The 72,089-nt window shown below is 45.2% G+C and overlaps 1 protein-coding gene across 2 annotated transcripts; it reads right to left on the minus strand.

Moving 5' to 3' along the window:
• Positions 1-8,143: 8,143 nt before the first annotated feature.
• On the minus strand, positions 8,144-52,189 carry LOC137518920 (transcription elongation factor A protein 1). Of its 2 annotated transcripts, none has more exons than XM_068237382.1 (10): positions 51,971-52,189; positions 48,490-48,552; positions 39,931-40,036; positions 33,910-33,997; positions 30,942-31,084; positions 27,305-27,361; positions 24,195-24,349; positions 13,427-13,573; positions 11,643-11,714; positions 8,144-8,741 (listed from the first exon to the last, which is right to left on the minus strand). In XM_068237382.1, the coding sequence occupies exons 1-10, from the start codon at positions 52,037-52,039 to the stop codon at positions 8,733-8,735; spliced, it is 909 nt and encodes a 302-aa protein (XP_068093483.1). In that variant the 5' UTR covers positions 52,040-52,189; the 3' UTR covers positions 8,144-8,732. The 2 variants fall into 2 exon arrangements, with proteins under 2 accessions (XP_068093483.1, XP_068093482.1); XM_068237381.1 differs by having other exon boundaries at positions 30,942-31,087; positions 51,971-52,188.
• Between the last annotated feature and the right edge of the window lie 19,900 nt (positions 52,190-72,089).

Here is a 72,089-nt window from a genome sequence, read left to right on the forward strand (position 1 = left end):
AACTCTCAGTAAATGAACATTCTGTACAGATCACCTGGCAGAACTAAAGATGTTGCCACTTGTGATAAATTTCATAATGTGAATCGGGTAGGAAAGATTTTTACAATGGGCCAAATAATTTATAAATTAATATTGTAAAAAAAACGAAAAACATTTTAATTACATTATTTTCACTAATTTCTCTTTAATATCCCAGAAAATTGCTTATTGCCTGGGTAGAATTTCCTTGATCAGCTGGTACTAAAGTACTCATTTGTAAAGTACCAGGTCAGGAGCCTTGATATTGGCCACCTCCACAGCTGCAGAATGGCATTGATGTTGGCTAAAATCTTCTCAGAGAGATTCTGTCTATTCGTTCCCTCTTGCAGTTTGAACAGCAGGGTGATGCAATCCAAGAAGTTGCTCCACCCACGCAACGTAAAAATGGCTACCTGTACTCACCTGCTTCTAGTCATGTGGTCAATATTTCAATACTTTAGCTGCAGAACAAAAAAAAAAAAAAAACATTTGTGCCCACTGATTACTGAGTTATCATATGGTAAGTTTACAGCTATTCATAGAGATGGGTTCTCATTGGGAGGTAAGATGAGAGGATAAAGCCCCCTAATATGTCTAGCTCCATAAACCCAGAAAAGGCAAGCTGTGTTGGTAATTGATTGTCAGCCGTTAGCTTTCATTTGCCGAGTAGCTGAGTTATAACAGGCAGTACACTATATTCTAAGTCACACATGGTAACATTATACCAGCTACAATAGGAAAATGCATATTTCCTAAATTATCCACAAGGGTTTAACATGGAAACTGCACCTTTTTCCCCACTGACGGTTAAAACGTTCAATATGGGAATTTAAACCAATGAAGCATAAAGCAATTAATAGCCACACCTGTGGCCAGAGAATGGATGTGTTAATTGGGCAGCACTGAAAACGTACACAAGCGCTGCAGAGAAATCTAACCGGCATTTATAGAGAGGGCATAAAAGTAATGAGAGAAGTACATTGTTGTTTTAGAGCACACTGTAATTAATAAACGTCTGCAAATTATAGATTTATGAATGGCTCTTAGCAAGCTTGCTTGTTAGACATGCCAACACTTGAATCTCTTGATTATACATGAAAACAGCGCGCGGTTACTGTCCACAGTCACTGTCAGCCTGGTGTCTTCTGCCATAATTCACTATGGCGTAATCTGCCATAGTAAAGAACGGTACACACTTTCAATTATGGATTGACCAATCACTGACCAATTTTATCACCTCCATGTAGTATGAGGGTCAACAAATACTGAATACTATGGATAGATTGTGTAGTTAAAGCAGACCTGAAATGAAAATTAAAAAGTCAAAATAAAAATAAACGTCATACCTACCTCCTATGTGTGGTCTACGCAACAATCTCTTTCTCCTCTCCTGCTTCCTGATTGTCCACTGTGATCAATGGAATTCTCCGTCCTCCATTTTGAAATATTACAGTTAGACTTACCGGTAACTGTATTTCTAGACGTCATACGGGACACTGGAGATGTGGCTCCGCCCATCCAATCAGTGGAAACCACCTGAAAGAGTAAAAAGAGTATTAATAGCCCCCACCCTCCCCTGGCTCCTCAGTGTAATGCAAGTAACTTCCAACTAAAACACAGAGAAGAGGAGAGGAAATAAGACACCTCAAAAGAAGTGTAACCCATAAACCCCCAATGCAATAGCCGTAAGAGAGTGCGACAGGAATAGAGGTGGGTTGGTGTCCCGTATGACGTCTAGAAATACAGTTACCGGTAAGTCTAACTGTAATATTCTCTAGCCGTCATACGGGACACTGGAGATGATAAACAAGTAGTCTGAAAAGACATAACTAGGGAGGGCCACAACCCTGGAGCACTACTCTGCCAAAACGACACCGTACTATGCATAGATCCACAGAACCGTATGGGCAGTAAATTCCCATGCAGAACAGTTCTGCCACACAACCGCACTGGCCCTCAGAGCAGGATTGTCAACTCTGCTCTCCCTCTCTACAAGATTTTCAATCTCCACAGCCAGCATAGATAAAGTGCCGGCCTGTATATCAGACCAATTCGAAACAGGTTTGCAGACCAATTCGAAAGAGGCTCAAAGTTAAAATCAAACCAGACGAAGTCAAAACCGATAGAAAGTCATCCTCGAAAGACAGAAAGTCAAAATCGAAAGACTGAAAGTCAAAATCGAAACAGACTGAAAGTCATAATCGAAAGACTGTAAGTCAAAATCGAAACAGACTCGAAGTCAAAATCGAAACAGACTCGAAGTCATAATCGAAAGACTCGAAGTCATAATCGAAAGACTCGAAGTCATAATCGAAAGACTCGAAGTCAAAATCGAAAGACTGAAAGTCATAATCGAAAGACTGAAAGTCAAAATCGAAAGACTGAAAGTCAAAATCGAAAGACTGAAAGTCATAATCGAAAGACTGAAAGTCATAATCGAAAGACTGAAAGTCATAATCGAAACAGACTAGAAGTCAAAATCGAAACAGACTGAAAGTCATAATCGAAAGACTGAAAGTCATAATCGAAAGACTCGAAGTCATAATCGAAAGACTCGAAGTCATAATCGAAAGACTGTAAGTCAAAATCGAAACTAGACTCGAAGTCATAATCGAAAGACTCGAAGTCATAATCGAAAGACTCGAAGTCATAATCGAAAGACTCGAAGTCATAATCGAAAGACTCGAAGTCATAATCGAAAGACTCGAAGTCATAATCGAAAGACTCGAAGTCATAATCGAAAGACTCGAAGTCATAATCGAAAGACTGTAAGTCAAAATCGAAAGACTGAAAGTCATAATCGAAAGACTGTAAGTCAAAATCGAAAGACTGAAAGTCATAATCGAAAGACTGAAAGTCAAAATCGAAACAGACTGAAAGTCATAATCGAAAGACTGTAAGTCAAAATCGAAACAGACTCGAAGTCATAATCGAAAGACTCGAAGTCATAATCGAAAGAGTCGAAGTCATAATCGAAAGAGTCGAAGTCATAATCGAAAGAGTCGAAGTCATAATCGAAAGAGTCGAAGTCATAATCGAAAGAGTCGAAGTCATAATCGAAAGACTCGAAGTAATAATCGAAAGAGTCGAAGTCATAATCGAAAGAGTCGAAGTCATAATCGAAAGAGTCGAAGTCATAATCGAAAGACTCGAAGTCATAATCGAAAGACTCGAAGTCATAATCGAAAGACTGAAAGTCAAAATCGAAACAGACTAGAAGTCAAAATCGAAACAGACTGAAAGTCATAATCGAAAGACTGAAAGTCAAAATCGAAACAGACTCGAAGTCATAATCGAAAGACTCGAAGTCATAATCGAAAGACTGTAAGTCAAAATCGAAACTGGACTCGAAGTCATAATCGAAAGACTGTAAGTCAAAATCGAAACTGGACTCGAAGTCATAATCGAAAGACTGTAAGTCAAAATCGAAACTGGACTCGAAGTCATATCATAATCGAAAGACTGGAAGTCATAATCGAAAGACTGTAAGTCAAAATCGAAACTGGACTCGAAGTCATAATCGAAAGACTGTAAGTCAAAATCGAAACTGGACTCGAAGTCATAATCGAAAGACTGTAAGTCAAAATCGAAACTGGACTCGAAGTCATAATCGAAAGACTCGAAGTCATAATCGAAAGACTGGAAGTCATAATCGAAAGACTGGAAGTCATAATCGAAAGACTGGAAGTCATAATCGAAAGACTCGAAGTCAAAATCGAAACAGACTCGAAGTCATAATCGAAAGACTGTAAGTCAAAATCGAAAGACTCGAAGTCATAATCGAAAGACTCGAAGTCATAATCGAAAGACTCGAAGTCATGATCGAAAGAGTCGAAGTCATAATCGAAAGAGTCGAAGTCATAATCGAAAGACTCGAAGTCATAATCGAAAGACTCAAAGTCATAATCGAAAGAGTCGAAGTCATAATCGAAAGACTGAAAGTCATAATCGAAAGACTGAAAGTCAAAATCGAAAGACTGAAAGTCATAATCGAAAGACTGAAAGTCAAAATCGAAAGACTGAAAGTCATAATCGAAAGACTCGAAGTCATAATCGAAAGAGTCGAAGTCATAATCGAAAGAGTCGAAGTCATAATCGAAAGAGTCGAAGTCATAATCGAAAGAGTCGAAGTCATAATCGAAAGAGTCGAAGTCATAATCGAAAGACTCGAAGTCATAATCGAAAGAGTCGAAGTCATAATCGAAAGAGTCGAAGTCATAATCGAAAGACTCGAAGTCATAATCGAAAGAGTCGAAGTCATAATCGAAAGACTCGAAGTCATAATCGAAAGAGACAAAGACATAATCGAAACATACTAAAAATCATAATCACAACATACTAAAAATCATAATCGCAACATACTGAAAGTCATAACGTACTGACAGTTATAATCGAAACCGACTGAAAGTCGTAATCGCAACAGATTCGAAGTCAAATTCGAAACAAGGGACTCCCTGAAAACTAACCAGAGATTCATTTCTTGAAAGTTTCCATTACTCCTTAATTGTCAATCACCATCGCTTCAGTGCAGGTTTGACAAATCATCATGTTCTAATATTGGGGAAGCCAATTGCTGCCCCACCTGCTGCTTAACATTCACAGCTAGATCACATGGACACAGAGGATAGGAGAAAAGAAAAAAATATATACAGGGAAAATCACTCTCTAATACTAAACATATGAGTGCACATCCCTGTAAAATGTTAGTTTCTGCATCTAGCATAGGAAACAAATGATTCCTTAAAACTGCTCAGGGCTTTCCTTACTCATCTCGTTATAATACTGGGGAAGCTTAATGTTGCAATAGCAAATTTTCGTTTTTGGCTTCTCCAAACATTATCCTATACCTCCCCCGCTTTTACTTTCAGCTTGCTATGATATAGATAGCGGGAAAGGATAAAACACAGGTGAAATCACACTCTAAACTGCATAATATGAGTGTATATCCCTGCAAAAAAACACTATCAGTGCACACACCTCATCTGCTGGAACAGACAAGGAAGCCTCATGCCTGTTATCCCATCTCTCCAGCATGGTCAATGCACTCACCTCTGCTGCTGGAACAGACTGGGAAGCCTCTTGCCTGTGATCCCATCTCTCCAGCATGGTTAATGCACTTACCTCGGCTGCTGGACAGACTGGGAAGCCTCTTGCCTGTGATCCCATCTCTCCAGTATGGTCAATGCAGTCACCTCTGCTGCTGGAACAGACTGGGAAGCCTCTTGCCTGTGATCCCATCTTTCCAGCATGGGGGAGAACAACAGGAGCAGTTCCATTTCTTATGCTGCCTAGTTCTCCTATATTAGACTCCCCCACCAGCGCCAGCTTCCCAACCATCGCTTGTGGCCCAGGGATTTCCTGCATGCGCAGTGCTGCCATGCCAAGCAGCTGGGGGAGAGTCCCACGATCCTTGCCCGCACAAATGCATACGGAGGGCAGAGGGATCGACATCCGAACACCGCGTTCGGCAGAAAACCGGGTGCATAAAGAGACGCCACTTAGCGTTCACAACGATCACCCAACACCCGGTCTTCTCTTGGCCTCACCACCTAGTGAAGCTAAAAAATAATAAAAACTAAGGGAGCTACTCCTCTTCGGTGTTTCCGGGACGGAAACCAAATTAAACTGAGGAGCCAGGGGAGGGTGGGGGCTATTAATACTCTTTTTACTCTTTCAGGTGGTTTCCACTGATTGGATGGGCGGAGCCACATCTCCAGTGTCCCGTATGACGGCTAGAGAAATGAACGTTACCCCATAACAGCTCCTTGGTCAGCACACTGTCAAAACTATAATATCGCCCACTTGAGCCATAGGGAAACATGGACATTACATTGCACATCATATGTCCTTTCAGTTATAACTGACAGTAACTGATATATTTCAGTTCTGACAAAATCTTGTCAGAATTGGAATGTGTTTTTATAAGAAAATGGTGAGTTTCTGAGAGGAACTGACGGTGAGGTTAGTATGTAATATACATTTGCAAGTACATCATGTGTTTATTTTAAATAATTTTACTCGGTTCAGGTTCCCTTTAAGCTCTCACACTACATGGAGGTGGTAAAATTGGCCAGTGATTGACTGACTATAATTCAAAGTGCGTATCGGGCTTACTGGTGTATTCCCACATCTAAGTTTGATTGGCCAATTTCACCACTTCCATGTAGTATAAGAACTTACCTACGCAATCTGTTCATAGCATTCAATATCGGGTGGCCTTCATACTACATGGATGTGGTAAAATTGGCCAGTGAATAGCCAATCAAAACTGGATGTGCGTACTGGACTATAGCCACAGAAAGGTCATCTGGTGCCTCATGCAAGAAGGGATTCTGCCACAGATGTGTTGGTATCTGAAGCATCTGAAGCACACAATGGTACCTCAGTTCTCAAGCCAGTTAATTGTACAGAGGTACAATGAGAATGGGGAGAGGAAGGGATATTGGTCCAGCATGAATATACCTCTGCGCTTAACTTAGCCATCTTCTTCTCGGGTCACTTGTGCTTTAAAGGGATACTGAGGTGAGCAGGATATGTAGGCTGACATGTTTATTTCCTTTTAAATAATACACATTGCCTGGCCCGTCCTGCTGATCCTTAAGCCATAGACCCTGAACAAGCATGCAGATCAGATGTCTATGACAAATCTGACTAGATGAGCTGCATGCTTATTTCTGGTGTGTGATTTAAAGCCTAATGGACCAGAAAGATCAGCAGGACTGCCAGGCAACTGGTATTGTTTAAAAGGAAATAAATATGGCAGCTTCCGTAGGTCTCACACATAGGTTGCTTTTAAAGAGACTCCGAAGCCTCTTAAAAATTACTCTTTTTATTTAACAATCCCCTTCTACACTATCACCCCATGTAAAACACCACCTTCCCGCAGGAGAAGGCTGTATTTAAACCCCCCCCCCCCCCCCCCCAAACACCGGGGGCAAAAATCCACAACTTTCCTGGTCATGGATTTTGCTGCCCGGGAGGCAGAGCTTTGATTTGTAGCTCTGCCTCCATTAGTATCAATCACCGCCCCTCTCAGTGAAAGAAGACAGAAGGGCAGGGAGAGGTGTCGATCAGCGGCAATTGATGCGAGTAGAGGTGGAGCTACACCGCTAAGCTCCGCCTCTACAAGGAAATGGAATTTTAAGAGGCTTCAGTCTCTTTAACACAACAGTGGTAACGGACTGTCTGGGTTGGATACACAAACAAACTCTTGGCCGTCAAGTGTTGGATAAGGAAAATGCATGCCTTCTTAAAAATGTCAATATCAGTGTGGGCCATTTCGGTGTGGGGCGAAACTGAAAAACATCGCACTATGCTCATACACCAACTCCGGGCCCGCGATTATTACTATCCCACCTCTAAATTCGAACAACTCGGGGGACAAAATTCGGGCACCGTCTATTGCCGTCGCCCAAATTACTTTTCCCCCCCCCTTGAACTAATTTGTGCGGCTCCCAAATCAGGCATACAGCGATGGCGCCTAAACAATCAGCGCATTACTGTGCCGCAATCAGCTGCTTTGCCAAAAACACCCACCGCTAGTCACCAGAGATGATCAATGAGGTGCAAATAATGTCTACTTGCATTCACATTTCATGTGCCGTAAATTGTATGCAGCTTGAACATGGACCAATCACAACTGATGGGAAGTTATAGTGATTGGTTCAATTTCAAGCTGCATTCAATTTACTTGAAGTTTGAATGCAAGTAGGAAATTATTTGCATGTCAATGACCAGCTCTACTGGTCTCTATTCCAGTGAAGACGGCCCATAAGGCTAGGAGACCACTAGAGCACTTTCAGTAGCATTTATGCTTTCTATGAATCTAGAAAGCACTTTGCTATGAAAAAGCTAGCAAAATCCAAGCACCATTTTATTCTCTGTATAGCCCATAAGCCACAGGTGTCGAACTCCAGGCCTGAATGGCCAGACCCATGCCTGTGTTTAGGATGGACTGAGAAAGAGAGGAATGTGTTCTACCTGATGGACCACACCTTTCCTGATTCAGACCCATCAATTACATTTGAGCGGGGTAAAAAAAAAGTGTGAGGACCTCTGCCCTCGAAAGACCAATTTATCATCCCTTCCATAAGCTGAATGAGTAATGAAGCGTACACAGCAAAAGTACAAACAGTCTGAGTTTTAATGAAAATTCTATAAAACGAAGTCCAGCACAACACAATGTTAGGTGGGAATGAAGCTCAAACTAATCAAGTTTTAACAAAATAACTTACTTTGGTGTCACAATTACTCGGCAATTTCCAGCTCATGATCCGAGACAACATTTCTTACATTGTATAATCAAGTCATCCCCCTTCTCCACAATCTGCATCAGTATTATTTACACTCAGCTCTGGGGTGCAAGGTGAACGGCACACTATAATACAGTCAGGGTATCTTCTAAAGGCAAAACGGATTTGTAATCTTTATACAGTAACAATGATAATGCTAGGATTCTGATGATAAAAGTTTCAAGTTGATCACTATAAAAAAAATCATTTTTTTTAAACTTGCACCATAAAAATTGGGGCATCCTATTTTTATTTTTTAGCAAGGTGAAATATTTCCACAAATTGTTCTGGTCATATAAATCCATAGATCCCTCAAGTCGAGTCCAGCTATAAAAACAAAAGAAAATCTGATTCTGGACAACTGTTCGGTTTGCCCGATTACAAAAAACGGCGGTTTCCTGGGAGGTTTGGTGACATATTCTTCTAGCAAAACTGAAGCAAAAAGAAGAAAAAAAAAATGTCAGGACAAATTATTTCACAGTGAATATGTCAAATAAGTGCAAAGTATTTATTTATTTAAAACTGCACAATTGTTTCAAACACATGTGAAAGAATGCTGGAAGGTTAGGTTTACACTGGTGCATTGCATCGGACAATATAATCAATGCAATCATATTGTAATGGTACGTTCACATGGATGCATTAGCAGTGCGGTATGTTGAGCTGCATAAGATGCACTTTCACAGTTGTAGTGAAGCATACATTTAATTGACTCTATACTTTACTGTATTTGCTGCATTGCGTACCGAATGCACGATGCAAATTTCACAGCACCTCAGTGTGAACCTAGCCTAAGCGTGGAGATTTTCAAAAATTATGCAGTGAACAATCAGGTTACTTTCACACTGACATGTTGTGTTGCATTGGGAAATATAACACATATAGTTGCAGATAGGCCAACTCACTGACCAAGGAAAGGAGGGTGGAGGGTGAACTGGCATGTGCGGGGGCCTCAGCATTTACAGTGCGGTGTGGAGAGTGCTGATGTATCGCTACCTGTCTTTGCTCCAGCTTGCATCCTCTAGTGTTCCCGGCAGCTTTACAGACTGGCCACTAGAGCTCCAGCCTCACTGTGGTCACATGGCAGTAAGTCTGGCAGTCTAAGTGACCAGTTATGAAAGTTCCCGGATACACTAGGATGCAAGCTGGAGTGAAGACAGGTAGCTGTACATACTGCTGCACGCTCCCCTGTGCACTCTGCATGGGGGTGCGATGGCGGCACATAGGGACTGGGGGAGAGGGTTGACCAATCAGTGGGTTATAGCTTTAGGCCTATTTTTAAGTCTAAAAGAGCATGTGGGTGGTAGCCAGCGTATACATAAGAGGGCTTATCTGCGCATATTTACCATAATAGCATAGCAAACGCAATGTGATTGTATTGTAAGGGTACGTTCACATCAGAGTGTTAGCAGTATGGTGTGGTGGTGCACGTTTACAGCTGCGGTGATGCATACTTTTATGCACTGTGTGTGTCACATTGCACCGCTAATGCACAATGTAACATTTCCTGTCTGTTTTTACAGGATTTACAAAGCAATGCCCCAGTGTGAAACTAGCCTTAACAAAATATGCGGCTTTCTGAGTTTTTACACAATGTGGAAACCCATTTCTATAGGTTCAGTGGGCTTGTTTAAATCATACAAGATTTTCTGTTCAATACACTTTAACTACTTAAGGGCCACGGGCCTTACCCCCTAGTGACCAGGTCATTTTTCCCAAATTAAGCCACTGCACTGTGATCCCCCTTTTCTACCCACTAACAGAGCTTTTTGTTGGTGGGGGTCTGATCCCCAGTGGAATGTTTCTTTTGCATTATTTTTTAAATACATTTTACCTTTTTTATTTTTTTACTTTCCCAGCCCGCCAGCCAATCACTGTGATCAGCTGTCATAGGCATCAGCCTGATGATGGAGATGCGCGTGCCTTAGCGTGTGCAATCTCCTGCAAACCACGCCCCCAGGACTGCACGCCGATATGAGTTAGGCGGTCCTGGGGTTGCCACCATGTCCACGCCAATTTGCATGGCGGGAGGTAAAAGGTTGATAACACACACACACACACACAAAAGTCAGGGCTTTGGAATTTCAGTCAACTATCATTTTCACAAGATTTTTTCTCTCTTTTATTTTCTCTACTTTTTTATTTTCTTTGCTGTTGCCTTTCCCTTCAGGGTTAGGAAGTAATGGGAAAAAAAGTGAGAAAACTCCATATGCCCAACCAACATGCAGCAAATAAGGTAATGTTCACAGCCACACTGTAATGCGGGCGGAACGTCGCACTGCTATGCAACACCGATGTGACATTCACAGTGTGTCCCAATGCATGCGTTACAGTAAAACATGCACATTAACTGTGACAGTGAAGCATACATTTCATTGACTGTATGCTTCACAACACGTGGATAATGTGCGGCGCGACCTTCCAGTTGCATTTATGCTTATAGAGGGAAGGCAATGTCCACTGTTGTGAACCTAGACTAAACAAAGCACTGCATACCTGTTACTAACTTCCAGGCTCTTAATCAGGATAAAGATGGCCGTACATCAGGTGGCTTGGCGGTTGATCGACCAACAGATTCGATTATTACAATCGAAAAACTGTGCCGCCAAGTGCATACCCGATTGACGATGCAACTAATCCTGCAAGATGCATGGCCAGCTTGATTGATCAGGTGCGCGGCGCTAATGGCAAGCAATATCGGGAAGAGCAAACGGCGCTGTCCCCCAGTGTATAAATGTACATGTATGAGTGCATTTATACATTGCCTGTTCTGTGTTGCGTTGCCCATCCATCTTATGCTAGCGCATAGCATGCATCGAGTGCGACGTCACACACGTGCCACGCCGGCGGGGAGTACAGGGATAATGGAGAAGCGTCGAGGTGGCGGATGCAGAGATTTCATGCTGAAATCAAATCGGAATCAGTCTGTGGTGTATGGGCAACCAACATATCTCTCTCCGATTAGATTCTATCAGAGAGAGATTGATCTCTAGGTCGAATAAGCCCATCATCGCCGGATGTATGGCTACCTTTACAGTTGCTATGTGGAACCCATTCAACAGAGGATGGATATTGTAAGCACAAAAGTAAATCAATGGTCCCCTTTGCAGTAAAACTGATGAAAAGGGACAGACTAGACAAAGGTGCGGATGTAAGAAGGGGTTAAAGTAGATGCAGCATCACAATATCTGAACACTTCCTGCTGTGCTCAGCAAGTCATTTATCATTTCTGCACCTCCATTTACTTATCTGGCTCTATTTTCAGCCTTCTCTATTAACACCAGGGCAATTTAGATAATTTTAGAAAGGCTTCCTTTAATAATGATCTCTTACCTTCCACCGATTTCCACATTCGTTGCAGAATACAAACGTTGTCATAGGTTCATCAGCACTGCGGGTCTGGACCTTTTAAATGCAAACATGTGCGTCAGACATATGTAGATAAACACGTTTGTATTCAAGACAGTGTACAAAAAACCACACACATTAAAGGACCACCATTGCGTCATATTATAAAATTGAAAATCCATATTTATAAAATGTATATTTGTTTCAGAATAAAATGTGCAATTTACTTTTTCCACTATGTCCCAGTCACTAACAGTAGGTTGTAAAAATCTGACAGGTTTTGGATTAATCCATATCTTCATGGAGTATTCTTAAGGTTTTCTTTATGTTCAAACGTACTTACTAAATGGCAGTTGCTCAGTCCAACTTTTGTAAAGAATATAGTAAATACTGAGAATTCCTCATGGACAGTGTGTGTGTGTAAGGTTTAACTTTAAGGAGATGGCTGAGAGGCAGAATACCTTCTCCGTGATGGAGGGCGATCTGGGTGTCGTCTGCATATAGGTGGCAGTTGAAGCCAAAAGAGGAGATAAGTTTTCCAATGGAGGCAGTTTTAAATTTGAGAACAGCAAGGGGCCAAGAACAGAGCCATGGGGGACCCCAAATGAGAGGAGGTGGAGGCTGAGGATTAATCGTTGGAAGGAGGTCTTAAAGGAAGGATTTGAGAGGTAGGGAAAGAACCAAGCTAGGGCAAGGTCTTGTATACCCGTAGATTGCAGAGATTGTACTAGCTGGGAATGATTGACTGTCAAATGCTGATGAGAGGTTGAGGAGAAGGAGGATAGTGTATTTTCCTTCGGCCCTAAAGGACACCATTAACGATACAATCCAACAGACCATTGATAGTTTCCAATGATTGTTATTATTGATCAAATTGATCGGCCGTGATTAATAATGGCTGAAAACCTGCTAACAAATTTGATCATATTAATGGAATCAATTAGCTATTGGATCAATCTGATTGTATAGCTTAGCGGGTTTTCATCGAAAGTGGGCACAACGAATTGTTTCCAATATATCATAACGAGGAATGGAACCAATCGATCTTCCCCTGGATTGTATTGTTAATGGGCAACACTGCCACCATTGAGTCTGTCCTCTGCTCCTCCATCATTGTCTGGTACTTGTGGGGAAATGGAAAGGACAGGCATAAACTGCAGAGGGTAATCAGTGCTGCTGAGAGGATCCTCGGGTCACCCCTGCTTCCACTGGACGTCCTCCATACATCTAGAATGATGTCCAGGGCCAACAGGATTACCCAAGACCCTCACCACCCCGGTATGTGCTTCTTCAACCTCCTGCCCTTAGGTCGCCGCTATAGGACCATTTGCACCAAAACCACCAGGCGTAGAAACACCCTCTTCCCCCAAGCGGTCCTCCTGCTCAACTCGTGCACTCTCCCAAATGACATTCCCTAATCCCCCTTAGCTGCCCCAATGGATGAGAGTCTGTATGTAGGCTGTTCCCTGCCGGCAGCACTGCACTATATGCCACATGTATTTGCTTTTGCACAATGGTCTTGCCTATGTGTTGTTGCTATCGTTAGTCAAGTTGTTGTCATTGTTGTTCTGTAGCTATTACTCTGTACCATGTTGATGTGATTCATTTGCACTACCTGAACTTTGCTTTTAATGGTCTAGCGTCTACAAATAATTCCGGGTGCGGCGTCTGCCGCATTTGGCGAATAAAGTCGATTCTGACTCTGAACAGAGTCTAAGCATGTAATTACAACTATAGTATACATTAGAAAGCCAGAGTTGTACACTTACCTGTGTATATGTACAATTCTTCTTTTTGCACTTTCCACAGGAAAACAGGTCAGTCTGTGTACCACCAGTTCTGGCCATCTGGTGCTCTCGAATGGCCTCCTTAGTAAGGTTCTTCCTCATTTCCTTAAGCTCATCACTGGCCATTTCCTGGACAAGAACAAGAGACAAGAAGCTTAAAGTGGACCTGAACTCTTGCACAGGACAGAAGGAAAATTGATAGAAATATACCCTGTATATGTATTTACAGAGTTTAGCGTGTCTACTTCCCCCTCATTTGTGTCTAATCATTAGTTGTAATCTGATCTCTCCCCATGTCACATGACTGCCATGGCAGATAAGCTCATTTGGAAGTACAGGCTGTTAATGTCTGCTTCCATGAATCAGGAAGTAGAAACTGTGCACATTTATTTTAGGATTTGTATCAGCTGTAACAAAGAAATGATTTTTTTTCTTTAAAATATTATTTTGCTGTTGCGTAACTTTTAGAGTAGAGAGGAAGTTCTGAGTTCAGGTCTGCTTTAAAGGACAGGTGCAAGGAAAAATAAAAAGGGATCTACTTACCCGGGGCTTCCTCCAGCCCCTGGCAGCAGGTATGTCCCTCATCGCAGCTCTGGCGTCCTAGAATCTCCTCCGTTTCAAATGTCAGCATCTACTGTGCCTGCATGAGTGCACGATCGCACTTACATTGTCTGGAGCATTCCTCTGCAGTCGCAGAACTTCTACGCAGAACGCTCCATGCCACGTGATCGTAAAACAGTGCGGCTGCGCAGTAGATGCCGACCTGGCAAGGTCGGCATCTGAAATGGAGCGGATCCCGGGACACCGAAGCTGCAGTGAGGGACAGACTGCCAGGTGCCAGAGGAAGCCCTGGGTAAGTAGATCTCATTTTTAATTTTTTCATGCACTTGTCCTTTAACCCCCTTGCCGGTCCAATTCCTGCGGCAAGTTGGCAGCACAGCACTTTTTTTTTATTTATTTATTTTTTTAAATCATGTAGCGAGCCCAGCAGCTGCATCCCCCCCACCCACTACGATCGCCACCGGCGATCAAAGCAGGAAATCCCGTTCAGAACGGGATTTCCTGCTGGGCTTCCCCGGTCGCCATGACGTCACCGACGTCATGAACGTCAGAGGGAATCCCGATCCACCCCTCAGCGCTGCCTGGCACTGATCGGCCAGACTGCGCAAGGGGTCTGGAGGGGAGGGGGGGGGGGTGGCGGCGCGTAGCGGCGATCGTAATATGCACGCAGCTAGCAATGTGCTAGCTGCGTGCAATAAAAAAAAATTATGCAAATCGGCCCAGCGGGGCTTGAGAAATCCTCCTGCGCGGGTTACCCCGAGCTGAGCTCGGGATAACCGGCAAGGAGGTTAAGAGACAGCCCCCTTACACACTCCTAGGAGTTCTGGTTCACCATGAGCTGCTGGGCAATCTGTAACTCTAGTTACTTAATGGGCCAAAGGGTTGATTTGCAAAGACAGATTAGGAAAAACAAGTATTCTCGATTGTTCTGACCTGCATTAGGAGATGCACCACAGTCAAGCCTCTGTGCCAGGCAACATCTCCACTTCTACTTTATCAGTTTTTCAGCACAGAAAATTAAGCAGCTTTAACCCTCTTGGATAGTTTTATCTGCTAATTTATGCGTCCCAGCGCGATACAGGCCTCTTGCACACTGCATGCATTTCAGATTCCGATTCCGCTTTTTAATCTGTTTTTACATCCGATTCCGATTCAGATTTTTAATCTTAACTGCATGCTACGTTTTTTGATCCGTTTTTCTGTTGAATGTATTCAAGGAAAATCGGAAACGGAATCGGAATCGGAAACGGAATCGGAAAACGGATTTGCAGTGTGCAGGGAGCCAATCGGAATCTGAAATGCATGCAGTGTGCAAGAGGCCTAAAACACATCAAATTCTGGTCCACTGATGTTTTCCCCACTTTGGCCCACTGTAGACCACCAGGGAAGCAATCATAATACATTTCCTTCAAACACGGTAACTCCAGCACAGGAGATTTGGGTGCAGCCAGCGCCACCATAGGCCGTAATAGAAATTACGGCTATAGCAGCGCACAAGGAGCAACTTCGGCGCCGTCAGAAGATGGAGCTGAAGTTACTTTTAAAACACAATAATTCAGCTTTGCTAGAAGCCAAATTATTTCATTCTCCACCATCCATGGCGGCCTGGAGAGGGAATAGTATTTAACCACTTCCCGACCGCCGTATGTACAATTGGCGGCCGGGAAGTGCACCCCGCAAGGACCGCCGTATTGACAAATGGCGGCGGTCCTTGTAGGGGCATGGGCGGAGCAATCGCGTCATCCGTGACGCGATCCTCCGCCTCCGCCTGGCGCCGCTCACCCGCCGCAACATCCCGCCGGCCATACGGAAGCGCCGGCGGGATGTTAACCCGACGATCGCCGCATACAAAGTGTATAATACACTTTGTAATGTTTACAAAGTGTATTATACAGGCTGCCTCCTGCCCTGGTGGTCCCAGTGTCCGAGGGACCACCAGGGCAGGCTGCAGCCACCCTAGTCTGCACCAAGCACACTGATTTTTTACCCCCCCTGCCCCAGATCGCCCACAGCACCCATCAGACCCCCCCCCTGCCCACCCCCCAGACCCCTGTTTGCACCCAATCACCCCCCTAATCACCCATCAATCACTCCCTGTCACTATCTGTCAACGCTATTTTTTTTTTATCCCCCCCCCCCCTGCTCCCTGCCCCCTCCTGATCACCCCCCACCCCTCAGATTCTCCCCAGACCCCCCCCCCCCCCAGACCCCCCCCCCCGCCCCTGTTTACTGTATGCATCTATCCCCCTGATCACCTGTCAATCACCTGTCAATCACCCATCAATCACCCCCTGTCACTGCCACCCATCAATCAGCCCCTAACCTGCCCCTTGCGGGCAATCTGATCACCCCCCCACACCAATAGATCGCCCGCAGATCCGACATCAGATCACCTCCCAAATCCATTGTTTACATCTATTCTCTCCTCTAAACACCCACTAATTACCCATCAATCACCCATCAATCACCCCCTATCACCACCTGTCACTTTTACCTATCAGATCAGACCCTAATCTGCCCCTTGCGGGCACCCAATCACCCGCCCACACGCTCAGATTGCCCTCTGACCCCCCCTTATCAATTCACCAGTGCATTAATTACATCTGTTCTTCCCTGTAATAACCCACTGATCACCTGTCAATCACCTGCCAATCACCTATCACCCATCAATCACCCCCTGTCACTGCCACCCATCAATCAGCCCCTAACCTGCCCCTTGCGGGCAATCTGATCACCCACCGACACCATTAGATCGCCCGCAAACCCGCCGTCAGATTACCTCCCAAATGTATCGTTTACATCTGTTATCTTCTCTAAACACCCACTAATTACCCATCAATCACCCATCAATCACCCCCTGTCACTGTTACCCATCAGATCAGACCCTAATCTGCCCCTTGCGGGCACCCAATCACCCGCCTACACGCTCAGATTGCCCTCAGACCCCCCTTTATCAATTCGCCAGTGCAATATTTACATCTGTCCTTCCCTGTAATAACCCACTGATCACCTGTCAATCACCTGCCAATCACCTATCACCCATCAATCACCCCCTGTCACTGCCACCCATCAATCACCCCCTGTCACTGCCACCCATCAATCACCCCCTGTCACTGCCACCCATCAATCAGCCCCTAACCTGCCCCTTGCGGGCAAACTGATCACCCACCCACACCAATAGATCGCCCGCAGATCCGACATCAGATCACCACCCAAGCGCAGTGTTTCCATCTATTCTCTACCCTAAACACCCACTAATTACCCATCAATCACCCCCTGTCACTGCTACCTATCAGATTAGACCCCTATCTGCCCCTAGGGCACTCAATCACCCGCCCACACCCTCAGAATGCCCTCAGACCCCAGCCCTGATCACCTCGCCAGTGCATTGCTTGCATCTATTCCCCCCTCTAATCACACCTTGAGACACCCATCAATCACCTCCTGTCACCCCCTAGCACACCTACCCATCAGATCAGGCCCCAATTTGCCCCGTGTGGGCTCCTGATCACTCGGCCAAACCCTCAGATCCCCCTCAGACCCCCTTCCGATCACCTCCCCAGTGCATTGATTGCATCTATTTTCCCCTCTAACCACCCCCTGAGGCACCCATCAATCACCTCCTGTCACCCCCCTAGCACTCCTATCCATCAGATCAGGCCCAATACAACCTGTCATCTAAAAGGCCACCCTGCTTATGACCGGTTCCACAAAATTCGCCCCCTCATAGACCACCTGTCATCAAAATTTGCAGATGCTTATACCCCTGAACAGTCATTTTGAGACATTTGGTTTCCAGACTACTCACGGTTTTGGGCCTGTAAAATGCCAGGGCGGTATAGGAACCCCACAAGTGACCCCATTTTAGAAAAAAAGACACCCCAAGGTATTTTGTTAGGTGTATAACGAGTTCATAGAAGATTTTATTTTTTGTCAAAAGTTAGCGGAAATTAATTTTTATTGTTTTTTTTTTCACAAAGTGTCATTTTTCACTAACTTGTGACAAAAAATAAAATCTTCTATGAACTCGCCATACACCTAACAGAATACCTTGGGGTGTCTTCTTTCTAAAATGGGGTCACTTGTGGGGTTCCTATACTGCCCTGGCATTTTAGGGCCCCTAAACCGCGAGGAGTAGTCTAGAAAACAAATGCTTCAAAATGATCTGTGAATAGGACGTTGGGCCCCTTAGCGCACCTAGGCTGCAAAAAAGTGTCACACATGTGGTACCGCCGTACTCAGGAAAAGTAGTATAATGTGTTTTGGGGTGTATTTTTACACATACCCATGCTGGGTGGGAGAAATTTCTATGTAAATGGACAATTGTGTGTAAAAAAATCAAACAATTGTCATTTACAGAGATATTTCTCCCACTTAGCATGGGTATGTGTAAAAATACACCCCAAAACACATTATACTACTTCTCCTGAGTACGGCGGTACCACATGTGTGGCACTTTTTTACACCCTAAGTACGCTAAGGGGCCCAAAGTCCAATGAGTACCTTTAGGATTTCACAGGTCATTTTGCGACATTTGGTTTCAAGACTACTCCTCACCGTTTAGGGCCCCTAAAATGCCAGGGCAGTATAGGAACCCCACAAATGACCCCATTCTAGAAAGAAGACACCCAAAGGTATTCCGTACGGAGTATGGTGAGTTCATAGAAGATTTTATTTTTTGTCACAAGTTAGCGGAAAATGACACTTTGTGAAAAAAAACTATTAAAATCAATGTCCGCTAACTTGTGACAAAAAAATAAAAACTTCTATGAACTCACCATACTCCTAACGGAATACCTTGGGGTGTCTTCTTTCTAAAATGGGGTCATTAGTGGGGTTCCTATACTGCCCTGGCATTTTAGGGGCCCTAAACCGCGAGGAGTAGTCTTGAAACAAAAATGACCTGTGAAATCCTAAAGTTACTCATTGGACTTTGGGCCCCTTAGTGCAGTTAGGGTGCAAAAAAGTGCCACACATGTGGTATCGCCGTACTCGGGAGAAGTAGTATAATGTGTTTTGGGGTGTATTTTTACACATACCCATGCTGGGTGGGAGAAATACCTCTGTAAATGACAATTGTTTGATTTTTTTACACACAATTGTCCATTTACAGAGGTATTTCTCCCACCCAGCATGGGTATGTGTAAAAATACACCCCAAAACACATTATACTACTTCTCCCGAGTACGGCGATACCACATGTGTGACACTTTTTTGCACCCTAAGTGCGCTAAAGGGCCCAAAGTCCAATGAGTACCTTTAGGATTTCACAGGTCATTTTGAGAAATTTCGTTTCAAGACTACTCCTCACGGTTTAGGGCCCCTAAAATGCCAGGGCAGTATAGGAACCCCACAAATGACCCCATTTTAGAAAGAAGACACCCCAAGGTATTCCGTTAGTAGTATGGCGAGTTCATAGAAGATTTTATTTTTTGTCACAAGTTAGCGGAAATTGATTTTAATTGTGTTTTTTCACAAAGTGTCATTTTCCGCTAACTTTTGACAAAAAATAAAATCTTCTATGAACTCACCATACTCCTAACGGAATACCTTGGGGTGTCTTCTTTCTAAAATGGGGTCATTTGTGGGGTTCCTATACTGCCCTGGCATTTTAGGGGCCCTAAACCGTGAGGAGTAGTCTTGAAACGAAATTTCTCAAAATGACCTGTGAAATCCTAAAGGTACTCATTGGACTTTGGGCCCTTTAGCGCAGTTAGGGTGCAAAAAAGTGCCACACATGTGGTATCGCCGTACTCAGGAGAAGTAGTATAATGTGTTTTGTGGTGTATTTTTACACATACCCATGCTGAGTGGGAGAAAGATCTCTGTAAATGGACAATTGTGTGTTATAAAAATTAACAAATTGTCATTTACAGAGATATTTCTCCCACCCAGCATGGGTATGTGTAAAAATACACCCCAAAACACATTATACTACCGTACTTTTCGCCGTATAAGACGCACTTTTTCTCCCCAAAAAATGGGGAGAAAAAGTCCCTGCGTCTTATACGGCAAAGGCAGAGAATCCCCGACTTACGAACGCCCGCCGATACGAACCGCGACCCGACGTCGGGGATTCCCTGCCTGTGGTGCTGCTGTGGCCGTCTCTTTCCTCCCAGCTTCCCTCTACCCGCACCTCGGGTCCCCCCTGCGTGTCCTCGGGTCCCCCCTGTGTGAGAAACAGCAGCGCTTACCTTCTCCATCTTGCCCGCGGCGATTGAAGACATCTGGCTTCAGTGGGCGTCTTCCTCTAGTGCCGGCTTGTAATGACGCATCATCGATGACGCGTCATTACAAGCCGGCACTAGAGGAAGCCGCCCACTGAAGCCGGATCTCTTCAATCGCAGCGGGCAAGATGGAGAAGGTAAACGCTGCTATTTCTCACACAGGGAGGCCCGACCCGAGGACACGCAGGGGGGACCGAAGACACCAGAACGGGGGGCAGAGAGCGGACACATGGGGGGCAGAGAGCGGACACATGGGGGGCAGAGAGCTGACACATGGGGGGCAGAGAGCTGACACATGGGGGGCAGAGAGCTGACACATGGGGGGCAGAGAGCTGACACATGGGGGGCAGAGAGCTGACACATGGGGGGCAGAGAGCTGACACATGGGGGGCAGAGAGCTGACACATGGGGGGCAGAGAGCTGACACATGGGGGGCAGAGAGCTGACACATGGGGGGCAGAGAGCTGACACATGGGGGGCAGAGAGCTGACACATGGGGGGCAGAGAGCTGACACATGGGGGGCAGAGAGCGGACACATGGGGGGCAGAGAGCGGACACATGGGGGGCAGAGAGCGGACACATGGGGGGCAGAGAGCGGACACATGGGGGGCAGAGAGCGGACACATGGGGGGCAGAGAGCGGACACATGGGGGGCAGAGAGCGGACACATGGGGGGCAGAGAGCGGACACATGGGGGGCAGAGAGCGGACACATGGGGGGCAGAGAGCGGACACATGGGGGGCAGAGAGCGGACACATGGGGGGCAGAGAGCGGACACATGGGGGGCAGAGAGCGGACACATGGGGGGCAGAGAGCAGACACATGGGGGGCAGAGAGCGGACACATGGGGGGCAGAGAGCGGACACATGGGGGGCAGAGAGCGGACACATGGGGGGCAGAGAGCGGACACATGGGGAGCAGAGAGCGGACACATGGGGAGCAGAGAGCGGACACATGGGGAGCAGAGAGCGGACACATGGGGACCAGAGAGCGGACACATGGGGAGCAGAGAGCAGGACCATGGGGGCACACAGCAGGACCATGGGGGCACACAGCAGGACCATGGGGGCACACAGCAGGACCATGGGGGCACACAGGAGGACCATGGGGGCACACAGCAGGACCATGGGGGCAGACACCTAGGGGCAGACACGTGGGGCAGACAGCTGGACACATGAGGACACCATTTGGGGGAGGTCAGGAGGTCATGTACAAGGTGCTCCTGAAATATGGATGCACCAGGTTTAGTTTTTTGTTTTTTTCCTTGGTTTTTGACCTCTAAACCTAGGTGCGTCTTATATTCCGGAGCGTCTTATACGGCGCGAAATACGGTACATCTCCTGAGTACGGCAATACCACATGTGTGGCACTTTTTTGCAGCCTAACTGCGCTAAGGGGTCCAAAGTCCAATGAGCACCTTTAGGCTTTACAGGGGTGCTTACAATTTAGCACCCACCAAAATGTCAGGACAGTAAACACACCCCACAAATGACCCCATTTTGGAAAGTAGACCCTTCAAGGTATTCAGAGAGGGGCATGGTGAGTCCGTGGCAGATTTCATTTTTTTTTGTCGCAAGTTAGAAGAAATGGAAACTTTTTTTTTCTTTTTCCTCACAAAGTGTCATTTTCCGCTTACTTGTGACAAAAAATAATATCTTCTATAAACTCACTATGCCTCTCAGTGAATACTTTGGGATGTCTTCTTTCCAAAATGGGGTCATTTGGGGGGTATTTATACTATCCTGGAATTCTAGCCCCTCATGAAACATGACAGGGGGTCAGAAAAGTCAGAGATGCTTGAAAATGGGAAAATTCACTTTTTGCACCATAGTTTGTAAACGCTATAACTTTTACCCAAACCAATAAATATACACTGAATGTTTTTTTTTTTTTATCAAAAACATGTTTGTCCACATTTTTCGCGCTGCATGTATACAGAAATTTTACTTTATTTGAAAAATGTCAGCACAGAAAGTTAAAAAAATCATTTTTTTGCCAAAATTCATGTCTTTTTTGATGAATATAATAAAAAGTAAAAATCGCAGGAGCAATCAAATAGCACCAAAAGAAAGCTTTATTAGTGACAAGAAAAGGAGCCAAAATTCATTTAGGTGGTAGGTTGTATGAGCGAGCAATAAACCGTGAAAGCTGCAGTGGTCTGAATGGAAAAAAAGTGGCCGGTCCTTAAGGGGTAGAAAGCCCTAGGTCCTCAAGTGGTTAAACACGGCCGGGACTTATGTAAAAGCAGGATCAGCCATATATCAGCTGTATCCTGCGCCCAAGTCTACTGGCGCCAATTCCTCTCATACGCCATTTTCTAGCCATCCGCTGTATGTATGGCAATCGATTCCCCTCCCCCCCCCCATACTCCTGCTCCGCTGTGATTGGCGGGGTACTGATTAGATGGCGTGTGTGCACATGCATCAGCCAGAGAGATAGCATGTACACTCCAGCCACATGCACCATTAGTTACTAACAATACATTGCCTTAGAGAGTGATGATGGCCCAGCCATAAATCAATATGTTCTAATAGTTTAACAGCAAGTAACCATAGCTTAAAGATGACACACAATTCAGAAAAGGCAAGCAGCCAGCCTGAGCTAAACTCTTCCTGAATAACAAAAAAAACCAACAAAAAAACAAACAAAAAAAAAACTTCAGTTCACACTTAAAGGACAACTGAAGTGAGAGGGGTATGGAGGCTGCCATATTTATTTCCTTATAAGCAATACCAGTTGCCTGGCTGTCCTGCTAATCCTTGGCCTCTAATGCTTATAGTCATAGACCCTGAACAAGCATATGCAGATCAAATGGTTCTGACTTGACAGATCTGACAAGATTAGCTGCATGCTTGTTTCTGGTGTTATTCAGCCATATAGATCAGCAGGACTGCCAGGCAACTGGTATTGTTTAAAGTTTAACTGTCGGGCATAACATCTTTATTTTTATCTGGTAAACAAGTAATAAGGATGCTAACCAGGCAATCCAAAAGTTAAAATCACTATTACTTTCCTTGTTGATAAATGATCATTCCCCAGTTTACCTGACTCTTATTTGGTACACACAATGAAGTTGCAGGGCATGCTGGGTTGTCCTCTTTTGCTTCTCTACTTTCCCCTCAGACTTAACTAATGCAGCCTGATTGGCTGACGCCTCTCCTGTTCCCTCCTGTTTTCCCCTCCCACACCTCTGTTCCTCTCTGACTGGCCAATATTTCTCATGCCGAGACAATGCACTTTCTATAGTGGAGGGTGGGAAATGCATATACAATCAGGCAGAGGAGAGAAAGGGAGGAAATGACATCAGGATTGGCTTCAAAACAGCCACAGTTAAAATGGGAAATGCCAAGAAGGATTTTCTCCTTTTTTACTGTAGAAGAATCACTAAAATCAAAATGTGGACAGTGCAATACATATGTTAAGTAGAGCAAGTATTTATCTACATATATATATATATATATATATATATATATATATATATATATATATATATATATATATATATATATATATATATATATATATATATATATATATATATATATATATATGTGTGTGTGTGTGTGGGTTTTTTTCTGAGATGGCATGGCCGACAGCTCCTCTTTAAAAGGAAATAAATATGGCAGCCTCTCACTTCACTTGTCCTTTAATTGACTGTGACCCTTTACTGCCCTGCCAAATGCAAAAACATCTAACACATCATAACATTATATTAAATGCTCAAAAGGAACAAGATAAAAAAAAACTGCACTCAGCAACCTGAGAAAATGAATATGGCTTTCGTGACTATCATTTACAGCCAGTGCCTAGTGAGCATAAAGCGATAGATTTCTCAGGGGAATACAGTGTTCCACAGTACAACTACTGAGGGACATGAGTGACGAATTTCCACTGTCACTTGAAAGGTGATGACTAAGACAAGCATATTGCTATGTTCCTGCTTGCGCCATCACACACTCACCTCTGCAGACATCTTCGCAAATGCATCCGGGGGGATGTTGCCACAAAGGACGCTCCTTCGCAAGTTGGGGTTTTTTGCATCCTTTAGGTTGGCAATTCTGCTGCGTACTCTATTCTTATACTTGGCATCTGTGTTTTTAAATTCTTGAAATACTGGTGCACGGACGTAAAGGAAAAAATGACTCCAGGGATGTAAAACCATAGCAGAAGTTAGATAATGCAGCCAATGTTTCACTCCAGGTCACTAGGCCATTTGCCTCCAGCTTCCCATACATACATACAGGTAATCCCCGGTTAAACGAGATAGGGACTGTAAGTTTGTACTTGACCTGAATCCGTTCTTTAAGGTCCTGTTCACATTATAAATCACCAGCGCCATCACAAGCACTGAGCGATGTACACTGTGATTTTTAAAGAGCTTTTTCCTGCGATTTGCACTTAGAAAAGTGCTTTTATAAAATAATTGTATTAAATACAATATATTTATTCATAAAAGCGCTCAGGAAATCGCTATACAAAGCACTTTTCCAATCGCTTTGCAATTTCCCTATACCGTCCATTAAGTCAAAGTGCTCAGGAAATGTAGCACGTTTGTAATTTCCTACATGTGAACACTGTCATAGGAAATCATAACACAAGCACTTTTAGGGCGATTTTCAAAATCGCCAGCGTTTAAAAAACAAACAAACTGATAGTGTGAACAAGCCCTAAGGGCACGTTTCTATTACAAGCAGTGCGATCACCGCACCGCAAGCAAACTGCAGCTAAAGTGGCTAAATTTAGGAATGGCATGCTGCAGTTTTCCGCAGTTGGCATCAGAGTCCCATAGCGAGAGTAATGAGCCGCACCGCATCAGGGTGCAAGTTTCCCGAGGGCCCCAGTGCGAGATCACAGGTGTGCTTTACAATTTTAAAAAATGTGTATGCAGAGCTCAGACTTCGCTATACAGTAGCAAGAAAAGTATAATAAAAAAAAAAAAAAAAAAAATCAATAAATTGTCCATTTATAGACAATTTGTTTTACCGTGGACTGATGAACTGCAAGGCTTTTGGAGATACTTTTATAACTCTTTCCAGCTTCATGAAAGTCAAAAATTCTTAATCGTAGGTCTTCTGAGAGCCCTTTTGTATGAGGCATCATTCACATCAGGCAATGCTTCTTGGAAAAAGCAAACCCAAAACTGATGTGTTTTTTATAGGGCAGTTGTAACCAACACATCCAATCTCATCTCACTGATTGGACTACAGCTGGCTGACACCTCACTCCAATTAGCTCTTGGAGATGTCATTAGTCTAGGGGTTCACATAGTTTTCCATCTGCACTGTGAATGTTTACATGATGATTTCAATAAAAACATGGAAACAATTATTTGTGTGGTATTAGTTTAAGCAGACTGTGACTGTCTATTGTTGTGACTTAGATGAAGATCAGATCACATTTTATGACCAATTTGCGCAGAGATCCATATAATTTCCAAAGGGTTCACATACCGTACTTTTTCTTGCTACTGTATAATATAGTGTACCACAACAAAATGTCATTCTACCAGTTTAAGTCATCCTATTTAATAAATCAAAATGTCATTCTAACAGTTTTAAAATTGCCTATTTAACAAGCAAAATGTGGGCAGCAACTGGTTGCTATTATAGCTTTGTCCAGCGCCACCTCCGCGACCTCCTCAAATTGGGAACAAGGATGTCGCTCGGATCCTTTATTGCTATTATTACTGATTTATGATGCGCCAACATATTCCATTGTGCTGCACCGAGCAATACATTTGGGGTACATAATAATGCAGACAACGTATACACTAGATATAAACATTGCTACATAATACAGAATAGGTAAACATAGGCTTCAAATCACTAAAGGTGCGCATACACATGCGACTATAGTCGTTTGAAACGATCATTTCCCGATCGTTTCAAACGACGATCGTTTAAAAAAAGCAGCCAACGACCAGTCTAACGACGGACGTGCTAGATCGTTCAAAACGAACGATCTATCTTGGCGGATTTTTTCCAACGACGATCGTTTGCAAAAGTAGTACATCGTTGGGAACGGTCGTTCGTACTAGGCTTGACATGCGCATTTCACTATTTCTCTATGGAACTTTTCATTTTTATGCGCAAGCGCAATAGTTGCTTTCTGTGATGTAATGTTCGTTCTAACGATCTGATCGTTACACACCTTTTAAAACTAACTTTACTTAGGTCGTTCTTTCATCAATTAAAAGTTCGTTCGTCGTCAACAACGAACGATCGTTGTCGCATGTGTGTACGTAGCATAAGGGCTGTGGTTTTTTTTTTTTTTTTTTTTTTAAACCAAAGTGTCGGTAAAGTATCACATTCGGTATTAAAATACCAAATGTGATACTTCACCGACATTTTTTTTTTTTTTTTTTTTTAAACCAAACAGGCCTTAGTGATTTGAAGCCTATGTTTACCTATCCTGTATTATGTAGCAATGTTTATATCTAGTGTATACGTTGTCTGCATTATTATGTACCCCAAATGTATTGCTCGGTGCAGCACAATGGAATATGTTGGCGCATCATAAATCGGTGATAATAGCAGTAAAGGATCCCAGCGACATCCTTGTTCCCAATTTGAGGAGGCCGCGGAAGTGGCGCTGGACAAAGCTATAATAACAACCAGTTGCTGCCCACAGGAGAGCCCAAGCATGTTCTGCAAAGCATATGTACAGAGGAGATGTATTCTGCCCACTTCAAATGCAGTAACAAACATTTCAAGTGGACCTGAACTCTTGCGCAAGGCCGAAGGAAAAACAGAGAAATTCACCCTGTATGTATGTAGTGTGTTTAGCCTGTCTAATTACCCCTCATCTGTGACTAATTACAAGTTGTAATGAGATCCCTCAGCTGCATCAGCTGGCTGACATAGCAGACAATTTCTAAACAATGGATGTTGACCCTGTGTCTGCTTCCATGAAAGCAGGAAGTAGACACACTGCAGATTTATTGCAGGATTTGTACCAGCTGTAACAAAGAAATGTTTTTCTTTAAAGGTTATTATGCTGTTGTGCATCTTTTAGAGCAGAGAGGACATTCTGAGTTCAAGTCCACTTTAAGTCTGGCAAATAAAAGGATATCTTCTTCAATCTGAGCCCCGATCTCTTCATCATCTGCACCAATGGTAATGTAATCATCTACCGGAAGACAAATTGAACATTAACACCAGAAATCGGTTACACACAACCATGTTGTTGTTTTGATCCAGTCAAATCAGTTGTGAGAAATCCATTCATTATGTTCCAAGCCTGTCCCCAAACAGCGCTGATCCGCTGGGCAGTCTGCCCTGATGCTTGCTGCCCAAGTAACAAAAGCAGACAAAACCCTAATGTGAGCACCGTAATGCCATTCACATAACTAAATGTTAATGTGTCAGCAATGTGCAGAACAGGCTTTTACTAAGAAATGTGTTTTCATCTACCCCTTGATAAGAAGAGAATGCACATGTTCAGATCCTAGTCCTACGAAGAGGGGAAGCAGATTTACATCAAGAAAGGAAATGGCATGTGTAGTGTGCAGATGGTACATTTTCAGCATGCAGAAACTCTCTTACTAGAGCAGAAAGATGGAAAGCTTCATTATAAACACAGTACACTCCCTACACAGTTTTATGTGCTCCCGCAAGCCCTACATCACAAGTGAACCAAGTGTCTTCACTAAATATTTGTATGCCCTCTGGTGGCAACAAACTGCATTGCTAAAACAACATTAGAAACAGAATGCATTTATTTATTTTTTTGCAGCAAGTCATGTAAATTTGGGCGCAGATTAAACTTAGGCACCGCCAAAGGTGTCCTAGTAAAATAGTGCCCCTATTTTTAGCCACGGTTTCTAAAGTGGGCAGTCCCAGTGCCTGTTATTTTATCCGGTGACTCTGGTGCCCAAATGTACTGTAAAAGTTGCTATTTGCAGCATTTTACATGGGCTTTTATGGCAGCCCCCATAAGCGTTAGGCATAGATAGAGTAGGGTTATGAGTAGGTGAGGGTGGTCAGGGTTAAGCATAGATAGGGGAGGGCTAGGAGTGAGGAGTGGTTATGGTTAGGCATAGATAGGAGAGGGTTAGGAGTAGGTGAGGGTGGTCAGGGTTAAGCATAGATAGGGGAGGGCTAGGAGTGAGGAGTGGTTATGGTTAGGCATAGATAGGAGAGGGTTAGGAGTAGTGGAGGGGTGGTCAGTAGTGATGGGAATTCCGGCTCTTCTCTGAGAATCGGCTCTTCTGAATCGGCTCCCATTAAAGAGCCGGCTCTTACGGCTCTCAATCGGCTCTTCATTAAATATCACTGGACACCACTCAGAATCGGAGGAAAAGCCCGCCCCGTCTCCATGACAACTCCAGACTTCTTCGCTGACTGGGGCAATCCCTCCTGCTACTGCTCTGCCTGCCCCATACACTCCTACAAGCTGCACGAGGAGGACTACATCTCCCAGCATGCCTCAGCACCCTTTATTGCACAGCAAATCAGAGCTGTGTGGGGCAGCTGAGGCATCGGCTCTTTAAAAACCGAGAGCCGGCTCTTGTCGTTCACAGCAAAGAGCCGGCTCTTAGAGCCGGCTCGTTCGTGAACGACCCATCACTAGTGGTCAGGGTTAGGCATAGATAGGGGAGGGCTAGGAGTAAGTGAGGAGTGCTTATGGTTAGGCAGAGATAGGGGAGGCCTAGGAGTAAGTGAGGAGTGGTTATGGTTAAGCATAGATAGGGGAGGGTTAGGAGTAGGTGAGGGGTGGTCAGAGTTAGGCATAGATAGGGGAGGGTTAGGAGTAGGTGAGGGGTGGGTCAGAGTTAGGCATAGATAGAGGAGGGTTAGGAGTAGGTGAAGGCTGGTTAGGCATAGATAAGGGAGGGTTAGGAGTAGATGAGGGGTGGTTAAGGTTAGGCATAGATTGGGGAAGGTTAAGAGTAGGTGAGGGGTGGTTACACATAGATAAGGGAGGGCTAGGAGTAGGTGAAGGGTTGTTAGGAGTAGGTGAGGTCTAGTTAGGGTTAGGCATAGACAGGGTAGGGTTAGGAGTAGGTGAGGTGTGGTTATGGTTAGGTTTAGATAGGGAAGGGTTAGGAGTTGGCTGAGGGTAGTTAGTGTTAGCATAGATGAATGCAGGGGTGGGGGTGGAAGAAGTAGGTTGAGGGTGGTTAGATAATAGATTGTGGGAGGGTTCAAATCAGACTTGTGGTACAGTAGGTGAATTAGAGGCTATAGAGGAGAGGTGAATTGCACACACATGGCTGTCAGTACATATTGGCTAATTTTCAAAATATTTAGCAACCCTCTCTAAGATCCAATATGATGCAGGGTGGGGGTGGGGGGTTTCAAACAATTTTCTCCTACGGTAGGGGGCTCTGGCTACATACTGGGGTGGGAGGTGTCTGGGTATATACTAGGGGTATACTATGGGCTATATATTAAAGGGGGTTCCGGCTACCCCCACAAAATATAAGACCTCCCCGAAAATAAGACCTAGCACATATTTGTAAAGAAAAATTAATATAAATATATAAGTGTCTTATTTACGGGGAAACACGGTATATCTGTAATTTTACTGTTCTACTATTACTGTTATTTTATGCCCATTTTCCCCACTGCACTTTTAAATGTGTGCCATGTGCAGTACTGTTTAATGCTCAAAAATAGACTAATTAAAACGTTAATAGTAAAAATATAAACTATCTATCCATGTGTAGATTATTGGATAGCAGCCTGGCCACACTGACAACAAGCTAAACTCTCCCATCACTGGGGCTGGAGTTACACTTTAAATACAAAGGGTAAAGTCTCTTTTCAGATATATGTTGGACAGAACACAATACATGCAATATTCTTTTTAAAGGACAACTAAAGCTACAGGGATATGGAGGCTGCCATGTTTACATCCTTTCAAGCAATACCAGTTTCCTGGCAGCCCTGCTGATCCTCTGTCTCTAATACTTTTAGCCATAGCCCCTGAACAAGCATGCAGCAGATCAGGCGTTTCTGACATTATTGTCAGGTCTGACGAGATTAGCTGCATGCTTGTTTCTGGTATGATTCAGACACTACTGCAGCCAAATAGATCAGCAGTGCTGACAGGCAACTGGTATTGTTTAAAAAGGAAAAAAAAATATCCAGCCTCCATATACCTCTCACTTCAGTTGTCCTTGAAGCCTTAAAGGGAATCTGAAGTGAAAATAAAATGATATAATGATTTGTATGTGTAGTACTGCTACAAAATAAAACCTTATTAGCACAGATATGAGTTTCATATTGTTTCCAGTACAGGAAGAGTTAAGAAACTTCAGTTATCTATGCAAAGGAGCTTCTGTGAGCTCTATGACTATATAAAGTCATGGACAGCACTGTCTTTTGAAGCTCTTATCTCAACTGTCATTATTTCTTCGTTTATGTTTGTTCCTGCAGAGAAAAGTTCAAAGGATCACTAACCTGCTCTTTGAAATAATTTAGAATGCTGAGAGTAGTGGTGAAACTTCAATTATTAGAGAATGATGCAATGTTGCAAAAAAAAAAAAAAAAAAAAAAAAAAGGGGAAAAAATATACCAATACACCTGAAAATAAAAATATGAGACTATTTTCTTTGCTACTAATGTTCTATTAATTATCCGTATTACACAACCAATTAATTATACTATGAGGTTTTTTTTTTTCTTCAGCTTCAGTGTCACTTTAGGCCAAGGCTTGTTGTTTGCAAAGTCACACGACTACAAGGAAGGGAACTGAAACTCACCTCCTGTTTTCAGGGCTGCAGAAATCAGCTCTCTGCATTTAATCCTGACGGGATCTGAAGTGCTGGGAGCTCGAGGATAGGATGTAAGGTAGTTATCAGGGAGAGAGGTCTCCTCCTTCCGAGAGCTGGAATTACTGCTGGAACTGCTGAGGAGGGGGGGGGGGGGGGGGGGGGGGGGGGGGGGGGGGGGGGGAGGGGGGGTTAACAAGGAGAGCTTATCATCTAGTGAACTGTGCAGAACTGCACACACCAAACACAGTATTCCAGAATTACACATGTAATCACTGCAACAATAGTGGAGAAGTGTGAAATCTAATGGAGATGCAACCAGAAATGTAGATTTGCAATGTATTGGTAGTGTTCAGCTTAAAGGAATACTATCGATTCACATATTTTTTTCTATTGACACAGGAATTGTTTGGGAAGTGCTGCTAAGTACTGGTGTATACATTTTAGTAGCAACTTCTTTGTTTACGGTTATCAAAATACATTCAAACTTTACTGACGCCAAAACTGACGGCTGACTGAGCCATGAGAGGGGAAATTCCCCTCACACTTGATCAATTAACTCTATGTGTAGCTCTGTGTGTGACAGAGAGAAAGCTCCCAACAGCTGCAGCTCCTGTGTTTCTGACTGAAGTGTCTGAAGAGAGCAGAGGAAATGTAATTCTGATAGCTTTTTCATACTGTTTTTGCTTTCAGAGTTTGATATGTTTGATATTTGCTTTCTGTAGTCTGCTTCAATGCACAGCCAGAGTTGCATATCAGCCACCCCTTCTGCAATTTATTTGTCCCAATACAGCTAAATCCTACCCTGGTGCCAGGCACACTATTACATTCTGTCACTCTGTAGGATTCTCTCTCTCGGGCAACAGTTTGGGGCCCAATGCTGGATAGATGCATTGTTAGCCTCCAGAATAAAAGTGCATCCTGTTGCTATGGAGTATGCCGAGGCACATAATGAAGCGGACGGGGCAAGTAGGAGTCCCCTGTCCTTGGCTTGTGCTGGGCGGCGTCGATCCTCCAAGCGGATCACTTGCAGACACATCAAGGGGGATTGGCAGCCACCAGACAAAGGCTGAATTCTCTGCGCAATCTGTGGTGCATTAACAGCCGGCTCCTCAACTGTAGTAAATCAACTACTTACACAGAGTAAAAGCAGCTCTATTTTCATTCAACAAGCAAAATGTGCACACACGCAATCTGTCTCCCCTGAGGATAGAGCTCAATCCTAGGTGCAGTACTTAAAGGCAACGAGTGCTGTACAGACACGCCGCTCTTGTATAGCAGAGATTCATGCACTGTAGGTACTGGGTTAAAAGGAAACCAGAGACGGAAAAAGATTTCAAACATACCTGGGGCTTCCTTCAGCCCCATCTGCCTGGATCGCTCCCACGCCGCCGTCCTCCGCTGTCCACAGCTACAAGAACCGGGTCCTGTCACTGACGTCAGTCGGAGCCAGCCTATGCAGGAGAATTGCGCCTTCTACATATCTCTCCAGCAGCTGCTGGAGATAGACAAACAGCGCACTTCTCTTACGCTAGACTGGCTCCGACTGGCGTCAGTGACGGTACCCGGTTCTCATAGCTGTGGGCAGCGGAGGACAGCGACGTGGTAGCGATCTATGTGGATGGGGCTGGAGGAAGCCCCAGGTATGTATAAAATCTTTTTAATTTTTGTCCCTGGTTCACTTTAAGGAGGGACTTAAAGTGCTCGTACAAGGAGAGAAGCATGCCTGTGAAGATGAAGAGGGTCCCAGGTGGCAGCACACGTGTGGCCAACAATCAGGAAACCTTTGGAGCATCCACAGGCTTCCATCTACTGACGTACATAACTTTTTTTAATAAAGGTTACAGGTATATTTAACCACTTCACCACTGAGGGGTTTTACCTCGTGAGCACCAGAGCAATTTTCACCTTTCAGTGCTCCTTCCATTCATTCGTCTATAACTTTATCATTACTTATCACAATGAAATGAACTATAGCTTGTTTTTTCCGCCACCAATTAGGCTTTCTTTAGGTGGGACATTATGCCAAGAATTATTTTATTCTAAATGTGTTTAATGGGAAAATAGGAAAAAATGTGGGAAAAAATGTATTATTTTTCAATTTTCGGACTTTATAATTTTTAAATAATGCATGATGCTGTAATTAAAACCCATTAAATTTGCCCATTTGTCCCGGTTATAAAACAGTTTCAATTATGTCCCTATCACAATGTTTGGTGCCAATATTTTATTTGGAAATAAAGGTGCATTTTTTTCAGTTTTGCGTCCATCCCTAATTACAAGCCCATAGTTTATAAAGTAACAGTGTTATACCCTCTTGACATAAATATTTAAAAAGTTCAGTCCCTAAGGTAAGTATTTATGTATTTTTTTTAATTGTATATATTTTTTTCTTTAATTACAAAAAAAAAATAAAATTGGGGAGTGTGGGAGGTAATGAGTTAATTTTTAATGTATAGCTAATGTATTTGTATATGAAAAATGCTTTAGGGTGTAGTTTTACTATTTGGCCACAAGATGGCCAGTGAGTTTTTGTTTATGCGACCTTGCAGGAAGTTCAGGGAGCCTGGGCAACTTTTTTTTTCACAATGAAGCAGCTGATCATTGCGGGGGGGCTTAGATCAACGAACGGGAAAGGTTTTTCCCGTTCATTGATCTCCGGGCGAGCGGGTGGTAGAGTGCACAAGCGCGGGGGGCGAGCGGACGAGCGAGCGGCGTCAGGTACGGATTTCTCCGTCCCTTGGTGGTAACAGGGTGGAAAAAGGGACAGAGAAATCCGTACGGCTGGGGGTAAAGTGGTTAAAGAAAGTGTGTGACACCTATACATCCGCCAAGACAGCCTAAAGTAAGTGTAAGTGTGAGTGTGTGTGTGTGTGTGTGTGTGTGTGTGTGTGTGTTTTCATTTCCTATGTGTACAGGTTTGTAGCTACACAAAATGATGTAAGCTAAATGAAAGTACCTCTCTTCCCTTGCATCCGGGCTATTTTGGGAAGGTGTGGGCTGATCTTTCTTCTTTTCCTCTTGATCTTTGTCAGATGAAGGACCATCTAGGGAAACAATGCAGGTAGGCAGACTGTTATAGCCTCCACTTTCTGCTCAGATAACTCCTTGCCTTGCAAAAGCATACTAAAATCTGCCTACAAACCTTTGAAAGAGGAACTTTAACCAAGGTTTTAACTTCATTCCAATCAGTAGCTAATACCCCCTTTTTCATGAGAAATCTTTACCTTTTCTTGAATAGATTGGGGGGGGGGGGGGGGGGGGGTTACAGGTCTGTATGGATTATGTGGTGAAACCCCTCCCATAGTGTGATGTCATGACCATAGTCCTGACAGTTTGCCATCCATCAGTGAACCTCAATGCATTATGGGAAATAATACAACTGCCAAGCAAGCAGTATCTCCCTCTATGCATAGAACTCTAAGTAACTAACATTCCATACAGATCAACTGACAGAACTAAAGCGGTCACCACTAGTGATGAATTTCAGAAATGTAAATCAGGAAGAGGAAAGACTTTACAATGGGCAAACTGACAATCCTTTATAAGTGAATATTGTAACAAATAAGCAATTGTATTCGTTATATTACTACTAAATGGGATGCTACTTTTGCTGAAAAAAGGGGGTTCCCTTCTATACAGTTCCGGACTTTGGTGAACATTTCAGCTTGCCAAAGCCATTGTATATGGCTCTTAAGTGAAAAATGCCAGAAGGCGTATCACAACCTGCTGCCAAGGATTTGCTCTGGGCAGCTTAATACTTGCAAATACGTGCAGACTGACAGTTTTATAAATACATAGCTGGCCATAAACTGCAATACAAATAATAAAAAAAATAAGATTATACTAATATTTGGATAGTAATATATTTTTGTAATTTTTTTTTTAACAAAAAAGAAAAATTGGCCCATATGCAATTCACTTTTTCTCCTAGGTGATATTTTCGCACCTGGTTATAAAATGCATTTAAGGCTTCTTTCCCACTAAGACGTTGCGTTAGATGCTACGTTAAGGTCGCATAACGTACACCTAACACAACGCATAGTGGGGTAGAAGCTGGACGTCAGATCGAGCCGCATCAAGCGGCTCTTTACGCGTCCTGTGATGCCGTGATGCGTACTCTTGGACGCATGCGGCATCACGTGGTCCAGCCAGCCAATCGCCGCACAGAGCGGCGCTCCAGGAAGTAAGCACTGCACGTCACACCGTGCAGTAAATATTAATTAGCCATGTGCCTGGCCGCGGAGGAGGAGGGGAGACCTCCTCCTCCAACACTACTGAGCATGTGAAAACTGTCTAACGCGGCTTAGCCGCTTATAACGCACAGCATGCAGCACTTTGTTTTTGCCTGCTGCGTTACAGTGTAACGCAACGTGGGCACTGTGAACAGCCCATTGACTTTTCATTGCTGTGCGGTGGGCTGCACTAACGTGCGCCTGTATTGTCCCACTGTGAAAGCAGCCTTAACCTACCAGAAAGCAAGAAAACACTTACATAATTTTGATAGTGCTTTCTCACACACTTTAGGGTACTATTTCAATTGTAAAATGCTGAAAAGTTATTTTAAAGAGAATATATATATATATATATATATATATATATATATATATATATATATATATATATATATATATATATATATATATATATATATAAACTCCTAGGAGATTAGGAGATAACTCAGGAGAAAAAGTGAATTGCATATGGGCCATTAAGTGTATAACTTTCTTCAATGGCCCTACATGATCCTGCAAGAAATAATGTAAAGGGAGATTAATAGGGGAAAGCCTTCAATTGTTACCACAAATAACTATTGTAAATAAGGGCGGGGCACTGGGCTTTGTAGAGCAACTCCATTCATGCAAAGACAAAATACAACTAGTCTGACCATGGTAAAAACCAACAGCCTGTTGTATGTAACTGATTGCATAAGATCCAGTTCTTGTACAAAAACAATTCCTCGTCAAACAGTGAAGAGCTTCAGCTGTTCAATGGCTCAGTGTGCTCCGCTGTGTAAAGCAGGTGGGTGTTGCAGGACTGGGCGCTACTCCACCAGTACAAATGCAAAAAAGGGCCGCTCAACACCTACTTCATAAAAGGCAAATATATAATAGTAATACAAATCCATAACACACAATAGAGGTCATAGCTGACGCATTTCCAACCCTGCTGGGTCCTTAGTCATAGCGATCACATCTTGTGCTGTGTTCAAGTCTCATTGCGTCTTTCATAGATTGTTAGTGCACATATCAGGAAAGAGCATCTTTGTAAGAAAAAAAAAAAAAAAAAACCCTGAAGAAAAAGAAAGAAGAAGAAGCGGGGGACTGCCGCTACTAGAAAATAGGTAAAATTATTGATATTCTACCAAATTCCAATAGTAAAATATTGGTAATATTTACCAATATTTTACTATGTCTTAACCTAACATTCCTCTGACTCCTAACCTTGAGACCTCCCTCTCCAGATGCCTAACCCTAAGCCCTCCCCTCTACTGATGCCCAACCCTTAGAACTCCCTCTACCGATGCCCAACACTAAGACCTCCCTCTACCGATGCCCAACACTAAGACCTCCCTCTACTGATGCCTAACCCTAAGACCTCCCTCTACTGATGACTAACCCTAAGACCTCCCTCTACTGATGACTAACCCTAAGACCTCCCTCTACTGATGCCTAACCCTAAGACCTCCCTCTACTGATGCCTAACCCTAAGACCTCCCTCTACTGATGCCTAACCCTAAGCTCTCCCTCTACTGATGCCTAACCCTAAGCCCTCCCCTCTACTGATGCCTAACCCTAAGCCCTCCCCTCTACTGATGCCTAACCCTAAGACCTCCCCTCTACTGATGCCTAACCATAAGCCCTCCCCTCTACTGATGTCTAACCCTAAGACCTTCCTCTACTGATGCCTAACCCTAAGACCTTCCTCTACCGATGCCTAAACCTAAGACCTCCCTCTACCGATGCCTAACCCTAAGACCTCCCTCTACCGATGCCTAACCCTAAGACCTCCCTCTACCGATGCCTAACCCTAAGCCCTCCCTCTACCGATGCCTAACCCTAAGCCCTCCCTCTACCGATGCCTAACCCTAAGCCCTCCCTCTACCGATGCCTAACCCTAAGCCCTCCCTCTACCGATGCCTAAATCTTGGACCTCCCTCTATTGATGCCTAACCCTAAGCCCTCCCCTCTACTGATGCCTAACCCTAAGACCTCCCTCTACCAATGCCTAACCCTAAGACCTCCATCTACTAATGCCTAACCCTAAGCCCTCCCCTCTACTGATGCCTAACCCTAAGCCCTCCCCTCTACCGATGCCTAACCCTAAGACCTCCCTCTACCGATGCCTAACCCTTAACCCCCTAGGTGGTGCCTAACCCTTAACCCCCTAGGTGGTGCCTAACACTTATCCTCCTCCCCGTCATCTAACATGTAAAGGAGTTATCAGGCAAAAAATAAAAAAAAATAAAAACTTTACTCGCTTGGGGCTTTCTCCAGCCCCTTGCAGCCGACGGTCCCCCATTTGGGTGCCTGGAGGCAAAAACCACTGTTCAATGCTGCAATTTGCATATCGGCATGCCTCAGCACCAAAGAATGTAAGTTTGGATGCCTGGAAGAGCCACCACAAAGCCACAATTCACGGCAAAGCAGATAAATTTGGGTACCCAAAGGAGCAAGGCATGCCGATATACAAATTGTGGCATTGCAAAGCAGGCTCTCTGTGCACCCAAATTTCCTACCATTGCCAAATATTGAGGCATTAATAATGGCCATCCAAGGCAGCCCCATTTAATCCATAAGGGCTTCTATGATCTTTTTTCATGTTTCACAGTAAAGCACCCCGAGGTCTGATCTTACCTGACATTATTCTCTAACAAAGCAGTGCTTTCACCCCATGACCTGAACAGCAGTGCTCACATAATTGTACTAGCACACACAACAGCAGCCAATGCAGGAAGTGAGTCACTGGCGACCTAGGGGAAGGAAGCGCATCTCCTAACGCCTCACTGTGCACTACTACAGGCAGACTCCGTTCACACTACAACTTGTGAATGCCAGACAGCTGGAGCAGACAGCACACTCAGGGCTGTGGAGTCGGTACAAAAATCATCTGACTACAACTCCTTAGTTTATGAAACATTGGGTATAACGAAGCCAAATGACAAATAGTCAGCATAGGGAGGCTCCCTATACTGACTGATATTTGTCATTTGGCACGGTTATTGGCCTGAGGAAGTGAGCTCACACCCGCGAAACGCGTTGCCTGTGCTAAATAAAAAATCTTTTGTAGCTTACAAAGATTTTGTATTTGAGATAAGACACCTCGTTATCCTTTTCGTATTTAAACTGTTTTTAGAAGCTTTTATCCAACCAGGGCGCCTCTTTCCCCCTAATGTGCAAAGTAAACCCACATATCCTATCCAAGGGGTGGTGACAGAACTCCCCTGGTGTCTACCACGGTGGACATCTGCCCCTTTTTTCTTCAAGAGAGCGATCACATCAAGGTCCATCCAGGACCACCCCGAGTGGAGTCGGGTTTATGGTCTCCACCTGCTTCCTGTGGTCGGTTGCCCCTTGCAACCTTCCTTTGTGAGTAGCATCTTACTTATTTTTTAGCACACTAGTAAACTACATACTGCACTACTTTGCTCCCATCTTTTGTCTCCTGTGCCTTTTCCTACAGGGTGCCAAGACACCCCTACCACATTTCAGTTTATGAAACCATCGACTCCAGGTACCCAAAATTTCTCAGACTCCAACTACATAGCCCTGTGCACAGTGCAGCCAAACAAGCAGGTGGCAGGAAGCAGATATAATTACCTTTTCCGTGCAGCTTCTTCTCTTCCTCCACCCACGGCTCTAAACTTCTGACATGTCTTCTGGGTCCCGATCACCTCCGATTACATGATATACCGTGATCAGGATCCAGGAGACTGTGTCAGCATTACAGCGCCACATGGTAGTGGAGGAGAGTATTCCATCACCCCTCTTCCACCACCAGGTGGCGCTGTAACTGACATGGTCTCCTGGATCCCTATCATGTCATATCATGTGATCAGAACAGAGAAGAAAAGTTGGGGGTTACAATGCTGCCGCGGTGGATGAGAGAAGAAGCCAATCCAGCCATCCGGGCAGGCAACTATAAAAGCTCCCTGCCACCCACTCTGCATACCCTGCCAGGCTGGAGAAAGCACACATCCCGAGAGGCAGGAAAAATTCAGCCCTGCAGCTATTTGCCCACTAGAAGGCTAACAGAGGGGATCCAACAGATCCACAGATAAACAGCAGATGTGAATGGATCCTACACAGGATCAGTTGACCTCCCCATGGAGGTTAAAAAGCAAGGCACAAATTACATCAGAGATAAAATGTATATTTTGGGCCTTCTCTTACATTTTGCCAGACATGCAGTTACCTGGTAGGATGTGCAAGTTATTGTGGAAACTATTAAACATGTTAAAGGATACCCAAAGTGACATGTGACATGATGGGATAGACATGTGTATGTACAGTGCCTAGCACACAAATAACTAGGCTGTGGTCCTTTTTTTCTTTTTCTGCCTGAAAGAGTTAAATATCAGGTATGCAAGAGGCTGACTCCCTCCTGACTCAGACAGGAAGTGACTACAGTGTGACCCTCACTGATAAGAAATTCCAACTATAGAACACTTTCCTAGCAGAAAATGGCTTCTGAGAGCAAGAAAGAGATAAAAAGGGGGATTTCTTATCAGTGAGGGTCACACTGTAGTCACTTCCTGTCTGAGTCAGGACTGAGTCAGCCACTTATATACCTGATATTTAACTCTTTCAGGCAGAGAAAGAAAAAAAGGAACACAGCATTGTTATTTGTGTGCTAGGCACTGTACATACACAAGTCTATCTCATTGTGTCACGTCACTTCGGGTATCCTTTAAGCATGGTCCTCATACATGGAAGTGTTTGCTCCTATAGTCAGCTGGAAGGCGGCAAGCTCTAGTTACCTAGAAGTTTCTTCCAGGACTTGATGAGAGATTTGGCTAGAGAGGTCACATCATCGTCTGAGCTTTGTTTACGGATGGCGTTCACGGACATTCCAATTCGTGTGGACTGGAAACAGAGAAGTGGGGAAAGGTGAGCGCAAACCTTAAATCACACATCTGCAAACTTCCTGGAATATCAAAACACATGCAAATACAAAACAAGAAAGATCAGAGCGGTCAAAACCTTTTTATTTCACGGTTACCTCGCCCACCCTAGTGACTGACAGTTTATCCATTGGTTGCCAAACGCAATGGATCCTTGGCTGGGATCATCCACTAGTCCATAAAACAGGTGAGTGGCTGAAGGAAGAGCAGAATGACAGGGCAGTGCCACAGAGCAGAGCAGCAGGCTGTCAGCGCCTCAGTTTGCAGATTTTTATTTTTTTTTACCATTGTGGAAATTTTAAGATCAGGTGACTGACTGAAGTTTGACTGGATTAGCTACATGTTTGTTTCAGGTGTGTGATTCAGACACTACTGATATCAAAGAGATCAGCAGGACTGCCAGGCAACTGGTATTGTTTCACCACTTAAAGCGGACCCAAACCAAACATTTTTTAATTCAAAAGATTTAGTTGCACCACTCTGACACATACAAAGATAAATAAACACTCCTTCAAACCTATGAGCATTTCAGTGCATGCTTTTCACCCTTCTCTTTGCATAACTAGGGTTATACTGGGGGCAGCCATTAGCAATTCCTCCATTGCTGGACACCATCTCCTCCACCAGTTTGCCGGAAAAATGCCAGCAATTTGAAAGGAAGGCAGGGGTTCCTCCAATAAATGTAAAATATTTTATATTTGTCATCATGCAGCTGAAAAAAAGCTGCTATTTATTATTATAATTTAGAAAATAGATTTTATTTCTGAAATCTTGTATTTTTAATTTGGGTCCACTTTAAGTACCAGCGGTCTCTCTCTGCCCCCTTAAGGACCAGAGACCGCTGGTACAAATACAGGAGGAAGCCCGACGAATCGCCGTGCGTACCTGCCGCAACCTCCTGACATTCACTCGGCCGCCTCTATGACGGCAGAATCATATGAGCTGGTCAGGAGTCGCTTTCACTGGCTCCTGACCGTGTCTATCAATGTAAGCCAATGAGAGTTGCTTACATTGATAGACACGGCCAGGAGCCAATGAAATCAGCTCCTGACCGGAACACATGGCTCTGCCATCATAGAGACAGGCAGAGCAAGTAAGCTGCAACGGGACACGGTGGGATTCAGTGGCGAGATCGGCGGGAGCGACGAAAAAAGCGGATGCTCGCTGCAGCGGTAATTGAAATCTACGCCCTGCCAGCCAGGTAACCACCAATACAGGGCGTAGATTTCAATCATCTTGGTCCTAAAGTAGTTAAACGGAACGTAAACTGAGAGGGATATGGATGTTTCCTTTTAAACAATACCAGTTGCTTGGCAGTCCTGCTGATCTCTTTGGCTGCAGTAGTGGCTGAATCACACCCTGAAACAAGCATGCAGCTAATCCAGTCTGACTTCAGTCAGAGCACCTGATCTGCATGCTTGTTGAGGGGCTGTGACTAAAAGTATTAGAGACACAGGGTCAGCAGAAGAGTCAGGCAACTGGTATTATTTTAAAAGGAAAAATCCATATCCTTCTCAGTTTAGGTTCCCTTTAAAGAGAACCAGATATGAGAGGGATATGAAGGTTGACATGTTTATTTCCTTTTAAATAATGCACATTGCCTGGCTGTCCTGCTGATCCTTTGCCAGTAATACTTCATCGACCCTGAACAAGCATGCAGATCAGAGGTCAATGACAAATCTGACAAGAATAGCTGCATGCTTGTTTCAGGTGTGCGATTTATGCTGGGAATACACCATGAGATTTTCGGCAGATAGATGGCTCGATAGATAATTTCCGACAGGTCCGATCTGATTTTGATTGTTTTTCTGATCGATTTTGTCATAGAAGTGAATGGAAATCGATCAGAAAATAAATGTGTCAAAAAGCATTAGACCCTACTGACCAGAAAGATGAGCAGGCTGGCAGGCAACTGGTAAGGTTTAAAGAGAATCTGTAACGTGAAAACGTCCCCTGGAGGGAACGCACCTCGGGTGGGGGAAGCCTCAGGATCCTAATGAGGCTTCCCACGCCGTCCTCCGTCCCTCAGGGGTCTCGCTGCAGCCCGCCGTACAGCGGTGACGTCAATATTTACCTTCCCGGCTCCTGCGCAGGCGCTCTGATGGCTGTCGGCTATGAAGTAGGCGGAAATACCCGATTGCCGTCGGGTCTGCTCTACTGCGCAGGCGCAAGTCTCCGGCGCCTGCGAAGTAGAGCGGACCCGACAGATCATGTATTTCCGTCTACTTCGGAGCCGAAAGCAGCCACAGCGCCCCCGCTGGAGCCAGCAAAGGTAAATATTGAATTGACAGTAGGGTCTGTCGCCGGCTGTTCTGAGGGCTGCAGTGAGACCCCCGTGGGACAGAGGACGGCGTGGGATGCCTCATTAGGATCCCGAGGCTTCCCCCACCCGAGGTGAGTACCCCCAGGGGATGTTTTTGATGTTACAGTGTCTCTTTAAAAGGAAATAAACATGGCAGCCTCCATAGGTCTCACACCTCAGGCTCCTTTTAAAAGGAAATATGGTAGCGTCTATAACTCCCTCACTTCAAATTCCCTTTATAAGATACACCTCCCCCCCCCCCCCCAAGCTCCTCAAAATGGAGCTGCACTGCACAGTAGCGGGAGCTTGCCTTCCAGGGGGTCCCGGCACCCAGCGCAAGTCTTAAAGGGAAGGATCAGGGACTAACTAAAAAAAATAAAAATCCATTTCCACTTACCTGGGGCTTCCTACAGCCCGTGGCAGGCAGGAGGTGCCCTCGACGCCGCTCCGCAGGCTCCCGGTGGTCTCCGGTGGCCGACCCGACGTGGCCAGGCCGGCGGCCAGGTTGGGCTTCTTCTGCGCTCCATGGTGCGTTTCACGCCGGCGCGATGACGTCATCGGACGTCCTCCGGGCTGTACTGCGCAGGCCGGCCTGGCCAGGTCGGGTCGGCCACCGGGAGCCTGCGGAGCGGCGCCGAGTGCACCTCCTGCCTGCCACGGGCTGGAGGAAGCCCCAGGTAAGTGGAAATGGATTTTTATTTTTTTTAGTTAGTCCCTGAACCTTCCCTTTAATGAGGACGTGGGAAGCCTTTGGAAGATCCACAGAATGTCCTCTACTGAGGTTAGTATCTAACATTTACTTTTAACAAAGTCACAGGTTTCCTTTATAGTGAGCTAAGTAGGACTTAAAGAGAACCTGAGGCGGTTCCATGGGGGAGGAGGGGGGGTTCTGGAGGCAAATGGGACACAGAGGCATGTTCTGTGCCTCCTGACATCCCTCTGGGTCCCACACAGCTGCTCTCTGCTTCCCCACCTCCGCGATATATCCCCCCGAGATAAGCAACAATATTGCTATCTCGGATGTAAACACTGGGGAGAAGAATTGCTGGTGTAAAACACCCGCCAGGGGCTTTTCTGCAGGGTTTTAAGTGCTGCCATTGGGCAGATCTTTCTCCCTGGCCGCGCCCCCTGCCGCTTCCCCACCTCCCTGCTCGCTCTGCATGAGAGATAGTCGCTTATTCCAGCATCGTGACCCATAGGTCACGAAAGTGAATGTGGGCCATTGCGGCCCACAGGAGCGGCAGATCAGGTAGCCGCAGATCCAGTAGCCTACATTTCTTTTTAATTTTATGAGCCTCGAGCTCTCTTTAATAATCATGTGCACATAACAGAACGAAGCACCAGCCAATAGGAGCACAACACATTGTGACTGGAATTCAGAGGTCTGTAGTAACAGCAGAAGATACACAATCATTCCAACCCCACCTGATGAGACACAGTGAAATGAATCAGATCGTTAGGTACCAAGTACCCCAGTGCAAAACACAGGGAAGAACGGCCATAAATATTAAGTGTTCAAGGTCAGCCACTCCTAAAGAAACCGTCTGCAGTGAAGCAATCCTTTCCACAATATACAAGAGTCATAAAATGCAACCACCATAAACCGAGAAAAGCAAAAGTGAAACATTTCTTTATCATTCATGAAGAAACCGTACTTTCCACTGCAGGGGAAACCACAACTCCCGTAAGCTTGTTTTTCAAACTTCATCACAGATATGAATGGGTGAGGGGAACAAACCCGCTGCCTCCATGGTTCTGTACAAATGGTATCAGTGGTCTTTATACAAAAGGTTGAAGGACAACTGAAGTGAGACGTAAATGGAGGCTGCCATATTTATTTCCTTTTAAACAATACCAGTTGCCTGTCAACCCTGCTGATCTATGTGGCTGCAGTAGTGTCTGAATAACACCATAAACAAGCATGCAGCTAATCTTGTCAGATCTGACAATAATGTCAGAAAAACCTGATCTGCTGCATACTTGTTCAGGGTCTATGGCTGAAAGTATTAGAGGCAGAGGATCAGCAGGACAGTCAAGCAACCGGTATTGCTTAGAAGGAAATAAATAGGCAGCCTCCATATCCCTCTCACTTCAGTTGTCCTTTAAAGCCCAGATGAACACAATTTCAAATAAGCATTTAGTGGAACTTTATTGTAAATAAGTTATGTATAAAAGGTTTTGCAAATCACTGTAGTTTTCCAAAAACAAAACTACCAGCTACACCACTCCATAGATCCTCATTAACTGACAGCTGTTTGCTCAGCCTGTTAACCAGCCTAAATGACTCCTTTATTCAAATAGAAATATTGGGGGAGGAGTAAGCTGAAGCCACACCTCCCAGATAAGCAACAACCTATCATGGGTTCAGATTCTCTGGTACAGGAAAGAAATTAGTGCTGAACTAGTTCTCTTTTAAAAGACACTTGAAGTAAGATATGGAGGCTGCCATTTTTATTTCCTTGTAACCAATACAAATTGCTTGGCTGTACTTCTGATCATCTGCCACTAACACTCTTAGGCACAGACCCTGAACAAGCATGTGTATCAGGTGCTCATAGTGAAGTTAGACTGGATAAGCCACATGCTTGTTTCAGGAGTAGGATTTATGGCCCATACTCACGGGCTACAAATGTCGCCGCAACACGCGGCACCCGCGTGTTGCGGCAACAGGTCGCCCGTGAGTATGAGGCGTTGCACGGGCGCGCACCCCGAACCGTCGCTCATGTCGCCAGGCGATTGACTGCAGTCAATCGCCTGGCGACAGTTGCCGCCGCCGCCGCTAGCAGAAGATCCAGGTGGCGGAGGAGGACAGCGAGGGACTGATTAGCCTGAAGGGGGCTGGAGGAAGCCCCAGGTATGTATAAAACTTTAATCTCATCTGTCTCAGGTTTACTTTGTTACACAGTAGTACTATACTCTACATATGCACTCTCCACAGAGCTGCAGGGAATCCACTGAGAATGTTGTGCACATTGAACACAGAGGAGTTGTCTATCACCCATAAACCTGGTTTAGATTGTGCATGAAGAATGTGTAATAGAGGAAGAATCAGCTTATTCCCCTGCAGAGTACCAGCACATCACTCTTAAGCTGCATCTACATGCGTAGATGCGGCCGTGATGTTCCTTATCAATCGAGCCGCTAATGCGGCTCGATTGATAAGATCCGACAGGACGGATCTCCGCACCGCCGATTCCCTGCTCGCTCCCCCCGAGGGGACAATGGCAGGGAATCGAGCGGAAGATAAGCGACGCAGCGCGGGGACGAGCGGGAATCTAGCGGGTATTGATTCCGGCGCACGCGCGGCGAGCGGGGACGCGGAAGAGGCGATCCGGCGGCTAATCGAGCCGCCTCATCTACACGTGTAGTTGAGGCTTTACATGTAACCACAGTTACATTGCCTAGGGCCTGATAGATGTTCTTTGTTCTGGTCTTTACCTTTTACAAGTACTCTTAGCAAGTACTAGTTTTAGTCTATGACTAAAGGGAATAAATATGGCAGTCTCCATATCCTTCTTACTTCAGTTGTCTTTTAAAATTCCTAAGCATTGGCAGTTAAGAGACGAATTTCATGCGACATATTTTCAAATCAACAAGATTGTAATATGCAAATTAGAGGAGTCGGAGGAATCCTAAACTGAGGAGTCGGTGGATTTTTGTACCGACTCCACCGCCCTGATTATCAGTGCCTACCGCATGGATTATGCAGGAATGCAAGTCAATCGGTGCCAATGGTGTGATGCGGCGTGTATGTGTGGACCGACGGCAATCCCACTGATGTACTTCCTGTCCAGCGGTGAGTATGTCACTAGCCAGGGCGGTACGGTGCATATAAGCATGTTGCCACACCATGGTGCAGGGTCATATGACGGCTGGTTTCTGCTGTGCTTGCTAATCTTAGGTGTAAAACAGCCCTAAAGAGAACCTGTAAGATTAGACATACTGAAGCTGGCATTGCTACTGCTAAAGATGTAAATTCCATGCCTGCAATACAGACCTTGCATTTACAGTATTACCTCATAAGTTACTGGTGTGGAAAAAGCACCCAGCCAGTGAAGCCTGAACAGTGCCCAGGCATGTGGCCATTGACTGGTGCAGCCTGGGGCAGGACAGCCCTGAAACTTACATTTCTAAACAATTTAGCAAAAGCAGCTCCTGTCGGCAACACAAGGCAAAAAAAAAATTAAACAAACAAAACCAAGCTAGTACGTACCATAGCTGTCACTTCAATTTGTCAGGCACGATGTCACGTGCGCACAGCTGTTGTGGACAGGTGGGAAAACACAAGACTTGGCTGCATACAGAAAGGTGACTCACACTACAAACAAAACCTCTCCACGGACTTCACTTTCATTGGTTACAAAGTTACCAGTCTTTCTGGGGAGCCTGGCAGAGCACAGCTGTAAACTACTGCACACAAATGCTGACCCCAGTGTTTTGGATTGTCTTCCCTGTGGGAACTCCAGATACAAAGCACATTCCTGTGCTAGGAATTCATTACAGGAGCCTTACTGGCTGCTGAGTCTCTGAGGATGGATTGTCCCATAGCGAAGTGTGTGGCTGTGTAGGACGATGGGGCTTCCCGGGAGCACAGAAGACTAAGGGCTCGTTTCCACCATAGCGAATCCGCATGCGGCGACGAGATGCGGATTCGCTTGTTACACTGAAGTGGCCGGGGCTGTTTCCACATGTGCGGCGTGCGGGAGCGATTTGGCGGCGGGCCAAATCTGCACGACGGGACCCACAGAATTCGCCTGCGACGGGAATCCGTGCGAATGGCCGCTAATGTATTTAATAGTAAAAACGCATGCGTTTGTTCCATGCGTTTTTACCCGCGATTTCGCACCTTTTTCAATGTTATTTTGCCCTGGCAGTGTCATGGTTAATTTCGCATGGCACCCTGCCATGCGAAATCGCGGGTAAAAACGCATGCGGAAACGCATCCGCATGCGTTTTTACAAGCGTCGGAATGCCGGCGAAATCGCGTCGCAACAGTGGAAACGGGCCCTAAGGACGACTAACAAAAGGACTGCAACATGGGGGCACTGTTGGATTACAAAACTTGTAACCACTTTCCTTTTACACAATACTAGTTGCCTGGCAGTTCTGCTGACCTCTTTGGCTGCAGTAGTGTCTGAATAACACACCTGAAACAGATATGCAGCTAATCCAGTCGGACTTCAGTTAAACATCTGATCTGCATGCTTGTTCAGGGGCTGTAACAAAGTATTAAGCCCCCTCTACACCATGCAATTTCACATGTGTTTGATCAAATTTGATTAGATCGATTAAATCCGACCTGTCCGATCGGGATTCGATCGATTGTGTGATCGATTTTGGTTAGTTTTCAATGCAAAACTGATCACATGAATCCCGATCGGACAAGTCAGATTTAATCGAATTCGATCGATCGCACGTGAAATTGCATGGTGTAGAGGGGGCTTTAGAGGCAGAGGAACAGCAGGACAACCAGTCAATCTGCATTGTGTAAAAGGCCTCCATATCCCTCGCATTTCAGACATGCTTGAGGCCCCGTTTCCACTATCGCGAATCCGCATGTGTCTTGCGCATGCGGATTCGCATAGACAATATAAGTGAATGGGCCTGTTTCCACTTATGCGTCTGCGGGAGCGTTTTAATGTGCAGAGAAAATCTGCACGGAACACCCTGCAGAATTCGCCTGCATGTGGAATGCAGGCGAATCGCACACAATGTATTTAATAGGGAAATCGCATGCGTTTTCCCCATGCGTTTTTTTGCCGCGAATTTGCATGCGAATTCGCATAGGTACCAATGTAAATTCACACAGGCAGTGACATGGTTAAAATCGCATATACCCTCAACTATGCGAATACGCGGCAAAAAACGCATGCGGAATCGCATCCGCATGCGATTTCATCAGCGGTGGAATCCAGGCATGGAAACGAGCCCTAAAACATGGGCACCATAACAAAAATATCAAAATATTTGCACACCTTTAACACAAAATAAACCCTTACGGACGCCTCTCTCTCAGGTCTGTAAAGGTTCCTCTCGTAGCATTAGAAAAATATAAAAGAAAGCCCAGCTTGCCTAGAATGTCAGAAGAGAAGCAGAGCAGCCATCCAGCTTACCTGAAGAAGCTCCAGAGTCATGGGCAGATTTTTAAGCTCCCTTAATAAGTCTAAAGCCCCGGCCTGCATGAGAAGAGAAAACAAAAAAATTTAACAAATAGGATCTCCAAACTATAAGAAAATAAAACCAATTACTGGGCAAAAGGGTGTTAGCAATTACATCCAATCTGATATCCCACCCTTCTACATGGCATACGCAATATTTGGCCTTATATTTACATTGCATAATCTGATATGCCAGTGAGGCCAGTCAATACAGCAGGTGCAAGTCATAATTCAGTACAAAGCTGTGCAGTGGTTGATCCTGTAACATTCCAGCCTACTGAAGATAACCAAGATGTCAAAATCCTCAGCTGATGAAAGGACAGAACATAGATCAGGAGGGCCTTGAAGTAGACATACACTAGTCAATATTTTTCAGCGATATCTGGCTGATTCAATCATACTGAAAATGTGCGGAGGGATTCGGTCAGATACATCCCACTCTGAACAGATTATGATCACAAAGGGATCTACCTGTTTGCTACATTGACTAGTTTATGGCGGGCATACATGCTGGCCATACACTGGTCGATATGGGCAACAGATAGTCAGAGACGCTCACTCCCAACAATTGCCAGCTGGCTTCAGGTCTGCACAGAATAGCTACGGAATTCCCCATTCATTTTTCCTTGGTCTCATCTACTAAAAATATTCTGAGTGGGATAGGTGAAACCTGGGTGCAGGGCCAGGGTTAGACCTGGTTCACACTCAGATAGCAAAGGTAATTGCAAATTTGCGGTACAAATGTTTTAAGCAATTGCACTTTGCGTTTCTTGTTCAAAGGAACAAGAATCGCAATCACTGCCATAATGCAGCATGTGCAAAGCACCAAACAGCTCCTAAAAAGCACCCGAGTGTGAACCAGCCGTTAGAGGCCATACGACCATCAGCAAGCTGGAGGAAAAGAGAAAGTGACAATTGATTTAAATGTGGCTTGAATTTTCTGTAAATGGAGGAGTGGGAAGAGGTTCATCTGAGAAAAAGCAAAGGTTCACAGGATGAACATGTAACATTTAGGGCTGTGGCATTGGTACAAAAATCATCCGACTCCTCAGTTTATAAAACCACCGACTCCAGGTACCCAAAATTGGCCCGACTCCTCGGTCTAATTTTTACAAAGGCTATGGATTTTGTTTAAAAATCATCCGACTCCTCAGTTTATTGAAACCACCGACTTCAGGTACTAGATCATACATTATCATTCCTAATTAGAAGTCACCTGCTGCCCACTAAAATGTACATGCAGTGAACAGACACAACTGCACTACCTGTGACAAATGCTTCCAGTTCCCCGCAAGTGCCCAGCAGATCCACAGAACCAGTTGACAGGCGGTGAACACACAGCTGATTACTGCTCTTGTGAAAAGTGCTTAAAGTCTGGTACACACTATTTGGATTGATCAATCACTGGCCAATTTCACCACCTCCATGTAGTACGAGGGTCAGAAAATGTTGAATACTCTGAACAGAATTTCCAGGTAAGTTCTCACACTACATGGAAGTGGTAACGTCAGTTTAACTTAAAGGGCAACTGAAGTGAGAAGAACATGGAGGCTGCCATATTTATTTCCTTTTAAACAATACCGGTTGCCTGGCAGCCCTGCTGGTCTGTTTGGCTGCAATAGTGGCTGAGTAACACCAGAAACAAGCATGCAGCTAGTCTTGTCAGATCTGACAATAATGTCAGAAACAGCTCCTATGCTGCATGCTTGTTCAGGGGCTATGACTGAAAGTATTAGAAGCAGAGGATCAGCAGGACAGCCAGGCAACTGGTATTTCTTAAAAGGAAACAAAGAATTAAACTTGTTTTTTTAGGATTGTATGATGTTATACTGCTCTGCTGTATATTACTATTGCTATCAGAAGACTCTGAAAACTCAGAGTCTCCTAGGATTTGGCTTTCCAGTTTACTCAGCATTATATATCCATTATGTTATGTCTAAATGACAAGCTTCTACCACTTCCTGGTTGTAATTTCTCATGCATACTTTATGTTTAAAAATCCCAAATAAACAAGCTTTTTTTTTTTTTTTTTTTTAAAAAGGGAAACAAATATGGCAGCCTCGATATCCCTCTCACTTCAGTTGTCCTTTAAGGGTACTACACACTGCTCTCCCTGCTGAGATTGATGCAGGGAGGAGACAAGAAATCAAACAAAAAGCAACATGTGAGCTACTTTCATATTACAGGAACTGGAATTAGCAACTGGAAGTAGGAATGTATGGGCAGATCGACCAAGCGACAGATTAATTGCAGTATTTGTATAGCGCCTTTCTCCTGTCGGACTCAAAGCGCTTCCCTCTCTGATAAAATCTCATCAGAGAGAGAAGATCTGTCGCCTGCCCATACAACACAAGTCGAATAGGAGCAGAATACTTTACCTGCCTGTCGCTGGCTTCGGGCTCAGTCTGCAATCCGCATAAACGTGCCCCACGTGGTTGCCAATGTATACGTGGGCACATATGTGACATCACACACATGCCCACATTACTCCGGTAACCACGTGGAGCGAGTGTATGCAGATTGCGATGCGGACAGAGCCTGGAGCCAGCGTCAGACACGGACAGGTAAAGTATACTGCACCAGGAATCTGGGGGGCACAATTTATATTAGAGGGAACAGCACTGGGGGGGGGGGGGTTCATCGCATTCCACCTGATATCGCACACTATTACCAACGCGCACCTGACCGATCACCTCAGCCCAACATCTTGCAGCATGTCCCATAAGTACTTGTGACCAATTTCAGACAGAAATTGGTCGAATCGTTGATCGGGCATGCTCTCGGCAGCACTGAAATTCATCCAACTCAATAATAATCTGATGGTCGATAAGCCATGATGTCGAGAGATGTATGGCCACCCTAGGAATTACAAACATTGTTGCAACTTATCAATCACTGAATAGAAGTAGTGTGTAGAGGGGGGCGGGGGGAGTCTGACAGCTCTTGGACTTTTCTTTGACACAAAGGTTAGAACGTGCTGCTATAGCACGATTTACTAAAGGTACCCACTAACGATCCAATTTTACTGAACAATCAACCTTCTGATCATCAACCAGGCCCACAAATGGAATAAAAATTGTAATGAATCGGATCATTTCTTCATGCGAAAAACGGATCAACAATCCGACCAATCATCCTGTGGTACTTAGGATCTGGCATAAAGCAATGAGAACACAGCTGCAGAGGTCCTCTATAGTCAGGGAGGTACAGCACCTGCTGCAGCCTCTCCATAGCACGCTGAGCTGCAGAGCAGACTCCCAAGTGTGGGGGGCGCATCTCTCAGGCGCAGATATTTTCCCTACAGGAAGCATTTTATGCAACCTGTCAGAATTCGCACCCCCCCATGGGAGAACAATGGCAGAGGAGGCAGATTCTGACACAGCAGCACTTCTCTCCAGCACCCCGGCAGCTCGCTCTCCCCGCCCCCAGCACTGACCGTGCTCTTCTTCTGCACCATCCGCTCCATCTTCCGGGCGATGCGGATAATCTCCTCCCCGTCATTCATCTCTGCAGGCAGTGCGCCAATGACTCAGTGACCGCTCCGCCCGGCTGCACACACTTTCCCGCTTACTGATCCCAGCACACAGCCCGTCCGGAAGCTTCGCACGGCAGCCCCAAAGCGCCAAGTCGCAACTTTGTTATCATCACAGGAAAAGATCTGCCTCTTCCTGGGCGGCTCTGCACACTGTGTGTCACTCAGCGGGGAGTGCCGCTGCCACCTAGCGGCGACATGCTGGAAGTGTACTTACACTCACAACTGCTGGGCCACAAATGTTCGGAGCTGTGCTTTTCAGCGCTGCTAGAATTGGGCGCAGCCGGCACCTCCATAGACTGCAATAGGAATCACTCCTATTGCAGCGCTCAGTGAGTAACGTCGGCTCCGTCAGAAGACGGAGCCGAGGTTGCTTAACCCCATTGCCGTTCCAATTCTGACGGCAAGGGGGCGGCGCAGCACTTTAAAAAAATTTTTTTTTTAATCATGATATTGTCTATCATGATTAAAAAATTTTTTTTTTAAAGTGCTGCGCCGCCCCCTTGCCGTCAGAATTGGAACGGCAAGGGGGTTAAGCAACCTCGGCTCCATCTTCTGACGGAGCCGACGTTACTCACTGAGCGCTGCAATAGGAGTGATTCCTATTGTAGTCTATGGAGGCGCCGACTGCGCCCAATTCTAGCAGCGTTGAAAAGCACTGCTCCCCCCACCCACTCTGATTGCCGGAGGAAATCCCGTTCTGAACGGGATTTCCTGCAGGGCTTCCCCCGTCGCCATGGACGTTGGGGCGTCAGAGGGAATCCCGATCGACCCCTGAGCGCTGCCTGGCACTGATTGGCCAGGCTGTGCAAGGGGTCTGGAGGGGGGGGGGCGCGGCAAGCAGCGGCGAATCGTCGGCAAGCAGCGGCGAGTGGGATATGCACGCAGCTAGCAAAGTGCTAGCAAAGTGCAGTAAAAAAAAATTGTGAAAATCGGCCCCTAAGCGCTGCCTGGCACTAATTGGCCAGGCTGTGCAAGGGGTCTGGAGGGGGGGGGGGTGCGGCAAGCAGCGGGGAATCGTCGGCGAGCGGCGGCGAGTGGGATATGCACGCAGCTAGCAAAGTGCTAGCTGCATGCAGTAAAAAAAAAATTATGAAATCCTTCTGCGCAGGTTACCTCGAGCTGAGCTCGGGATAACCGGCAAGAAGGTTAAAAACACCATAATTCGGCCTCCAGCAATCGCTGGAAGCCGAATTATTTCATTCCCCCACTATCCATGGCTGCCTGGAGGGGGAATAGTAATTAAAACGGCCCGGACTTGTGCAGAAGCAGGATCAGCCATATACTGTTGTATCCTGCGCCCAAGTCTACCGGCGCCGATTTCACACATGTTCCCACATACTGTAGATAATTAGATTTCTAAATAAAATAAAAGTAACCTGAATTCTGGCTGTCTTTTTTATTTATTAAATGTATTTGTATCAATTTTGCAGTTGCGCTCCCCTGTTCCACCCTCACTCTCTAACCATAGGTCTGCTGCAACTCCTTTATATGCTACATGCACCTCCTGATCAAACTCAAAATTCTTTATAGAGTGCGCTACCTTTTCCCATATATTTATAATTAAGTCCTAAAAAGTCCTACTATACTAGCACTCAAATATTGCGTCCTCTTTCACTCGGAAGCCACTGGTTATCCGGGCACTCCAATGGAATCGATCATCAAAGACACAGCGCATAAAAAAGACAAAAAAGAAAACTGTCTGAATTAACTTCACACGGGGACCTTCACCCTAAGGGGGCCCAACAGTGCAGGTTCTAGTGTGGGATCACCTCTGCCACCCCATATAGTGACACCGAATGGCACGCTCACCTTGCTGCAAGGCTGCCCTGCCTCACAGACAGCAACTGCGCTTAAGTTGTCACACTGGCTCTCCTCCAACACTCGATCTAAAAAAAAACAATAATGAAACATCATAGTGCAGTATGTCTTAAAACATTCGGGTTATCACAATAGACCACACCTATTGTCTCCTGCTCACCCTCTATGACTGCTGCCCACCCTCACAGACAGCTGTCTTCGCTTAACAGGTACACAGAACCTCTCCACAATGCCTCCTAGTAAAGTGCTGCTCCAAATAATGTTTTGTCTTGAGACAGAGTTGGTTGGAAATCTAGGGCTAAAACACCTCCAATAGTGTAAAACCACTCAATTTATTCCATAAAAATCAGAATCATACTCACAAACATGAGATAAAAAGCACATATCAAAGTTAAAGTGGACCCAAATTAAAAATACAAGATTTCAGAAATAAAATCTATTTTCTAAATTATAATAATAAATAGCAGCCTTTTTTCAGCGGCATGATGACAAATATAATATATTTTACATTTATTGGAGGAATCCCTCCCTTCCTTTCAAATTGCCGGGACAGAATCTGGCAAATTGGTGGAGTAGGTAGTGTCCGGCAATGGAGGAATTACTAATGGCTGCCCCCACTATAACCCTAGTTATGAAAAGAGAAGGGTGAAAAGCATGCACTGAAATGCTCATAGGTTTGAAGGAGTGTTTATTTATCTTTGTATGTGTCAGAGTGGTGCAACTAAATATTTTTAATTAAATAAAATAGTACATAGCAAGGAAATGAACAGCGCTACTTAAAAACAGGCAAGTGCCTACCTGCAAAAGAGTGCAAGCCCTACTTGTTGGAAATAATACACACCGAGCATACACATGACCTGTCTATCACTGGAGGAGGATGTTAATTTCCTGTAACAGCTTGCATGCAACCTATTAAGTACTTGTCCCTCCCACTGCGAAGAAGTCGATCCTCCATGGGAGGGGCCTAACACTAACTAAATCCTAACCTATGTATATGCATAGCCTGGGTGCGGCTAATCAAATAAAATCGAAATTGAAAATTGCGCAAAAGGAGGATCAGCGCAACACCAGGCCGCCTCCGAATGGCCTCCAATCAGAGGTGCGCTGAACCCCCCCAGAAACTACAAACGCACCTTGAACCCAAACAGAAGCTCTGCATATACACCAAAAGCATGGCTGTTAAGTGGGAGCAGCTGACCAAAAACGAAATAAATTAGTACATAGCAAGGAAATGAACAGCGCTACTTAAAAACAGGCAAGTGCCTACCTGCAAAAGAGTGCAAACCCTACTTGTGGGATATAATACACACCGAGCATACACATGACCTGTCTACCCCTGGAGGAGGATGTTAGTTTCCTGTAACAGCTTGCATGCAACCTATTAAGTACTCGTCCCTCCCACTGCGAAGAAGTCGATCCTCCATGCGAGAGGCCTAACACTAACTAAATCCTAACCTATGTATATGCATAGCCTGATCTTCGCAGTGGGAGGGACGAGTACTTAATTAGAGTGACCAGATTTTTGTAGGCTCAACCTGGGACGGGGGGAATTGGGGGGGGGGTGGCTGCGGCGCACTGTGCGCGCCGAGGCGAAAAATAGGGGGTGCGGCGCACGCAGCGGCGAAAAATGTGGTGTCTGCAGCGCGCGCGAAAAATGGGCATGGCCATGACATTCTATGGGCGGAGCTAACGTCAGGGCCGGCCTTTGCTATGAGCGACCTGTGCGGTCGCTCAGGGCGCCATGTTCTCAAGGGCGCATGCCATGCGCCCTGTCGCCCCTTGCCGCCCCGCTGTCTCCCTGTGTCCTTTCCATTTTCTTGTAGCTTGCTCTAACTACAGATGGAGCGGAGGCGGGGAGAGAAGAGTGACGTCGGCGCTGGAGCTGGATGTCAGATGAGTCAGTCTCTGCCAGGCCCGCTGCCACATAAAGGGGGGGTTGCCTGGGGCAAACTACCTACACTGGTGGCAAGCTACCTACACTGGTGACAAACTACCTACACTGGGGGCAAACTACCTACACTGGGGGCATACTGGGGGCAAACTACCTACACTGGTGGCAAACTACCTACACTGGTGGCAAACTACCTACACTGGGAGAAAACTACCTACACTGGGGGCATACTGGGGCATACTACCTACACTGGGGGCATACTGGGGCATACTACCTACACTGGGGGCATACTACCTACACTGGGGAACACTGTACTAGCTACACTAAGGGCAGCTATGCTACCTATATGGGGCAACTATACTACCTACACTGGGGGCAATTATGCTACCTATATGGGGACAACTATGCTACTTATGGGGGGGGGGGGCAACAAAATCCGGTTTCGCTCAGGGGGCTGTGAAACCTAAGGCCGGCCCTGGCTAACGTAATGATGCAACAGCGAGGCATAAGAAAGCAGTGTTTACGCCGTGATGTGGTCAAACGTGGATTCACATCATAGGTGTGCAGAAACTGTGTGATGCTATTTAATAGTATGTCATAACCCCAAAGCAGCAAACATAGCCAACTATGACCATTAAATAATAAGTGCAGCAACAGGTACCCCAGACACCACAAAATAAACTCAATGGGCAACATGTCAGCACAAAATAAACGCATTGCGGGCAACATTTCAGCACAAAATAAACGCATTGCGGGCAACATCTCAGCACAAAATAAACGCATTGCGGGCAACATGTCAGCATAAAATAAACGCAATGGGGGCAAACATGTCAGCACAAAATAAACGCAATGGGGCAAACATGTCAGCACAAAATAAACGCAATGGGGGCAACATTTCAGCACAAAATAAACGCAATAGGGGCAAACATGTCAGTACAAAATAAACGCACTGCGGGCATACATGTCAGAAAAAGGTAAACGCACTGCGGGCAAACATGTCAGTACAAGATAAACGCACTGCGGGCAAACATGTCAGTACAAGATAAACGCACTGCGGGCAAACATGTCAGTACAAAATGAACACAATTTGGGCAAACATGTCAGTACAAAATGGACACAATTTGGGCAAACATGTCCGTACAAAATAAACGCACGGCGGGCAACATGTCAATACAAAATGAACACACGGCGGGCAAACATGTCAGTACAAGATAAACGCACTGCGGGCAAACATGTCAGTACAAGATAAACGCACTGCGGGCAAACATGTCAGTACAAGATAAACGCACTGCGGGCATACATGTCAGTACAAGATAAACGCACTGCGGGCAAACATGTCAGTACAAGATAAACGCACTGCGGGCAAACATGTGAGTACAAGATAAACGCACTGCGGGCAAACATGTCAGTACAAGATAAACGCACTGCGGGCATACATGTCAGTACAAGATAAACGCACTGCGGGCAAACATGTCAGTACAAGATAAACGCAATGCGGGCAAACATGTCAGTACAAAATTAACACAATTTGGGCAAATATGTCAGTACAAAATGTACACAATGTGGGCAAACACTTCACCTGCAAGAAAAAGCATTTACTCACCTGGCAGAAGACGTCCCCTCACGCAGCCGGCCTCTGGTGTGTGCAGCTCCCCCTGGCCTGGACGATCTTCAATCTCCCGCTCAGCCTCTCACAGGCAGAGGAGGGCTACGGCAAGATGGCGTCCGGAGGCGGAGCCCTGTACTGGAGACAAATAGTCTCCAGTACAAGGCTCCGCCTCCGGACGCCATCTTTCCGTAGCCCTGCTCTGCCTGTGCCTGCCGGAGGAGGACAATGCAGGCTGGAGCGGGGCTGCGGGGAATGAACTAGCGCAGCGTCTAGTAGACGCTGCGGCTAGTTCATTGTACGGTGGCCAGAGTCCCGAGGCCGGGACGTCCCGCTGCTAAAAGCGGGACGTTTCCCGGGACCTCATGCAGCCTGGGACAGCGCCCCCCGTAGGCGGGACGCGTCCCGGGTAAAGCGGGACGTATGGTCACCGTAACTTAATAGGTTGCATGCAAGCTGTTACAGGAAACTAACATCCTCCTCCAGTGGTAGACAGGTCATGTGTATGCTCGGTGTGTATTATATCCCACAAGTAGGGCTTGCACTCTTTTGCAGGTAGGCACTTGCCTGTTTTTAAGTAGCGCTGTTCATTTCCTTGCTATGTACTAATTTATTTCGTTTTTGGTCAGCTGCTCCCAATTAACAGCCATGCTTTTGGTGTATATGCAGAGCTTCTGTTTGGGTTCAAGGTGCGTTTGTAGTTTCTGGGGGGGCTCAGCGCACCTCTGATTGGAGGCCATTCGGAGGCGGCCTGGTGTTGCACTGATCTACCTTTTGCGCAATTTTCAATTTTATTTGATTAGCCGCACCCAGGCTATGCATATACATAGGTTAGGATTTAGTTAGTGTTAGGCCCCTCCCATGGAGGATTGACTTCTTCGCAGTGGGAGGGACGAGTACTTAATAGGTTGCATGCAAGCTGTTACAGGAAACTAACATCCTCCTCCAGTGGTAGACAGGTCATGTGTATGCTCGGTGTGTATTATATCCCACAAGTAGGGCTTGCACTCTTTTGCAGGTAGGCACTTGCCTGTTTTTAAGTAGCGCTGTTCATTTCCTTGCTATGTACTAATTTATTTCGTTTTTGGTCAGCTGCTCCCACTTAACAGCCATGCTTTTGGTGTATATGCAGAGCTTCTGTTTGGGTTCAAGGTGCGTTTGTAGTTTCTGGGGGGGCTCAGCGCACCTCTGATTGGAGGCCATTCGGAGGCAGCCTGGTGTTGCGCTGATCCACCTTTTGCGTAATTAAATAAAATGTTTGGTTTGGGTCCGCTTTAAAAGGCTCAGGGGACATCTCCTCTTGCTGCTGGTCGCTTCCCTTCCTTGCTTCCTTGTATGTTCTTTTCTTAAAGGTAACCTGAATTGAGGAAACTTACTTCAGGGTAGATAGTGTAGGAGTTCTTTAAGCTTCTTCCTTTTTTTTTTACCTAGGGCTTCTACCGGCCCCCTGCAGACGTCCTGTCCCACCCCGTTCCTCAAGGACCCTCCTGTCCTCCACCGCAGCTCACTATCAGTTTTGTCATTTAAGGAGTCAAGCACCACTGCGCATGCACGGCCATGGACACGCACGTCCTCGCTCCAGCTCATGTTGGCGGGAGCGTCCTGCGCAGGCACAGTATGAAGTTTTTTCACGTGAGCGGGAGCGAAGGCATGCGCTGTCTGGACTGCACGAGCACAGTGGAGCTTCACTTCTTAGACGAAAAAACGGAGAGTGAGCCGTGGCAAAGGACTGGCATTGGCCAGGACATCTGCAGGGGGCCGGTAGAAGGCAGCCCCAGGTAACACCTTTAAAGGACAATTCAGGTGACATGTGACATGATGAGATAGACATGTGTATGTACAGTGCCAAGCACACAAATAACTGTGCTGTGTTCCTTTCTTTCTTTCTCTGCCTGAAAGACTTTAAAATCGGGTATGCAAGTGACAGTTTCTGTCTGGGTCGGGACCAGGTCGGTCTGGGTTAGACTTTAGCATAACCCTCAACGATAAGTAATTACAGCCATAAAATACTTCTCTGTCAGTAAATGGCTTCCTGGAGCAGGAAAGAGATAAAAAGGGTCAACAATTCATAGATTTCAGCTCTGACATACTTCAATGAAAGTGTCATTGAGCAGAGACAACGAAAGTAAAAACTTAAAAACTAGATTTAAATATGAAACAAAGCTGTTGGCTATCTAAAAAATATTTTTTGGGAGAAGGACATGGGAGACAAGGGTTCTGCCTTTGACATGGGAGACCAGGGTTCAAATCCTGGCTAGGGTCAGTACCTATTCAGTAAGAAGTCTTTGGGCGAGACTTTCTAACACTGCAGGGTGGGGCCTTGAATGTGCCCTTACTGGCTGCAGCTCTTGAGTGCTTTGAGTCCAACAGGAGAAAAGTACTATACAAAGGTTAGGAAGATTATTATTAACATAACTAAGTAGAGGGAAGGCTCTAGATAACATAGAATATTCCTGATCTTCTGTCTGCCCCATAGTTCCTGGCTGCATCATGCCTGGTTGAAGTTATTCAACCTGCTAGATCTTAGGTACTCCTCGGGCAGCCTTTGGAACTACTCGCATTTCCGTGCAGTTCTGAAGACTAGCAGATCTGTACTGACTGCATATGCACAAGTCCATACTCAAGAGCACGAGTAATTCAGAAGCAGGGCCGGTTCTCTCATAAAGCAAATCAAATGCATCAGATGCAGAGGTTACAGGGGCAGCATTTTTGTACTGTGTAACAGCATGCAGTCAGAGTAGGAAGAGAAGCGAGGAGAGCCAGAGAGGTGAAGAGGTCATCATTAGGGAAAAGCAGCTTGTTGTTCTGTGTGAGGAGTCTGACGGTGAGTGATGAGGCAGGAGAGCAGCAGTGTTTAATTTGACTTGCACGGCAGAAGGGGGGAGGTGGCACTGCAATCCTGACTGAGGAGGAATGGAGTGGCTGAGGGTGAGCAGTTTGTTTGTCACAGACTCACAGCCAGCCAGTGTGCTATTGTGTTTAGCTGTAGCATGTCATGTGAGAACATTCAATTAAGAAGAGTAAATTGTTGGGTGCTGTGCGATCATTCAACATGGGGGGGGGGGGGGGGGGGAAGCGTATCCTCACAAGTTTGCCTCAGGCAGCAAAAATTTTAAAACCGGCCCTGTTCAGAAGGCTGCCGGAGGAGTACTGATGACCTGGCAGGTCAGATAACTTCAACCTGGCACAGAACACGAATGGCAGGACAGATGGAGGACAGGGAAGGTTCTACGGTATCCAGACGCCTTCCCTATACTTAACCACTTAAGGACTGCAGTCATAAAACCCCTTAAGGACCAGAGCCTTTTTTCCCATTCAGACCACTGCAGCTTTAACGGTTTATTGCTCGGTCATACAACCTACCACCTAAATGAATTTTACCTCCTTTTCTTGTCACTAATACAGCTTTCTTTTGGTGCTAACTACAACAGAGAAAGAAAATGTGTGCATCAACCAAGTGAACCTGACAAATCTGGCTTTGCTAATTTGGCCTATTGGCTAATCACGAGACATTGTTCATGCAAATAAGCATTTGCTTTCGCATGCCTAAATATGCAGGGTCAAAAACCAAAAACCGCAAAACAATCGCCCTGCGGGAATTAGTTCATGCTATATAGCACTATCCAGGGGCGCCACGAGGAGGCTTCCCATTGCCCCCATACAACCGGGGGGCCGCGGGGGTCCCAGGCACTCTCACCGCCCGGAACTCACACAGCGGCACCCCGGAGGTGGAGGCTGGGGGGTGCAGGCGATCTCCCCAGCGTGGCCAGCGCCGGGAAGAACCGCCCGCACACACCTCCCTAGATTAAAAACAGGCACTTACCTTAACGTCCATTGCGTTCTGCTATATGCGCATAACCTGGGCGCGACACATAAGGGGCAGACAGGCGCAAATAGCCTGCTCCAGGGCTCTCACCTCCTAAAACAAGCCACTCACTACCTGCCCTCAGAAAAAAGAAATGCAATGCTAATTACAACAGAGAAAGAACATGTGTGCATCAACCAAGTGAACCTGACAAATCTGGCTTTGCTAATTTGGCCTATTGGCTAATCACGAGACATTGCTCATGCAAATAAGCATTTGCTTTCGCATGCCTAAATATGCAGGGTCAAAAACCAAAAACCGCAAAACAATCGCCCTGCGGGAATTAGTTCATGCTATATAGCACTATCCAGGGGCGCCACGGATTATTGCTCGGTCATACAACCTACCACCTAAATGAATTTTACCTCCTTTTCTTGTCACTAATACAGCTTTCTTTTGGTGCTATTTGATTGCTGCTGCGAGTTTTACTTTTTATTATATTTATCAAAAGAGACATGAATTTTGACAAAAAAATGACTTTTTTTACTTTCTGTGCTGACATTTTTCAAATAAAGTAAAATTTCCTATACATTTGAGCGCGAAAGTTATTCTGCTACATGTCTTTGATAAAAAAAAAAAAACATTCAGTGTATATTTATTGGTTTGGGTAAAAGTTATAGCGTTACAAACTATGATGCAAAAAGTGAATTTTCCCATTTTGAAGCATCTCCTACTTTTCTGAGCACCTGCATGTTTCATGAGGTGCTAAAATTCCAGGATAGTATAAATACCCCCCAAATGACCCCATTTTGGAAAGAAGACATCCCAAAGTATTCACTGAGAGGCATGGTGAGTTCATAGAAGATTTCATTTTTTGTCACAAGTTAGCGGAAAATGACACTTTGTGACAAAAAAAAGGGAAAAAAAAGTTTCCATTTCTTGTAACTTGCGACAAAAAAAAATGAAATCTGCCACGGACTCACCATGCCCCTTTCTGAATACCTTGAAGTGTCTACTTTCCAAAATGGGGTCATTTGTGGGGTGTGTTTACTGTCCTGGCATTTTGGGGGGTGCTAAATTGTAAGCACCCCTGTAAAGCCTAAAGGTGCTCATTGGACTTAGGGCCCCTTAGCGCAGTTAGGCTGCAAAAAAGTGCACACATGTGGTATTGCCGTACTCAGGAGAAGTAGTACAATGTGTTTTGGGGTGTATTTTTACACATACCGATGCTGGGTGGCAGAAATATCTCTGTAAATGACATTTTTTTGATTTTTTTACACACAATTGGCCATTTACAGAGATATTTCTCCCACTCAGCATGGGTATGTGTAAAAATACACCCCAAAACACATTATACTACTTCTCCTGAGTATGGCGATACCACATGTGTGGCACTTTTTTGCACCCTAACTGCGCTAAGGGGCCCAAAGTCCAATGAGTACCTTTAGGATTTCACAGGTCATTTTGCGACATTTGGTTTCAAGACTACTCCTCACGGTTTAGGGCCCCTAAAATGCCAGGGCAGTATAGGAACTCCACAAATGACCCCATTTTAGAAAGAAGACACCCCAAGGTATTCCGTTAGGAGTATGGTGAGTTCATAGAAGATTTTATTTTTTGCCACAAGTAAGCGGAAATTGATTTTAATTGTTTTTTTTTCACAGTGTCATTTTCCGCTAACTTGTGACAAAAAATAAAATCTTCTATGAACTCACCATATTCCTAACGGAATACCTTGGGGAGTCTTCTTTCTAAAATGGGGTCATTTGTGGGGTTCCTATACTGCCCTGGCATTTTAGGGGCCCTAAACCGTGAGGAGTAGTCTTGAAACCAAATGTCGCAAAATGACCTGTGAAATCCTAAAGGTACTCATTGGACTTTGGGCCCCTTAGCGCAGTTAGGGTGCAAAAAAGTGCCACACATGTGGTATCGCTGTACTCAGGAGAAGTAGTATAATGTGTTTTGGGGTATATTTTTACACATACCCATGCTGAGTGGGAGAAATATCTCTGTAAATGGACAATTGTGTGTAAAAAAAAATCAAAAAATTGTCATTTACAGAGATATTTCTCCCACCCAGCATGGGTATGTGTAAAAATACACCCCAAAACACATTATACTACTTCTCCTGAGTACGGCGATACCACATGTGTGGCACTTTTTTGCAACCTAGGTGCGCTAAGGGGCCTAACGTCCTATTCACAGGTCATTTTGAGGCATTTGGATTCTAGACTACTCCTCACGGTTTAGGGCCCCTAAAATGCCAGGGCAGTATAGGAACGCCACAAGTGACCCCATTTTAGAAAGAAGACACCCCAAGGTATTCTGTTAGGAGTATGGTGAGTTCATAGAAGATTTTTTTTTTGTCACAAGTTAGCGGAAATTGACACTTTGTGAAAAAAAACTAATACAAATCAATTTCCGCTAACTTGTGACAAAAAATAAAATCTTCTATGAATTCGTCATACACCTAACAGAATACCTTGGGGTGTCTTCTTTCTAAAATGGGGTCACTTGTGGCGTTCCTATACTGCCCTGGCATTTTAGGGTCCCTAAACCGTGAGGAGTAGTCTAGAAAACAAATGCCTCAAAATGACCTGTGAATAGGACATTGGGCCCCTTAGCGCACCTAGGCTGCAAAAAAGTGTCACACATGTCATATCGCCGTACTCAGGAGAAGTAGTATAATGTGTTTTGGGGTGTATTTTTACATATACCCTTGCTGGGTGGTAGAAATATCTCTGTAAATGACATATATTAGATTTTTTTTACACACAATTGTCCATTTACAGAGAGATTTCTCCCACCCAGCATGGGTATGTGTAAAAATACACCCCAAAACACATTATACTACTTCTCCTGAGTACGGCGATACAACATGTGTGACACTTTTTTGCAGCCTAGGTGCGCTAAGGGGCCCAACGTCCTATTCACAGGTCATTTTGAGGCATTTGTTTTCTAGACTACTCCTCACGGTTTAGGGACCCTAAAATGCCAGGGCAGTATAGGAACGCCACAAGTGACCCCATTTTAGAAAGAAGACACCCCAAGGTATTCCGTTAGGTGTATGGTGAGTTCATAGAAGATCTTATTTTTTGTCACAAGTTAGTGAAAAATGAAACTTTGTGAAAAAACAATAAAAATCAATTTCCGCTAAATTTTGACAAAAAATAAAATCTTCTATGAACGCTTCATACACCTAACAGAATACCTTGGGGTGTCTTTTTTCTAAAAAGGGTTCACTTGTGGAGTTCCTATACTGCCCTGGCATTTTACGGGCCCAAAACCGTAAGTAGTCTGGAAACCAAATGTCTCAAAATGACTGTTCAGCGGTATAAGCATCTGCACATTTTGATGGCAGGTAGTCTATGAGGGGGCGAATTTTGTGGAACCGGTCATAAGCAGGGTGGCCTCTTACATGACAGGTTGTATTGGGCCTGATCTGATGGATAGGAGTGCTAGGGGGGTGACAGGAGGTGATTAATGGGTGTCTCAGGGGGTGGTTAGAGGGGAAAATAGATGCAATCAATGCACTGGGGAGATGATCGGAAGGGGGTCTGAGGGGGATCTGAGGGTTTGGCCGAGTGATCAGGAGCCCACACGGGACAAATTAGGGCCTGATTTGATGGGTAGGTGTGTTAGGGGGTGACAGGTGGTGACAGGAGGTGATTGATGGGTGTCTCAAGGTGTGATTAGTGGGGGGAATAGATGCAAGCAATGTACTGGCGAGGTGATCAGGGCTGGGGTCTGAGGGTGTTCTGAGGGTGTGGGCGGGTGATTGGGTGCCCTAGGGGCAGATAGGGGTCTAATCTGATGGGTAGCAGTGACAGAAGCTGATTGATGGGTGATCAGTGGGTGATTAGATGGCAGAACAGATGTAAACAATGCACTTTGGAGGTGATCTGAGGGTAGGTCTAGGGCAATCTGATGGTGTGGGTGGGTGATCAGATAGCCCGCAAGGGGCAGGTTAGGGGCTGATTGATGGGTGGCAGTGACAGGGGGTGATTGATGGGTGGCAGTGACAGGGGGTGATTGATAGGTGATTGACAGGTGATCAGTGGGTAATTACAGGGAAGAACAGATGTAAATATTGCACTGGCGAATTGATAAGGGGGGGGGTCTGAGGGCAATCTGAGCGTGTGGGGCGGGTGATTGGGTGCCCGCAAGGGGCAGATTAGGGTCTATTCTGATGGGTAACAGTGACAGGTGGTGATAGGGGGTGATTGATGGGTAATTAGTGGGTGTTTACAGGAGAGAACAGATGTAAACACTGCACTTGGGAGGTGATCTGATGTCGGATCTGCGGGCGATCTATTGGTTTGGGTGGGTGATCAGATTGCCCGCAAGGGGCAGGTTAGGGACTGATTGATAGGTGGCAGTGACAGGGGGTGACTGATGGGTGATTGACAGGTGATCAGTGGGTTATTACAGGGAAGAACAGATGTAAATAATGCACTGGCAAATTGATAAGGGGGGGTCTGAGGGCAATCTGAGCGTGTGGGCGGGTGATTGGGTGCCCACAAGGGGCAGATAGGAGTCTAATCTGATGGGTAGCAGTGACAGGGGGTGATTGATGGGTAATTAGTGGGTGTTTAGGGTAGAGAACAGATTTAAACACTGCACTTGGGAGGTGATCTGACGTCGGATCTGCGGGGGCGATCTATTGGTGTGGGTGGGTGAACAGATTGCCCGCAAGGGGCAGGTTAGGGGCTGATTGATGGGTGGCAGTGACAGGGGGTGATTGATGGGTGGCAGTGACAGGGGGTGATTGATGGGTGATTGATGGGTGATTGACAGGTGATTGACAGGTGATCAGGGGGGATAGATGCATACAGTACACAGGGGGGGGGGGAGCCTGGGGAGAATCTGAGGGGTGGGGGGGGGGTGATCAGGAGTACCCAGGGGAAAAAAAAATAGCGTTGACAGATAGTGACAGGGAGTGATTGATGGGTGATTAGGGGGGTGATTGTGTGCAAACAGTGGTCTGGGGGGTGGGCAGGGGGGGGGGGGTCTGAGGGGTGCTGTGGGCGATCAGGGGGCAGATCAGTGTGTTTGGGTGCAGACTAGGGTGGCTGCAGCCTGCCCTGGTGGTCCCTCGGACACTGGGACCACCAGGGCAGGAGGCAGCCTGTATAATACACTTTGTAAACATTACAAAGCGTATTATACGCTTCCTATCCGACGATCGTCGGGTTAACAACCCGCCGGCGCTTCCGATTGGCCGGCGGGTTGACGTCGCGGGTGGGTGGAGCCTATTGCCGGCGGATGCGCGCGCATCCCAGCGTGCGATCCCCGGCAAAACAGTGCCCCAGGACCTGACGCCATTCTGCGTTACGTGGTCCTGGGGCTGCCACTTTGCCGCCGCCAATATGAAGTAGGCGGTCGGCAAGTGGTTAAGTGAGTATCAAACCTGCAGTGAGTTTCCTCACTTCAAGTTTGCTTGAGCACCACAACTTTATTTGTCCCTTGAAATAGCATTCCACAGATATTCCCACTTTATATAAGTAGACTTGTGGAGAGTCTACAAGGCTGGAAGTGGGAATACCTGAGGAATAGGGCTACACAGGGACAAAGTAAAGGTACTGTAGATAATCATGCTAAAGAGGAGACTATATAAAGAAAAGTTTCCAGAGTTGTGGCATATTTTAGTTTGAAATGATTGCATTTTGAGTGAAACAGAAACTACATTGTGCAGCAAACAATTGGTAGTAGAACAGTGACCTTATTTCCTAAGGCTTGGTGCATGAATAACATAACATGAAAGTTTGCCCTCTATGTCATGTTTAAAGTTGTGTGCATTTTTTGTGCCTTTTTACTGCTTTTTTGGTGCGTTCACGTTTTTTACCGCAGATGCGTTTTTAAGCTATTTGCGTGCGCTTTAATGCGTTTGCTGTTCCCATATACAATACGCATATGCGTTTTTCATGCATTTTTATATTTACATTTATGCAAATTAATAGGAAGACAACAGGAAGCTGAAATACATCACAAAACATTTTTGGGGGGGAAAATGCATATAAAAACGCATGAAAAAGGCATACCATTGCGTTTCCATTGACTTTAATTATGTGCGTTTTTGATGCGTTTTTGAAGATTTTGCCAAAAAATCTGCATTTTTAAAAATGCACGCATCAAAAACGGATATGCGTTTTTATATGCGTTTTTTCCTGCGACCCATAGACTTCCATTAGTGGCAAAAACGCAGCGTTTTCTCCAACGCTTGCGTTTCGGCTATGTGTGCACCTAGCCTAATACAGTACATTGTGTGGACTGGTATTCATAAGATATATTAGCTAAAATCTGACAGAACCGACAGGTTTTGGGCCAGTCCATCTCCTCATGGGGGATTCTCAGGGTTTTCTTTGTTTTCAACAGTTTTCCTGAACGGCAGTTGCAAAGTCTAACCAACAAAATAGTGTGCAAGTGATTAGGGAGGCCGGCTGGTATCTTACTATTATGGCAGATAAACTGCTGTTCAGGAAATGCTGTTGAAAACAAAGAAAACTCGGAGAATCCCCTATAAGGAGTTGGACTGTCAGTTCTGTCAGATTTTAGCTGCCTACTTTTTTCGCAATAGTGGTCCTTTAATTTAGATTATTCTGTTCATCATGGGGTGCTAGCTTTAACAGACTTAAAAAGAAACTGATCTGAAAATGTATCTAAAAAATAAATACCTACCTAAGGAGGGGGAAGGCTCTGGATCCTGCAGAGGCTTCCCATCTGTCCTCTGGTTTTCTGCCAGTGCCTGGGACCCTCCTGCACATTGGGCCAGCGCTCCTCTCACGGCTTGATCACAGCCGTGCTGCACTTTCATGAGAACGACCTGTGTCTGCACAGTGAGGCCGCGTTGAGTAAGTGTGGCTGCGAGCTTCGGGGGTCCCCGCACTGGAGCAGCATGGGGGCGGGGGATGGGGGATCTGGAAGATCAAGAGGCTTCACTCTACCATGGTACCCAAGGTTAGAAACCCACTAGGGTGTTTTTGGTGGCGTTTTGGGATCACCGACATTTACTTCTCACGCTGATTGGATGCGACAGGGATGCCGGTGGGTCTTTCAGTGTATCAATGCAGAAGAAGCTGACAATTCTGTGGGCATCCTTGCATCCCTTTAGATGTGCATATTTGTATTTCCTTTAGATGTGCTGCAGCCAACAGGGGGAGCTCTTCTGTGTGCTACAATACAAATATGCACATCTAAAGGGATGCAGGGTGGCTGGATAGTGTAATGGTTAAGGGCTCTGCCTCTGACACAGGAGACCTGGGTTCGAATCTGGGCTCTGCCTGTTCAGTAAGCCAGCACCTATTCAGTAGGAGACCTTGGGCAAGACTCCCTAACACTGCTATTGCCTATAGAGCGCATCCTAGTGGCTGCAGCTCTGGCGCTTTGAGTCCGCCAGGAGAAAAGCGCAATATAAATGTTCTGTGTTTGTTTGTTTTGTTAAAGTAATGACAGTATGCACAGGATGGAAAACCTCCAAGTCCCACACACAGCTCCCTGCCTGCCTGCTGCCCTGCTAGAAGCCTGATAAGTGACACTTACCGACCAGGGCTTAGGGCCCATTCACACTAGAAGCACTTTTATGAGCATTTTGCGATTGATTAGCATTTTTTTAAATCGCTCCCATTTACTTTCATTAAAATCATGGTAAAAATTGCTGAAAAAAATCGCAGCAATTTTCGCGTTCGCATTCGCGAAATCACAGTGATTTTTCAGCTATTTTTACTGCAATTTTAATGAAAGTGAATGGGAGCGATTTAAAAAAATACTAATCAATCGCAAAATGCTCAGAAAAGTGCTTCTAGTGTGAATGGGCCCTTAGTGAATTGAGGCATGTTTGTTTGGTAAATTACCAAACTTCTGCCTCATGGGTAAAATTTTAGTGAATTTGGCAAAAAAGTGTAAAATGCCGCAGGAGGTATTTTATCGTCCAAAATTCTTTTACCAAACTGCTTATTGTGAATAGAGCCCAACGTGTACATTTATAGAGGCAGTGAAGCATGCTTTAATTTTAATGTATGCTTCACTGTATGGTTGCATCACATCTAATGTGCTATGCAACTCTTTGTCCCCGTTGCGTTTTTATCGCAATGCAAAACACTTAGTGTGAAAGGATGCTAAAGACCATTTTGAGTCCAAACCATGTCATCCGATCTTCTCTGTATGGTGCTGTTTGAGGGTAGGAACACACTAGGCAGAATCGCATATGTGTTTTCCATAGCACATAATAGAAAATGCATAAGAGATTCTGCCTAGTGTGTTCCTACCCTCAAGATCCCAATTTTGAAATAAAGATTCTTTGTTTTAGGCAAGTGCAGAGTTATCCTTTTTTGTACAGCTTGGGACAAGATTTGTGTCTGCATTGCCTTACACCTTGTTTACATCATAAATCACAATCGCTGACGCAAGCGTTTTGCAATTTTTTGCATGATTTTTTTTAGTGCCTCCCGGCGCTTACCTGTGCGCTGCGATTTTTTATAAAGCGCTTTTCTAAGCGCTTTTGCAGAGCGATTCTGTTTTTTCACTTCCTCACATCAGACCCGGAAATGAATAAATACAATGTATTTATTCTAAAAAGCGCTCAGGTAATCGCTATACAAAGCGCTTTGCGATTTCCCTATACTGTACCTTCCTTTGAGGCAAATTGCTCAAAAATGGTACAGGCAGCGTTTTGGTGAGCGGATCGTAATCGAACCGCTCAGATGTGAACACTCTCATAGGGAATCATTGCACAAGCGTTTTTAGTGCAATTTTCAAAATCGCCGGTGCTTAAAAATTTCCGAAAGCGCCTTCAGTGTGAACAAGCCCTTATTTTGAGTTGCAGGGGGTTAGTGCTGATTCATCTTCTTTTTCCACTGGCTTCAATTTAATGTAGCCAAATGGCAGCGTTTATAATCCATGTGTCAGCACATTATACTCAGGCGGCTACTGAGGCCCAGTGCACACCAAAAAGCGCTAGGGTAATCGCAAACGCTTAGCGCTTTTTGAAGTGATTTTTTAAGGCAATTCTAGACACGTGCCTAGCGATTTTTGGAGCATTTTGGTGTAGTGTTTTTTTCTATTTTGTTACAGTAGAGCTGTAACTGAACAGCTTCTGTATAAAAACGCTTGGAAAATCGCTCTGATCTAGCGCTTTCCAAAGCGATTTTCCACTTTCCTATACTTAACAATGAGGCTGAATTGCCTTAGAAATCAGCAAAAATACTGTTGGACACAGGATACATTAGCCAAGTGCTTTTCAAAGCGCTCAGATGCACTCTTGGTGTGCACCAGCCAGGGATGCTCAAAAAAATGTATTCGGATAAATTCCGAATAGGTTTATTCGGAATTCATCCTGCTAAATAAATCACCTTGATCCGTCCTACAGCGCCTCCCACGATGCGTTCCAAGGAGGAAGTGTTTGTAGTCACAAGACCCGTTTGGAATGCATCGTGGGAGACGCCGAGGGACGGATCAAAGAAGACGTCTGATGGGTAAGATTAACCCCCCCTCACCCATCCGCACAGGTGATTTGATTACCTAGTCCTAGATGAAATCCGAATAAAACCTATTTGGATTTCACCCGGTGACCATCACTGGCACCAGCCCTGAGGCCTTGTTCACATTGCGTTCCGTTCGCATGGCCGTTCGCGTTGGGTGGTTTTTGACGCGTCTTTTTTTTCCGATTCCTGGCACTTGGGTGGGCGATTCGTTTTTGTGCTAAGCGGTTTTCTAAGCATTTTTCCTAAGCGGTTTTGTAATTCACTTCCTGACGCAAGTCATGAAGAGAACTCTTTGGGTATCATTCATAAAGCATTTCCGCATGCGGAAATGCTAAAAACAGCTGACTTTACCGATCACTCGGCAAAGTCAGCATTCATAAAGGCTCTTTCCGCATGAAAAAAAGACATACCGAGCAGAGTGATAAATCACCGCCTTGTGCGGTGATTAACGGAACAAATGTAGCAAAATGTTAATTCATAAAGAATACCGCCAGCGGTGTCAGGTCGGAAAGTCCCGCTCCCTCTGATGTGGCGATACCAATGCAAGTGAATGGAGACACACAGACCTCCCAGGCAGCTGCAGCAGAGCGGAACACGGAGAAATGTATCAACTCGGCAGCTTCCGTGTCTCCGCCTGCCTACCGCCTGCCTACCGCCAGCCTAGTTCGGGGAATCTCCGCACTGCCACCGCACCTACACACTTCTTTATGAATGCCCACCCAGAAGTCTAAAGTACCGGTTGCGGAGAAGAACGGTGTTTTCCCCCACTACCGACAGCCTCTTTATGAATGATACCCAATGATACAATGTATTTCTTCTTAAAAACGCAAACGCAATAGCTGCACAAAGCAATTTTGTTAGCATTTAACTTTTCTCCTATACCTTCCATTGAGGTGGAATCGCCTCAAAAATGGTGCACGCACCGCTTTGCTGCCCGCACAGCGCACGACCCGCACTGATATGAACCTTCTCATAGATATTCATTGCACAAGTGTTTGGGGGGACGTTTTTAAAAAGCGCACGTGGGAGAAAAAATTGAGAAAACGCCTGCAGTGTTAACGAGACCTGAGAAGGATTTTAGGACTTGGGGATGTCTTATTTAGGTTGTGATATTTGCTCATTTGCATAGGGCTGTGAATGGGGAGGGAGGGGGTTGTCATGTGATTAATATTGTGATTACTGATTGGAGGAACTTCTTACTCCCCCCACCATACTTCCTTATAAATAGAGGTACTAGGAGCCAGCTGTTCTTTTAGCTCAGATGTGGGCTTCATGTGTTTGTTTTACACTCTGTGCAGCTCTGTATGGGAGAAACTTATTGGGATGTGATTATTGCACTTATGTTTTATTTATGCTATTGTATTCCTACTAGATAGGTTTGGTGTAAACTGGAGGTGGGGAGAGGTTAATGTGGTGTTTGG

The sequence above is a fragment of the Hyperolius riggenbachi genome, chromosome 5 (genome assembly GCF_040937935.1).
Source record: "Hyperolius riggenbachi isolate aHypRig1 chromosome 5, aHypRig1.pri, whole genome shotgun sequence".
Lineage (NCBI taxonomy): Eukaryota > Metazoa > Chordata > Amphibia > Anura > Hyperoliidae > Hyperolius > Hyperolius riggenbachi.

Bases quoted from the DNA above. Each gene is read 5' to 3' on its own strand.
- LOC137518920 (XM_068237381.1), bottom strand. From the start codon at position 52,039: ATGAATGACGGGGAGGAGATTATCCGCATCGCCCGGAAGATGGAGCGG. The intron at 48,553-51,970 runs GTCAGTGCTGGG...CTTCTCATGCAG, and splicing joins TGGTGCAGAAGAAGAGCACG to GCCGGGGCTTTAGACTTATT. The intron at 11,715-13,426 runs GTAAGTGTACAA...TGCATTTAAAAG, and splicing joins AGAATTGTACATATACACAG to GTCCAGACCCGCAGTGCTGA.